The following is a 72,089-nucleotide window of genomic DNA, read 5'->3' as shown; positions in this document are numbered from 1 at the left end:
CTACCAATTCAGGGTCTGACGGACAATTGCCCTGCAAGAAGAACCTTACTGAAAAGACGAAAAGTGTTGAAACCTGAGACAACGAACGAGAAACGGTAAGTAAAGTGAAAATAACCATTTACAACCCGGAGATCGATTGATACTCCAAATCAAGAAATAAGAAAGCGGTTAAAATCGGGAACATATGAGAATGTCCAGCCAACCTAGTATCGGCAAGTAAAGTGGTGATTGGCATCCGCTCGACAATCTCTGCTACCTTAAACTTCCCTAATTCTCAAAATCATATCCCGTTACCCTTTCAAAACGTATTTTCTGAATTTCGATGATAATCTTCTAATTATTAAATTGATAGACAAGAGAATACGTAACAGTACACATTGTCGTAGCCCGATGAAACCGCGTGCAATAGCTTCGTCTCGTCGAACTGCACGAGTGCAATGCGCCAAGTTTGCGTTTGAACGATTTGTCTTCGAGAAAAAGTCGATTATACATATGCGTTTTTACGACATCGTAGGAATCACTTTTTTTTGGCTGCACCTAGACAAAATCTGGCATCATATTCGGTTTCAGTACGCCGAATAACCAAGGAAACTGATGCAACATCGTTTTCTTCGCGACCACAGCTCACGAAAAACTCAATCATAGAAGTTGATATTCGTGTTCGATATGATGGCATATAACTTGAGTACACATTGTCGTAGCCCGATGAAACCGCGTGCAATAGCTTCGTCTCGTCGAACTATACGAGGGCAATGCACCAATTTTGCGTTAGAACAATTTGTCTTCGAGAAAAAGTCGTTTATACATATGCGTTTTTACGACATCGTGGGAATCACTTTTTTTTGGCTGCACCTAGACAAAATCTGGCATCATATTCGGTTTCAGCACGCCGAATAACCAAGGAAACTGATGCAACATCGTTTTCTTCGCGACCACAGCTCACGAAAAACTCAATCATAGAAGTTGATATTCGTGTTCGATATGATGGCATATAACTTGAGTACACATTGTCGTAGGCCGATAAAACCGCGTGCAATAGCTTCGTCTCGTCGAACTACACAAGTGCAATGCGCCAAGTTTGCGTTTGAACGATTTGTCTTCGAGAAACAGTCGATTATACATATGTGTTTTTACGACATCGTGGGAATCACTTTTTTTTGGCTGCACCTAGACAAAATCTGGCATCATATTCGGTTTCAGCACGCCGAATAACCAAGGAAACTGATGCAACATCGTTTTCTTCGCGAACACAGCTCACGAAAAACTCAATCATAGAAGTTGATATTCGTGTTCGATATGATGGCATATAACTTGAGTACACATTGTCGTAGGCCGATGAAACCGCGTGCAATAGCTTTGTCTCGTCGAACTACACGAGTGCAATGCGCCAATTTTGCGTTTGAACTATTTGTCTTCGTGAAAAAGTCGATTATACATATGCGTTTTCAAGACATCGTGGGAATCACTTTTTTTTGGCTGCACCTAGACAAAATCTGGCATCATATTCGGTTTCAGCACGCCGAATAACCAAGGAAACTGATGCAACATCGTTTTCTTCGCGACCACAGCTCACGAAAAACTCAATCATAGAAGTTGATATTCGTGTTCGATATGATGGCATATAACTTGAGTACACATTGTCGTAGGCCGATGAAACCACGTGCAATAGCTTCGTCTCGTCGAACTACACGAGTGCAATGCGCCAAGTTTGCGTTTGAACGATTTGTCTTCGAGAAAAAGTCGATTATACATATGCGTTTTTACGACATCGTGGGAATCACTTTTTTTTGGCTGCACCTAGACAAAATCTGGCATCATATTCGGTTTCAGCACGCCGAATAACGAAGGAAACTGATGCAACATCGTTTTCTTCGCGACCACAGCTCACGAAAAACTCAATCATAGAAGTTGATATTCGTGTTCGATATGATGGCATATAACTTGAGTACACATCGTCGTAGGCCGATGAAACCGCGTGCAATAGCTTCGTCTCGTCGAACTACACGAGTGCAATGCGCCAAGTTTGCGTTTGAAGGATTTGTCTTCGAGAAAAAGTCGATTATACATATGCGTTTTTACGACATCGTGGGAATCACTTTTTTTTGGCTGCACCTAGACAAAATCTGGCATCATATTCGGTTCCAGTACGCCGAATAACCAAGGAAACTGATGCAACATCGTTTTCTTCGCGACCACAGCTCACGAAAAACTCAATCATAGAAGTTGATATTCGTGTTCGATATGATGGCATATAACTTGAGTACACATTGTCGTAGGCCGATGAAACCGCGTGCAATAGCTTCGTCTCGTCGAACTACACGAGTGCAATGCGCCAAGTTTGCGTTTGAACGATTTGTCTTCGAGAAAAAGTCGATTATACATATGCGTTTTTACGACATCGTAGGAATCACTTTTTTTTGGCTGCACCTAGACAAAATCTGGCATCATATTCGGTTTCAGTACGCCGAATAACCAAGGAAACTGATGCAACATCGTTTTCTTCGCGACCACAGCTCACGAAAAACTCAATCATAGAAGTTGATATTCGTGTTCGATATGATGGCATATAACTTGAGTACACATTGTCGTAGCCCGATGAAACCGCGTGCAATAGCTTCGTCTCGTCGAACTACACGAGTGCAATGCACCAATTTTGCGTTAGAACAATTTGTCTTCGAGAAAAAGTCGTTTATACATATGCGTTTTTACGACATCGTGGGAATCACTTTTTTTTGGCTGCACCTAGACAAAATCTGGCATCATATTCGGTTTCAGCACGCCGAATAACCAAGGAAACTGATGCAACATCGTTTTCTTCGCGACCACAGCTCACGAAAAACTCAATCATAGAAGTTGATATTCGTGTTCGATATGATGGCATATAACTTGAGTACACATTGTCGTAGGCCGATAAAACCGCGTGCAATAGCTTCGTCTCGTCGAACTACACGAGTGCAATGCGCCAATTTTGCGTTTGAACAATTTGTCTTCGTGAAAAAGTCGATTATACATATGCGTTTTCAAGACATCGTGGGAATCACTTTTTTTTGGCTGCACCTAGACAAAATCTGGCATCATATTCGGTTTCAGCACGCCGAATAACCAAGGAAACTGATGCAACATCGTTTTCTTCGCGACCACAGCTCACGAAAAACTTAATCATAGAAGTTGATATTCGTGTTCGATATGATGGCATATAACTTGAGTACACATTGTCGTAGGCCGATGAAACCGCGTGCAATAGCTTCGTCTCGTCGAACTACACGAGTGCAATGCGCCAAGTTTGCGTTTGAACGATTTGTCTTCGAGAAAAAGTCGATTATACATATGCGTTTTTACGACATCCTGGGAATCACTTTTTTTTGGCTGCACCTAGACAAAATCTGGCATCATATTCGGTTTCAGCACGCCGAATAACGAAGGAAACTGATGCAACATCGTTTTCTTCGCGACCACAGCTCACGAAAAACTCAATCATAGAAGTTGATATTCGTGTTCGATATGATGGCATATAACTTGAGTACACATCGTCGTAGGCCGATGAAACCGCGTGCAATAGCTTCGTCTCGTCGAACTACACGAGTGCAAAATGCGCCAAGTTTGCGTTTGAAGGATTTGTCTTCGAGAAAAAGTCGATTATACATATGCGTTTTTACGACATCGTGGGAATCACTTTTTTTTGGCTGCACCTAGACAAAATCTGGCATCATATTCGGTTCCAGTACGCCGAATAACCAAGGAAACTGATGCAACATCGTTTTCTTCGCGACCACAGCTCACGAAAAACTCAATCATAGAAGTTGATATTCGTGTTCGATATGATGGCATATAACTTGAGTACACATTGTCGTAGCCCGATGAAACCGCGTGCAATAGCTTCGTCTCGTCGAACTACACGAGTGAAATGCGCCAAGTTTGCGTTTGAACGATTTGTCTTCGAGAAAAAGTCGATTATACATATGCGTTTTTACGACATCGTGGGAATCACTTTTTTTTGGCTGCACCTAGACAAAATCTGGCATCATATTCGGTTTCAGCACGCCGAATAACCAAGGAAACTGATGCAACATCGTTTTCTTCGCGACCACAGCTCACGAAAAACTCAATCATAGAAGTTGATATTCGTGTTCGATATGATGGCATATAACTTGAGTACACATTGTCGTAGCCCGATGAAACCGCGTGCAATAGCTTCGTCTCGTCGAACTACACGAGTGCAATGCACCAATTTTGCGTTAGAACAATTTGTCTTCGAGAAAAAGTCGTTTATACATATGCGTTTTTACGACATCGTGGGAATCACTTTTTTTTGGCTGCACCTAGACAAAATCTGGCATCATATTCGGTTTCAGCACGCCGAATAACCAAGGAAACTGATGCAACATCGTTTTCTTCGCGACCACAGCTCACGAAAAACTCAATCATAGAAGTTGATATTCGTGTTCGATATGATGGCATATAACTTGAGTACACATTGTCGTAGGCCGATGAAACCACGTGCAATAGCTTCGTCTCGTCGAACTACACGAGTGCAATGCGCCAAGTTTGCGTTTGAACGATTTGTCTTCGAGAAAAAGTCGATTATACATATGCGTTTTTACGACATCGTGGGAATCACTTTTTTTTGGCTGCACCTAGACAAAATCTGGCATCCTATTCGGTTTCAGCACGCCGAATAACGAAGGAAACTGATGCAACATCGTTTTCTTCGCGACCACAGCTCACGAAAAACTCAATCATAGAAGTCGATATTCGTGTTCGATATGATGGCATATAACTTGAGTACACATCGTCGTAGGCCGATGAAACCGCGTGCAATAGCTTCGTCTCGTCGAACTACACGAGTGCAATGCGCCAAGTTTGCGTTTGAAGGATTTGTCTTCGAGAAAAAGTCGATTATACATATGCGTTTTTACGACATCGTGGGAATCACTTTTTTTTGGCTGCACCTAGACAAAATCTGGCATCATATTCGGTTTCAGCACGCCGAATAACCAAGGAAACTGATGCAACATCGTTTTCTTCGCCACCACAGCTCACGAAAAACTCAATCATAGAAGTTGATATTCGTGTTCGATATGATGGCATATAACTTGAGTACACATTGTCGTAGGCCGATGAAACCGCGTGCAATAGCTTCGTCTCGTCGAACTACACGAGTGCAATGCGCCAAGTTTGCGTTTGAACGATTTGTCTTCGAGAAAAAGTCGATTATACATATGCGTTTTTACGACATCGTGGGAATCACTTTTTTTTGGCTGCACCTAGACAAAATCTGGCATCATATTCGGTTTCAGCACGCCGAATAACGAAGGAAACTGATGCAACATCGTTTTCTTCGCGACCACAGCTCACGAAAAACTCAATCATAGAAGTTGATATTCGTGTTCGATATGATGGCATATAACTTGAGTACACATCGTCGTAGGCCGATGAAACCGCGTGCAATAGCTTCGTCTCGTCGAACTACACGAGTGCAATGCGCCAAGTTTGCGTTTGAAGGATTTGTCTTCGAGAAAAAGTCGATTATACATATGCGTTTTTACGACATCGTGGGAATCACTTTTTTTTGGCTGCACCTAGACAAAATCTGGCATCATATTCGGTTTCAGCACGCCGAATAACCAAGGAAACTGATGCAACATCGTTTTCTTCGCGAACACAGCTCACGAAAAACTCAATCATAGAAGTTGATATTCGTGTTCGATATGATGGCATATAACTTGAGTACACATTGTCGTAGGCCGATGAAACCGCGTGCAATAGCTTCGTCTCGTCGAACTACACGAGTGCAATGCGCCAATTTTGCGTTTGAACAATTTGTCTTCGTGAAAAAGTCGATTATACATATGCGTTTTCAAGACATCGTGGGAATCACTTTTTTTTGGCTGCACCTAGACAAAATCTGGCATCATATTCGGTTTCAGCACGCCGAATAACCAAGGAAACTGATGCAACATCGTTTTCTTCGCGACCACAGCTCACGAAAAACTCAATCATAGAAGTTGATATTCGTGTTCGATATGATGGCATATAACTTGAGTACACATTGTCGTAGGCCGATGAAACCGCGTGCAATAGCTTCGTCTCGTCGAACTACACGAGTGCAATGCGCCAAGTTTGCGTTTGAACGATTTGTCTTCGAGAAAAAGTCGATTATACATATGCGTTTTTACGACATCGTGGGAATCACTTTTTTTTGGCTGCACCTAGACAAAATCTGGCATCATATTCGGTTTCAGCACGCCGAATAACCAAGGAAACTGATGCAACATCCTTTTCTTCGCGACCACAGCTCACGAAAAACTCAATCATAGAAGTTGATATTCGTGTTCGATATGATGGCATATAACTTGAGTACACATTGTCGTAGGCCGATGAAACCACGTGCAATAGCTTCGTCTCGTCGAACTACACGAGTGCAATGCGCCAAGTTTGCGTTTGAACGATTTGTCTTCGAGAAAAAGTCGATTATACATATGCGTTTTTACGACATCGTGGGAATCACTTTTTTTTGGCTGCACCTAGACAAAATCTGGCATCATATTCGGTTTCAGCACGCCGAATAACGAAGGAAACTGATGCAACATCGTTTTCTTCGCGACCACAGCTCACGAAAAACTCAATCATAGAAGTTGATATTCGTGTTCGATATGATGGCATATAACTTGAGTACACATCGTCGTAGGCCGATGAAACCGCGTGCAATAGCTTCGTCTCGTCGAACTACACGAGTGCAATGCGCCAAGTTTGCGTTTGAAGGATTTGTCTTCGAGAAAAAGTCGATTATACATATGCGTTTTTACGACATCGTGGGAATCACTTTTTTTTGGCTGCACCTAGACAAAATGTGGCATCATATTCGGTTTCAGCACGCCGAATAACCAAGGAAACTGATGCAACATCGTTTTCTTCGCCACCACAGCTCACGAAAAACTCAATCATAGAAGTTGATATTCGTGTTCGATATGATGGCATATAACTTGAGTACACATTGTCGTAGGCCGATGAAACCGCGTGCAATAGCTTCGTCTCGTCGAACTACACGAGTGCAATGCGCCAAGTTTGCGTTTGAACGATTTGTCTTCGAGAAAAAGTCGATTATACATATGCGTTTTTACGACATCGTGGGAATCACTTTTTTTTGGCTGCACCTAGACAAAATCTGGCATCATATTCGGTTTCAGCACGCCGAATAACCAAGGAAACTGATGCAACATCGTTTTCTTCGCGACCACAGCTCACGAAAAACTCAATCATAGAAGTTGATATTCGTGTTCGATATGATGGCATATAACTTGAGTACACATTGTCGTAGGCCGATGAAACCACGTGCAATAGCTTCGTCTCGTCGAACTACACGAGTGCAATGCGCCAAGTTTGCGTTTGAACGATTTGTCTTCGAGAAAAAGTCGATTATACATATGCGTTTTTACGACATCGTGGGAATCACTTTTTTTTGGCTGCACCTAGACAAAATCTGGCATCATATTCGGTTTCAGCACGCCGAATAACGAAGGAAACTGATGCAACATCGTTTTCTTCGCGACCACAGCTCACGAAAAACTCAATCATAGAAGTTGATATTCGTGTTCGATATGATGGCATATAACTTGAGTACACATTGTCGTAGCCCGATGAAACCGCGTGCAATAGCTTCGTCTCGTCGAACTACACGAGTGCAATGCACCAATTTTGCGTTAGAACAATTTGTCTTCGAGAAAAAGTCGTTTATACATATGCGTTTTTACGACATCGTGGGAATCACTTTTTTTTGGCTGCACCTAGACAAAATCTGGCATCATATTCGGTTTCAGCACGCCGAATAACCAAGGAAACTGATGCAACATCGTTTTCTTCGCGACCACAGCTCACGAAAAACTCAATCATAGAAGTTGATATTCGTGTTCGATATGATGGCATATAACTTGAGTACACATTGTCGTAGGCCGATAAAACCGCGTGCAATAGCTTCGTCTCGTCGAACTACACAAGTGCAATGCGCCAAGTTTGCGTTTGAACGATTTGTCTTCGAGAAACAGTCGATTATACATATGTGTTTTTACGACATCGTGGGAATCACTTTTTTTTGGCTGCACCTAGACAAAATCTGGCATCATATTCGGTTTCAGCACGCCGAATAACCAAGGAAACTGATGCAACATCGTTTTCTTCGCGAACACAGCTCACGAAAAACTCAATCATAGAAGTTGATATTCGTGTTCGATATGATGGCATATAACTTGAGTACACATTGTCGTAGGCCGATGAAACCGCGTGCAATAGCTTCGTCTCGTCGAACTACACGAGTGCAATGCGCCAAGTTTGCGTTTGAACGATTTGTCTTCGAGAAAAAGTCGATTATACATATGCGTTTTTACGACATCGTGGGAATCACTTTTTTTTGGCTGCACCTAGACAAAATCTGGCATCATATTCGGTTCCAGTACGCCGAATAACCAAGGAAACTGATGCAACATCGTTTTCTTCGCGACCACAGCTCACGAAAAACTCAATCATAGAAGTTGATATTCGTGTTCGATATGATGGCATATAACTTGAGTACACATTGTCGTAGCCCGATGAAACCGCGTGCAATAGCTTCGTCTCGTCGAACTACACGAGTGCAATGCACCAATTTTGCGTTTGAACAATTTGTCTTCGTGAAAAAGTCGATTATACATATGCGTTTTCAAGACATCGTGGGAATCACTTTTTTTTGGCTGCACCTAGACAAAATCTGGCATCATATTCGGTTTCAGCACGCCGAATAACCAAGGAAACTGATGCAACATCGTTTTCTTCGCGACCACAGCTCACGAAAAACTCAATCATAGAAGTTGATATTCGTGTTCGATATGATGGCATATAACTTGAGTACACATTGTCGTAGGCCGATAAAACCGCGTGCAATAGCTTCGTCTCGTCGAACTACACAAGTGCAATGCGCCAAGTTTGCGTTTGAACGATTTGTCTTCGAGAAACAGTCGATTATACATATGTGTTTTTACGACATCGTGGGAATCACTTTTTTTTGGCTGCACCTAGACAAAATCTGGCATCATATTCGGTTTCAGCACGCCGAATAACCAAGGAAACTGATGCAACATCGTTTTCTTCGCGAACACAGCTCACGAAAAACTCAATCATAGAAGTTGATATTCGTGTTCGATATGATGGCATATAACTTGAGTACACATTGTCGTAGGCCGATGAAACCGCGTGCAATAGCTTCGTCTCGTCGAACTACACGAGTGCAATGCGCCAATTTTGCGTTTGAACAATTTGTCTTCGTGAAAAAGTCGATTATACATATGCGTTTTCAAGACATCGTGGGAATCACTTTTTTTTGGCTGCACCTAGACAAAATCTGGCATCATATTCGGTTTCAGCACGCCGAATAACCAAGGAAACTGATGCAACATCGTTTTCTTCGCGACCACAGCTCACGAAAAACTCAATCATAGAAGTTGATATTCGTGTTCGATATGATGGCATATAACTTGAGTACACATTGTCGTAGGCCGATGAAACCGCGTGCAATAGCTTCGTCTCGTCGAACTACACGAGTGCAATGCGCCAAGTTTGCGTTTGAACGATTTGTCTTCGAGAAAAAGTCGATTATACATATGCGTTTTTACGACATCGTGGGAATCACTTTTTTTTGGCTGCACCTAGACAAAATCTGGCATCATATTCGGTTTCAGCACGCCGAATAACCAAGGAAACTGATGCAACATCCTTTTCTTCGCGACCACAGCTCACGAAAAACTCAATCATAGAAGTTGATATTCGTGTTCGATATGATGGCATATAACTTGAGTACACATTGTCGTAGGCCGATGAAACCACGTGCAATAGCTTCGTCTCGTCGAACTACACGAGTGCAATGCGCCAAGTTTGCGTTTGAACGATTTGTCTTCGAGAAAAAGTCGATTATACATATGCGTTTTTACGACATCGTGGGAATCACTTTTTTTTGGCTGCACCTAGACAAAATCTGGCATCATATTCGGTTTCAGCACGCCGAATAACGAAGGAAACTGATGCAACATCGTTTTCTTCGCGACCACAGCTCACGAAAAACTCAATCATAGAAGTTGATATTCGTGTTCGATATGATGGCATATAACTTGAGTACACATCGTCGTAGGCCGATGAAACCGCGTGCAATAGCTTCGTCTCGTCGAACTACACGAGTGCAATGCGCCAAGTTTGCGTTTGAAGGATTTGTCTTCGAGAAAAAGTCGATTATACATATGCGTTTTTACGACATCGTGGGAATCACTTTTTTTTGGCTGCACCTAGACAAAATGTGGCATCATATTCGGTTTCAGCACGCCGAATAACCAAGGAAACTGATGCAACATCGTTTTCTTCGCCACCACAGCTCACGAAAAACTCAATCATAGAAGTTGATATTCGTGTTCGATATGATGGCATATAACTTGAGTACACATTGTCGTAGGCCGATGAAACCGCGTGCAATAGCTTCGTCTCGTCGAACTACACGAGTGCAATGCGCCAAGTTTGCGTTTGAACGATTTGTCTTCGAGAAAAAGTCGATTATACATATGCGTTTTTACGACATCGTGGGAATCACTTTTTTTTGGCTGCACCTAGACAAAATCTGGCATCATATTCGGTTTCAGCACGCCGAATAACCAAGGAAACTGATGCAACATCGTTTTCTTCGCGACCACAGCTCACGAAAAACTCAATCATAGAAGTTGATATTCGTGTTCGATATGATGGCATATAACTTGAGTACACATTGTCGTAGGCCGATGAAACCACGTGCAATAGCTTCGTCTCGTCGAACTACACGAGTGCAATGCGCCAAGTTTGCGTTTGAACGATTTGTCTTCGAGAAAAAGTCGATTATACATATGCGTTTTTACGACATCGTGGGAATCACTTTTTTTTGGCTGCACCTAGACAAAATCTGGCATCATATTCGGTTTCAGCACGCCGAATAACCAAGGAAACTGATGCAACATCGTTTTCTTCGCGACCACAGCTCACGAAAAACTCAATCATAGAAGTTGATATTCGTGTTCGATATGATGGCATATAACTTGAGTACACATTGTCGTAGCCCGATGAAACCGCGTGCAATAGCTTCGTCTCGTCGAACTACACGAGTGCAATGCACCAATTTTGCGTTAGAACAATTTGTCTTCGAGAAAAAGTCGTTTATACATATGCGTTTTTACGACATCGTGGGAATCACTTTTTTTTGGCTGCACCTAGACAAAATCTGGCATCATATTCGGTTTCAGCACGCCGAATAACCAAGGAAACTGATGCAACATCGTTTTCTTCGCGACCACAGCTCACGAAAAACTCAATCATAGAAGTTGATATTCGTGTTCGATATGATGGCATATAACTTGAGTACACATTGTCGTAGGCCGATGAAACCACGTGCAATAGCTTCGTCTCGTCGAACTACACGAGTGCAATGCGCCAAGTTTGCGTTTGAACGATTTGTCTTCGAGAAAAAGTCGATTATACATATGCGTTTTTACGACATCGTGGGAATCACTTTTTTTTGGCTGCACCTAGACAAAATCTGGCATCCTATTCGGTTTCAGCACGCCGAATAACGAAGGAAACTGATGCAACATCGTTTTCTTCGCGACCACAGCTCACGAAAAACTCAATCATAGAAGTCGATATTCGTGTTCGATATGATGGCATATAACTTGAGTACACATCGTCGTAGGCCGATGAAACCGCGTGCAATAGCTTCGTCTCGTCGAACTACACGAGTGCAATGCGCCAAGTTTGCGTTTGAAGGATTTGTCTTCGAGAAAAAGTCGATTATACATATGCGTTTTTACGACATCGTGGGAATCACTTTTTTTTGGCTGCACCTAGACAAAATCTGGCATCATATTCGGTTTCAGCACGCCGAATAACCAAGGAAACTGATGCAACATCGTTTTCTTCGCCACCACAGCTCACGAAAAACTCAATCATAGAAGTTGATATTCGTGTTCGATATGATGGCATATAACTTGAGTACACATTGTCGTAGGCCGATGAAACCGCGTGCAATAGCTTCGTCTCGTCGAACTACACGAGTGCAATGCGCCAAGTTTGCGTTTGAACGATTTGTCTTCGAGAAAAAGTCGATTATACATATGCGTTTTTACGACATCGTGGGAATCACTTTTTTTTGGCTGCACCTAGACAAAATCTGGCATCATATTCGGTTTCAGCACGCCGAATAACGAAGGAAACTGATGCAACATCGTTTTCTTCGCGACCACAGCTCACGAAAAACTCAATCATAGAAGTTGATATTCGTGTTCGATATGATGGCATATAACTTGAGTACACATCGTCGTAGGCCGATGAAACCGCGTGCAATAGCTTCGTCTCGTCGAACTACACGAGTGCAATGCGCCAAGTTTGCGTTTGAAGGATTTGTCTTCGAGAAAAAGTCGATTATACATATGCGTTTTTACGACATCGTGGGAATCACTTTTTTTTGGCTGCACCTAGACAAAATCTGGCATCATATTCGGTTTCAGCACGCCGAATAACCAAGGAAACTGATGCAACATCGTTTTCTTCGCGAACACAGCTCACGAAAAACTCAATCATAGAAGTTGATATTCGTGTTCGATATGATGGCATATAACTTGAGTACACATTGTCGTAGGCCGATGAAACCGCGTGCAATAGCTTCGTCTCGTCGAACTACACGAGTGCAATGCGCCAATTTTGCGTTTGAACAATTTGTCTTCGTGAAAAAGTCGATTATACATATGCGTTTTCAAGACATCGTGGGAATCACTTTTTTTTGGCTGCACCTAGACAAAATCTGGCATCATATTCGGTTTCAGCACGCCGAATAACCAAGGAAACTGATGCAACATCGTTTTCTTCGCGACCACAGCTCACGAAAAACTCAATCATAGAAGTTGATATTCGTGTTCGATATGATGGCATATAACTTGAGTACACATTGTCGTAGGCCGATGAAACCGCGTGCAATAGCTTCGTCTCGTCGAACTACACGAGTGCAATGCGCCAAGTTTGCGTTTGAACGATTTGTCTTCGAGAAAAAGTCGATTATACATATGCGTTTTTACGACATCGTGGGAATCACTTTTTTTTGGCTGCACCTAGACAAAATCTGGCATCATATTCGGTTTCAGCACGCCGAATAACCAAGGAAACTGATGCAACATCCTTTTCTTCGCGACCACAGCTCACGAAAAACTCAATCATAGAAGTTGATATTCGTGTTCGATATGATGGCATATAACTTGAGTACACATTGTCGTAGGCCGATGAAACCACGTGCAATAGCTTCGTCTCGTCGAACTACACGAGTGCAATGCGCCAAGTTTGCGTTTGAACGATTTGTCTTCGAGAAAAAGTCGATTATACATATGCGTTTTTACGACATCGTGGGAATCACTTTTTTTTGGCTGCACCTAGACAAAATCTGGCATCATATTCGGTTTCAGCACGCCGAATAACGAAGGAAACTGATGCAACATCGTTTTCTTCGCGACCACAGCTCACGAAAAACTCAATCATAGAAGTTGATATTCGTGTTCGATATGATGGCATATAACTTGAGTACACATCGTCGTAGGCCGATGAAACCGCGTGCAATAGCTTCGTCTCGTCGAACTACACGAGTGCAATGCGCCAAGTTTGCGTTTGAAGGATTTGTCTTCGAGAAAAAGTCGATTATACATATGCGTTTTTACGACATCGTGGGAATCACTTTTTTTTGGCTGCACCTAGACAAAATGTGGCATCATATTCGGTTTCAGCACGCCGAATAACCAAGGAAACTGATGCAACATCGTTTTCTTCGCCACCACAGCTCACGAAAAACTCAATCATAGAAGTTGATATTCGTGTTCGATATGATGGCATATAACTTGAGTACACATTGTCGTAGGCCGATGAAACCGCGTGCAATAGCTTCGTCTCGTCGAACTACACGAGTGCAATGCGCCAAGTTTGCGTTTGAACGATTTGTCTTCGAGAAAAAGTCGATTATACATATGCGTTTTTACGACATCGTGGGAATCACTTTTTTTTGGCTGCACCTAGACAAAATCTGGCATCATATTCGGTTTCAGCACGCCGAATAACCAAGGAAACTGATGCAACATCGTTTTCTTCCCGACCACAGCTCACGAAAAACTCAATCATAGAAGTTGATATTCGTGTTCGATATGATGGCATATAACTTGAGTACACATTGTCGTAGGCCGATGAAACCACGTGCAATAGCTTCGTCTCGTCGAACTACACGAGTGCAATGCGCCAAGTTTGCGTTTGAACGATTTGTCTTCGAGAAAAAGTCGATTATACATATGCGTTTTTACGACATCGTGGGAATCACTTTTTTTTGGCTGCACCTAGACAAAATCTGGCATCATATTCGGTTTCAGCACGCCGAATAACGAAGGAAACTGATGCAACATCGTTTTCTTCGCGACCACAGCTCACGAAAAACTCAATCATAGAAGTTGATATTCGTGTTCGATATGATGGCATATAACTTGAGTACACATTGTCGTAGCCCGATGAAACCGCGTGCAATAGCTTCGTCTCGTCGAACTACACGAGTGCAATGCACCAATTTTGCGTTAGAACAATTTGTCTTCGAGAAAAAGTCGTTTATACATATGCGTTTTTACGACATCGTGGGAATCACTTTTTTTTGGCTGCACCTAGACAAAATCTGGCATCATATTCGGTTTCAGCACGCCGAATAACCAAGGAAACTGATGCAACATCGTTTTCTTCGCGACCACAGCTCACGAAAAACTCAATCATAGAAGTTGATATTCGTGTTCGATATGATGGCATATAACTTGAGTACACATTGTCGTAGGCCGATAAAACCGCGTGCAATAGCTTCGTCTCGTCGAACTACACAAGTGCAATGCGCCAAGTTTGCGTTTGAACGATTTGTCTTCGAGAAACAGTCGATTATACATATGTGTTTTTACGACATCGTGGGAATCACTTTTTTTTGGCTGCACCTAGACAAAATCTGGCATCATATTCGGTTTCAGCACGCCGAATAACCAAGGAAACTGATGCAACATCGTTTTCTTCGCGAACACAGCTCACGAAAAACTCAATCATAGAAGTTGATATTCGTGTTCGATATGATGGCATATAACTTGAGTACACATTGTCGTAGGCCGATGAAACCGCGTGCAATAGCTTCGTCTCGTCGAACTACACGAGTGCAATGCGCCAAGTTTGCGTTTGAACGATTTGTCTTCGAGAAAAAGTCGATTATACATATGCGTTTTTACGACATCGTGGGAATCACTTTTTTTTGGCTGCACCTAGACAAAATCTGGCATCATATTCGGTTCCAGTACGCCGAATAACCAAGGAAACTGATGCAACATCGTTTTCTTCGCGACCACAGCTCACGAAAAACTCAATCATAGAAGTTGATATTCGTGTTCGATATGATGGCATATAACTTGAGTACACATTGTCGTAGCCCGATGAAACCGCGTGCAATAGCTTCGTCTCGTCGAACTACACGAGTGCAATGCACCAATTTTGCGTTTGAACAATTTGTCTTCGTGAAAAAGTCGATTATACATATGCGTTTTCAAGACATCGTGGGAATCACTTTTTTTTGGCTGCACCTAGACAAAATCTGGCATCATATTCGGTTTCAGCACGCCGAATAACCAAGGAAACTGATGCAACATCGTTTTCTTCGCGACCACAGCTCACGAAAAACTCAATCATAGAAGTTGATATTCGTGTTCGATATGATGGCATATAACTTGAGTACACATTGTCGTAGGCCGATAAAACCGCGTGCAATAGCTTCGTCTCGTCGAACTACACAAGTGCAATGCGCCAAGTTTGCGTTTGAACGATTTGTCTTCGAGAAACAGTCGATTATACATATGTGTTTTTACGACATCGTGGGAATCACTTTTTTTTGGCTGCACCTAGACAAAATCTGGCATCATATTCGGTTTCAGCACGCCGAATAACCAAGGAAACTGATGCAACATCGTTTTCTTCGCGAACACAGCTCACGAAAAACTCAATCATAGAAGTTGATATTCGTGTTCGATATGATGGCATATAACTTGAGTACACATTGTCGTAGGCCGATGAAACCGCGTGCAATAGCTTCGTCTCGTCGAACTACACGAGTGCAATGCGCCAATTTTGCGTTTGAACAATTTGTCTTCGTGAAAAAGTCGATTATACATATGCGTTTTCAAGACATCGTGGGAATCACTTTTTTTTGGCTGCACCTAGACAAAATCTGGCATCATATTCGGTTTCAGCACGCCGAATAACCAAGGAAACTGATGCAACATCGTTTTCTTCGCGACCACAGCTCACGAAAAACTCAATCATAGAAGTTGATATTCGTGTTCGATATGATGGCATATAACTTGAGTACACATTGTCGTAGGCCGATGAAACCGCGTGCAATAGCTTCGTCTCGTCGAACTACACGAGTGCAATGCGCCAAGTTTGCGTTTGAACGATTTGTCTTCGAGAAAAAGTCGATTATACATATGCGTTTTTACGACATCGTGGGAATCACTTTTTTTTGGCTGCACCTAGACAAAATCTGGCATCATATTCGGTTTCAGCACGCCGAATAACCAAGGAAACTGATGCAACATCCTTTTCTTCGCGACCACAGCTCACGAAAAACTCAATCATAGAAGTTGATATTCGTGTTCGATATGATGGCATATAACTTGAGTACACATTGTCGTAGGCCGATGAAACCACGTGCAATAGCTTCGTCTCGTCGAACTACACGAGTGCAATGCGCCAAGTTTGCGTTTGAACGATTTGTCTTCGAGAAAAAGTCGATTATACATATGCGTTTTTACGACATCGTGGGAATCACTTTTTTTTGGCTGCACCTAGACAAAATCTGGCATCATATTCGGTTTCAGCACGCCGAATAACGAAGGAAACTGATGCAACATCGTTTTCTTCGCGACCACAGCTCACGAAAAACTCAATCATAGAAGTTGATATTCGTGTTCGATATGATGGCATATAACTTGAGTACACATCGTCGTAGGCCGATGAAACCGCGTGCAATAGCTTCGTCTCGTCGAACTACACGAGTGCAATGCGCCAAGTTTGCGTTTGAAGGATTTGTCTTCGAGAAAAAGTCGATTATACATATGCGTTTTTACGACATCGTGGGAATCACTTTTTTTTGGCTGCACCTAGACAAAATGTGGCATCATATTCGGTTTCAGCACGCCGAATAACCAAGGAAACTGATGCAACATCGTTTTCTTCGCCACCACAGCTCACGAAAAACTCAATCATAGAAGTTGATATTCGTGTTCGATATGATGGCATATAACTTGAGTACACATTGTCGTAGGCCGATGAAACCGCGTGCAATAGCTTCGTCTCGTCGAACTACACGAGTGCAATGCGCCAAGTTTGCGTTTGAACGATTTGTCTTCGAGAAAAAGTCGATTATACATATGCGTTTTTACGACATCGTGGGAATCACTTTTTTTTGGCTGCACCTAGACAAAATCTGGCATCATATTCGGTTTCAGCACGCCGAATAACCAAGGAAACTGATGCAACATCGTTTTCTTCGCGACCACAGCTCACGAAAAACTCAATCATAGAAGTTGATATTCGTGTTCGATATGATGGCATATAACTTGAGTACACATTGTCGTAGGCCGATGAAACCACGTGCAATAGCTTCGTCTCGTCGAACTACACGAGTGCAATGCGCCAAGTTTGCGTTTGAACGATTTGTCTTCGAGAAAAAGTCGATTATACATATGCGTTTTTACGACATCGTGGGAATCACTTTTTTTTGGCTGCACCTAGACAAAATCTGGCATCATATTCGGTTTCAGCACGCCGAATAACGAAGGAAACTGATGCAACATCGTTTTCTTCGCGACCACAGCTCACGAAAAACTCAATCATAGAAGTTGATATTCGTGTTCGATATGATGGCATATAACTTGAGTACACATCGTCGTAGGCCGATGAAACCGCGTGCAATAGCTTCGTCTCGTCGAACTACACGAGTGCAATGCGCCAAGTTTGCGTTTGAAGGATTTGTCTTCGAGAAAAAGTCGATTATACATATGCGTTTTTACGACATCGTGGGAATCACTTTTTTTTGGCTGCACCTAGACAAAATGTGGCATCATATTCGGTTTCAGCACGCCGAATAACCAAGGAAACTGATGCAACATCGTTTTCTTCGCCACCACAGCTCACGAAAAACTCAATCATAGAAGTTGATATTCGTGTTCGATATGATGGCATATAACTTGAGTACACATTGTCGTAGGCCGATGAAACCGCGTGCAATAGCTTCGTCTCGTCGAACTACACGAGTGCAATGCGCCAAGTTTGCGTTTGAACGATTTGTCTTCGAGAAAAAGTCGATTATACATATGCGTTTTTACGACATCGTAGGAATCACTTTTTTTTGGCTGCACCTAGACAAAATCTGGCATCATATTCGGTTTCAGTACGCCGAATAACCAAGGAAACTGATGCAACATCGTTTTCTTCGCGACCACAGCTCACGAAAAACTCAATCATAGAAGTTGATATTCGTGTTCGATATGATGGCATATAACTTGAGTACACATTGTCGTAGCCCGATGAAACCGCGTGCAATAGCTTCGTCTCGTCGAACTACACGAGTGCAATGCACCAATTTTGCGTTAGAACAATTTGTCTTCGAGAAAAAGTCGTTTATACATATGCGTTTTTACGACATCGTGGGAATCACTTTTTTTTGGCTGCACCTAGACAAAATCTGGCATCATATTCGGTTTCAGCACGCCGAATAACCAAGGAAACTGATGCAACATCGTTTTCTTCGCGACCACAGCTCACGAAAAACTCAATCATAGAAGTTGATATTCGTGTTCGATATGATGGCATATAACTTGAGTACACATTGTCGTAGGCCGATAAAACCGCGTGCAATAGCTTCGTCTCGTCGAACTACACGAGTGCAATGCGCCAAGTTTGCGTTTGAACAATTTGTCTTCGTGAAAAAGTCGATTATACATATGCGTTTTCAAGACATCGTGGGAATCACTTTTTTTTGGCTGCACCTAGACAAAATCTGGCATCATATTCGGTTTCAGCACGCCGAATAACCAAGGAAACTGATGCAACATCGTTTTCTTCGCGACCACAGCTCACGAAAAACTTAATCATAGAAGTTGATATTCGTGTTCGATATGATGGCATATAACTTGAGTACACATTGTCGTAGGCCGATGAAACCGCGTGCAATAGCTTCGTCTCGTCGAACTACACGAGTGCAATGCGCCAAGTTTGCGTTTGAACGATTTGTCTTCGAGAAAAAGTCGATTATACATATGCGTTTTTACGACATCCTGGGAATCACTTTTTTTTGGCTGCACCTAGACAAAATCTGGCATCATATTCGGTTTCAGCACGCCGAATAACGAAGGAAACTGATGCAACATCGTTTTCTTCGCGACCACAGCTCACGAAAAACTCAATCATAGAAGTTGATATTCGTGTTCGATATGATGGCATATAACTTGAGTACACATCGTCGTAGGCCGATGAAACCGCGTGCAATAGCCTCGTCTCGTCGAACTACACGAGTGCAATGCGCCAAGTTTGCGTTTGAAGGATTTGTCTTCGAGAAAAAGTCGATTATACATATGCGTTTTTACGACATCGTGGGAATCACTTTTTTTTGGCTGCACCTAGACAAAATCTGGCATCATATTCGGTTCCAGTACGCCGAATAACCAAGGAAACTGATGCAACATCGTTTTCTTCGCGACCACAGCTCACGAAAAACTCAATCATAGAAGTTGATATTCGTGTTCGATATGATGGCATATAACTTGAGTACACATTGTCGTAGCCCGATGAAACCGCGTGCAATAGCTTCGTCTCGTCGAACTACACGAGTGAAATGCGCCAAGTTTGCGTTTGAACGATTTGTCTTCGAGAAAAAGTCGATTATACATATGCGTTTTTACGACATCGTGGGAATCACTTTTTTTTGGCTGCACCTAGACAAAATCTGGCATCATATTCGGTTTCAGCACGCCGAATAACCAAGGAAACTGATGCAACATCGTTTTCTTCGCGACCACAGCTCACGAAAAACTCAATCATAGAAGTTGATATTCGTGTTCGATATGATGGCATATAACTTGAGTACACATTGTCGTAGCCCGATGAAACCGCGTGCAATAGCTTCGTCTCGTCGAACTACACGAGTGCAATGCACCAATTTTGCGTTAGAACAATTTGTCTTCGAGAAAAAGTCGTTTATACATATGCGTTTTTACGACATCGTGGGAATCACTTTTTTTTGGCTGCACCTAGACAAAATCTGGCATCATATTCGGTTTCAGCACGCCGAATAACCAAGGAAACTGATGCAACATCGTTTTCTTCGCGACCACAGCTCACGAAAAACTCAATCATAGAAGTTGATATTCGTGTTCGATATGATGGCATATAACTTGAGTACACATTGTCGTAGGCCGATGAAACCACGTGCAATAGCTTCGTCTCGTCGAACTACACGAGTGCAATGCGCCAAGTTTGCGTTTGAACGATTTGTCTTCGAGAAAAAGTCGATTATACATATGCGTTTTTACGACATCGTGGGAATCACTTTTTTTTGGCTGCACCTAGACAAAATCTGGCATCCTATTCGGTTTCAGCACGCCGAATAACGAAGGAAACTGATGCAACATCGTTTTCTTCGCGACCACAGCTCACGAAAAACTCAATCATAGAAGTCGATATTCGTGTTCGATATGATGGCATATAACTTGAGTACACATCGTCGTAGGCCGATGAAACCGCGTGCAATAGCTTCGTCTCGTCGAACTACACGAGTGCAATGCGCCAAGTTTGCGTTTGAAGGATTTGTCTTCGAGAAAAAGTCGATTATACATATGCGTTTTTACGACATCGTGGGAATCACTTTTTTTTGGCTGCACCTAGACAAAATCTGGCATCATATTCGGTTTCAGCACGCCGAATAACCAAGGAAACTGATGCAACATCGTTTTCTTCGCCACCACAGCTCACGAAAAACTCAATCATAGAAGTTGATATTCGTGTTCGATATGATGGCATATAACTTGAGTACACATTGTCGTAGGCCGATGAAACCGCGTGCAATAGCTTCGTCTCGTCGAACTACACGAGTGCAATGCGCCAAGTTTGCGTTTGAACGATTTGTCTTCGAGAAAAAGTCGATTATACATATGCGTTTTTACGACATCGTGGGAATCACTTTTTTTTGGCTGCACCTAGACAAAATCTGGCATCATATTCGGTTTCAGCACGCCGAATAACGAAGGAAACTGATGCAACATCGTTTTCTTCGCGACCACAGCTCACGAAAAACTCAATCATAGAAGTTGATATTCGTGTTCGATATGATGGCATATAACTTGAGTACACATCGTCGTAGGCCGATGAAACCGCGTGCAATAGCTTCGTCTCGTCGAACTACACGAGTGCAATGCGCCAAGTTTGCGTTTGAAGGATTTGTCTTCGAGAAAAAGTCGATTATACATATGCGTTTTTACGACATCGTGGGAATCACTTTTTTTTGGCTGCACCTAGACAAAATCTGGCATCATATTCGGTTCCAGTACGCCGAATAACCAAGGAAACTGATGCAACATCGTTTTCTTCGCGACCACAGCTCACGAAAAACTCAATCATAGAAGTTGATATTCGTGTTCGATATGATGGCATATAACTTGAGTACACATTGTCGTAGCCCGATGAAACCGCGTGCAATAGCTTCGTCTCGTCGAACTACACGAGTGCAATGCACCAATTTTGCGTTTGAACAATTTGTCTTCGTGAAAAAGTCGATTATACATATGCGTTTTCAAGACATCGTGGGAATCACTTTTTTTTGGCTGCACCTAGACAAAATCTGGCATCATATTCGGTTTCAGCACGCCGAATAACCAAGGAAACTGATGCAACATCGTTTTCTTCGCGACCACAGCTCACGAAAAACTCAATCATAGAAGTTGATATTCGTGTTCGATATGATGGCATATAACTTGAGTACACATTGTCGTAGGCCGATAAAACCGCGTGCAATAGCTTCGTCTCGTCGAACTACACAAGTGCAATGCGCCAAGTTTGCGTTTGAACGATTTGTCTTCGAGAAACAGTCGATTATACATATGTGTTTTTACGACATCGTGGGAATCACTTTTTTTTGGCTGCACCTAGACAAAATCTGGCATCATATTCGGTTTCAGCACGCCGAATAACCAAGGAAACTGATGCAACATCGTTTTCTTCGCGAACACAGCTCACGAAAAACTCAATCATAGAAGTTGATATTCGTGTTCGATATGATGGCATATAACTTGAGTACACATTGTCGTAGGCCGATGAAACCGCGTGCAATTGCTTCGTCTCGTCGAACTACACGAGTGCAATGCGCCAATTTTGCGTTTGAACAATTTGTCTTCGTGAAAAAGTCGATTATACATATGCGTTTTCAAGACATCGTGGGAATCACTTTTTTTTGGCTGCACCTAGACAAAATCTGGCATCATATTCGGTTTCAGCACGCCGAATAACCAAGGAAACTGATGCAACATCGTTTTCTTCGCGACCACAGCTCACGAAAAACTCAATCATAGAAGTTGATATTCGTGTTCGATATGATGGCATATAACTTGAGTACACATTGTCGTAGGCCGATGAAACCGCGTGCAATAGCTTCGTCTCGTCGAACTACACGAGTGCAATGCGCCAAGTTTGCGTTTGAACGATTTGTCTTCGAGAAAAAGTCGATTATACATATGCGTTTTTACGACATCGTGGGAATCACTTTTTTTTGGCTGCACCTAGACAAAATCTGGCATCATATTCGGTTTCAGCACGCCGAATAACGAAGGAAACTGATGCAACATCGTTTTCTTCGCGACCACAGCTCACGAAAAACTCAATCATAGAAGTTGATATTCGTGTTCGATATGATGGCATATAACTTGAGTACACATCGTCGTAGGCCGATGAAACCGCGTGCAATAGCTTCGTCTCGTCGAACTACACGAGTGCAATGCGCCAAGTTTGCGTTTGAAGGATTTGTCTTCGAGAAAAAGTCGATTATACATATGCGTTTTTACGACATCGTGGGAATCACTTTTTTTTGGCTGCACCTAGACAAAATGTGGCATCATATTCGGTTTCAGCACGCCGAATAACCAAGGAAACTGATGCAACATCGTTTTCTTCGCCACCACAGCTCACGAAAAACTCAATCATAGAAGTTGATATTCGTGTTCGATATGATGGCATATAACTTGAGTACACATTGTCGTAGGCCGATGAAACCGCGTGCAATAGCTTCGTCTCGTCGAACTACACGAGTGCAATGCGCCAAGTTTGCGTTTGAACGATTTGTCTTCGAGAAAAAGTCGATTATACATATGCGTTTTTACGACATCGTGGGAATCACTTTTTTTTGGCTGCACCTAGACAAAATCTGGCATCATATTCGGTTTCAGCACGCCGAATAACCAAGGAAACTGATGCAACATCGTTTTCTTCGCGACCACAGCTCACGAAAAACTCAATCATAGAAGTTGATATTCGTGTTCGATATGATGGCATATAACTTGAGTACACATTGTCGTAGGCCGATGAAACCACGTGCAATAGCTTCGTCTCGTCGAACTACACGAGTGCAATGCGCCAAGTTTGCGTTTGAACGATTTGTCTTCGAGAAAAAGTCGATTATACATATGCGTTTTTACGACATCGTGGGAATCACTTTTTTTTGGCTGCACCTAGACAAAATCTGGCATCATATTCGGTTTCAGCACGCCGAATAACGAAGGAAACTGATGCAACATCGTTTTCTTCGCGACCACAGCTCACGAAAAACTCAATCATAGAAGTTGATATTCGTGTTCGATATGATGGCATATAACTTGAGTACACATCGTCGTAGGCCGATGAAACCGCGTGCAATAGCTTCGTCTCGTCGAACTACACGAGTGCAATGCGCCAAGTTTGCGTTTGAAGGATTTGTCTTCGAGAAAAAGTCGATTATACATATGCGTTTTTACGACATCGTGGGAATCACTTTTTTTTGGCTGCACCTAGACAAAATGTGGCATCATATTCGGTTTCAGCACGCCGAATAACCAAGGAAACTGATGCAACATCGTTTTCTTCGCCACCACAGCTCACGAAAAACTCAATCATAGAAGTTGATATTCGTGTTCGATATGATGGCATATAACTTGAGTACACATTGTCGTAGGCCGATGAAACCGCGTGCAATAGCTTCGTCTCGTCGAACTACACGAGTGCAATGCGCCAAGTTTGCGTTTGAACGATTTGTCTTCGAGAAAAAGTCGATTATACATATGCGTTTTTACGACATCGTAGGAATCACTTTTTTTTGGCTGCACCTAGACAAAATCTGGCATCATATTCGGTTTCAGTACGCCGAATAACCAAGGAAACTGATGCAACATCGTTTTCTTCGCGACCACAGCTCACGAAAAACTCAATCATAGAAGTTGATATTCGTGTTCGATATGATGGCATATAACTTGAGTACACATTGTCGTAGCCCGATGAAACCGCGTGCAATAGCTTCGTCTCGTCGAACTACACGAGTGCAATGCACCAATTTTGCGTTAGAACAATTTGTCTTCGAGAAAAAGTCGTTTATACATATGCGTTTTTACGACATCGTGGGAATCACTTTTTTTTGGCTGCACCTAGACAAAATCTGGCATCATATTCGGTTTCAGCACGCCGAATAACCAAGGAAATTGATGCAACATCGTTTTCTTCGCGACCACAGCTCACGAAAAACTCAATCATAGAAGTTGATATTCGTGTTCGATATGATGGCATATAACTTGAGTACACATTGTCGTAGGCCGATAAAACCGCGTGCAATAGCTTCGTCTCGTCGAACTACACAAGTGCAATGCGCCAAGTTTGCGTTTGAACGATTTGTCTTCGAGAAACAGTCGATTATACATATGTGTTTTTACGACATCGTGGGAATCACTTTTTTTTGGCTGCACCTAGACAAAATCTGGCATCATATTCGGTTTCAGCACGCCGAATAACCAAGGAAACTGATGCAACATCGTTTTCTTCGCGAACACAGCTCACGAAAAACTCAATCATAGAAGTTGATATTCGTGTTCGATATGATGGCATATAACTTGAGTACACATTGTCGTAGGCCGATGAAACCGCGTGCAATAGCTTCGTCTCGTCGAACTACACGAGTGCAATGCGCCAATTTTGCGTTTGAACAATTTGTCTTCGTGAAAAAGTCGATTATACATATGCGTTTTCAAGACATCGTGGGAATCACTTTTTTTTGGCTGCACCTAGACAAAATCTGGCATCATATTCGGTTTCAGCACGCCGAATAACCAAGGAAACTGATGCAACATCGTTTTCTTCGCGACCACAGCTCACGAAAAACTCAATCATAGAAGTTGATATTCGTGTTCGATATGATGGCATATAACTTGAGTACACATTGTCGTAGGCCGATGAAACCACGTGCAATAGCTTCGTCTCGTCGAACTACACGAGTGCAATGCGCCAAGTTTGCGTTTGAACGATTTGTCTTCGAGAAAAAGTCGATTATACATATGCGTTTTTACGACATCGTGGGAATCACTTTTTTTTGGCTGCACCTAGACAAAATCTGGCATCATATTCGGTTTCAGCACGCCGAATAACGAAGGAAACTGATGCAACATCGTTTTCTTCGCGACCACAGCTCACGAAAAACTCAATCATAGAAGTTGATATTCGTGTTCGATATGATGGCATATAACTTGAGTACACATCGTCGTAGGCCGATGAAACCGCGTGCAATAGCTTCGTCTCGTCGAACTACACGAGTGCAATGCGCCAAGTTTGCGTTTGAAGGATTTGTCTTCGAGAAAAAGTCGATTATACATATGCGTTTTTACGACATCGTGGGAATCACTTTTTTTTGGCTGCACCTAGACAAAATCTGGCATCATATTCGGTTCCAGTACGCCGAATAACCAAGGAAACTGATGCAACATCGTTTTCTTCGCGACCACAGCTCACGAAAAACTCAATCATAGAAGTTGATATTCGTGTTCGATATGATGGCATATAACTTGAGTACACATTGTCGTAGGCCGATGAAACCGCGTGCAATAGCTTCGTCTCGTCGAACTACACGAGTGCAATGCGCCAAGTTTGCGTTTGAACGATTTGTCTTCGAGAAAAAGTCGATTATACATATGCGTTTTTACGACATCGTAGGAATCACTTTTTTTTGGCTGCACCTAGACAAAATCTGGCATCATATTCGGTTTCAGTACGCCGAATAACCAAGGAAACTGATGCAACATCGTTTTCTTCGCGACCACAGCTCACGAAAAACTCAATCATAGAAGTTGATATTCGTGTTCGATATGATGGCATATAACTTGAGTACACATTGTCGTAGCCCGATGAAACCGCGTGCAATAGCTTCGTCTCGTCGAACTACACGAGTGCAATGCACCAATTTTGCGTTAGAACAATTTGTCTTCGAGAAAAAGTCGTTTATACATATGCGTTTTTACGACATCGTGGGAATCACTTTTTTTTGGCTGCACCTAGACAAAATCTGGCATCATATTCGGTTTCAGCACGCCGAATAACCAAGGAAACTGATGCAACATCGTTTTCTTCGCGACCACAGCTCACGAAAAACTCAATCATAGAAGTTGATATTCGTGTTCGATATGATGGCATATAACTTGAGTACACATTGTCGTAGGCCGATAAAACCGCGTGCAATAGCTTCGTCTCGTCGAACTACACAAGTGCAATGCGCCAAGTTTGCGTTTGAACGATTTGTCTTCGAGAAACAGTCGATTATACATATGTGTTTTTACGACATCGTGGGAATCACTTTTTTTTGGCTGCACCTAGACAAAATCTGGCATCATATTCGGTTTCAGCACGACGAATAACCAAGGAAACTGATGCAACATCGTTTTCTTCGCGAACACAGCTCACGAAAAACTCAATCATAGAAGTTGATATTCGTGTTCGATATGATGGCATATAACTTGAGTACACATTGTCGTAGGCCGATGAAATCGCGTGCAATAGCTTCGTCTCGTCGAACTACACGAGTGCAATGCGCCAATTTTGCGTTTGAACAATTTGTCTTCGTGAAAAAGTCGATTATACATATGCGTTTTCAAGACATCGTGGGAATCACTTTTTTTTGGCTGCACCTAGACAAAATCTGGCATCATATTCGGTTTCAGCACGCCGAATAACCAAGGAAACTGATGCAACATCGTTTTCTTCGCGACCACAGCTCACGAAAAACTCAATCATAGAAGTTGATATTCGTGTTCGATATGATGGCATATAACTTGAGTACACATTGTCGTAGACCGATAAAACCGCGTGCAATAGCTTCGTCTCGTCGAACTACACAAGTGCAATGCGCCAAGTTTGCGTTTGAACGATTTGTCTTCGAGAAACAGTCGATTATACATATGTGTTTTTACGACATCGTGGGAATCACTTTTTTTTGGCTGCACCTAGACAAAATCTGGCATCATATTCGGTTTCAGCACGCCGAATAACCAAGGAAACTGATGCAACATCGTTTTCTTCGCGAACACAGCTCACGAAAAACTCAATCATAGAAGTTGATATTCGTGTTCGATATGATGGCATATAACTTGAGTACACATTGTCGTAGGCCGATGAAACCGCGTGCAATAGCTTCGTCTCGTCGAACTACACGAGTGCAATGCGCCAATTTTGCGTTTGAACAATTTGTCTTCGTGAAAAAGTCGATTATACATATGCGTTTTCAAGACATCGTGGGAATCACTTTTTTTTGGCTGCACCTAGACAAAATCTGGCATCATATTCGGTTTCAGCACGCCGAATAACCAAGGAAACTGATGCAACATCGTTTTCTTCGCGACCACAGCTCACGAAAAACTCAATCATAGAAGTTGATATTCGTGTTCGATATGATGGCATATAACTTGAGTACACATTGTCGTAGGCCGATGAAACCGCGTGCAATAGCTTCGTCTCGTCGAACTACACGAGTGCAATGCGCCAAGTTTGCGTTTGAACGATTTGTCTTCGAGAAAAAGTCGATTATACATATGCGTTTTTACGACATCGTGGGAATCACTTTTTTTTGGCTGCACCTAGACAAAATCTGGCATCATATTCGGTTTCAGCACGCCGAATAACCAAGGAAACTGATGCAACATCGTTTTCTTCGCGACCACAGCTCACGAAAAACTCAATCATAGAAGTTGATATTCGTGTTCGATATGATGGCATATAACTTGAGTACACATTGTCGTAGGCCGATGAAACCACGTGCAATAGCTTCGTCTCGTCGAACTACACGAGCGCAATGCGCCAAGTTTGCGTTTGAACGATTTGTCTTCGAGAAAAAGTCGATTATACATATGCGTTTTTACGACATCGTGGGAATCACTTTTTTTTGGCTGCACCTAGACAAAATCTGGCATCATATTCGGTTTCAGCACGCCGAATAACGAAGGAAACTGATGCAACATCGTTTTCTTCGCGACCACAGCTCACGAAAAACTCAATCATAGAAGTTGATATTCGTGTTCGATATGATGGCATATAACTTGAGTACACATCGTCGTAGGCCGATGAAACCGCGTGCAATAGCTTCGTCTCGTCGAACTACACGAGTGCAATGCGCCAAGTTTGCGTTTGAAGGATTTGTCTTCGAGAAAAAGTCGATTATACATATGCGTTTTTACGACATCGTGGGAATCACTTTTTTTTGGCTGCACCTAGACAAAATCTGGCATCATATTCGGTTTCAGCACGCCGAATAACCAAGGAAACTGATGCAACATCGTTTTCTTCGCGACCACAGCTCACGAAAAACTCAATCATAGAAGTTGATATTCGTGTTCGATATGATGGAATATAACTTGAGTACACATTGTCGTAGGCCGATGAAACCGCGTGCAATAGCTTCGTCTCGTCGAACTACACGAGTGCAATGCGCCAAGTTTGCGTTTGAACGATTTGTCTTCGAGAAAAAGTCGATTATACATATGCTTTTTTACGACATCGTGGGAATCACTTCTTTTTGGCTGCACCTAGACAACATCTGGCATCATATTCGGTTTCAGCACGCCGAATAACCAAGGAGACTGATGCAACATCGTTTTCTTCGCGACCACAGCTCACGAAAAACTCAATCATAGAAGTTGATATTCGTGTTCGATATGAGGGCATATAACTTGAGTGCACATTGTCGTAGGCCGATGAAACCGCGTGCAATAGCTTCGTCTCGTCGAACTACACGAGTGCAATGCGCCAAGTTTGCGTTTGAACGATTTGTCTTCGAGAAAAAGTCGATTATACATATGCGTTTTTACGACATCGTGGGAATCACTTTTTTTTGGCTGCACCTAGACAAAATCTGGCATCATATTCGGTTTCAGCACGCCGAATAACGAAGGAAACTGATGCAACATCGTTTTCTTCGCGACCACAGCTCACGAAAAACTCAATCATAGAAGTTGATATTCGTGTTCGATATGATGGCATATAACTTGAGTACACATCGTCGTAGGCCGATGAAACCGCGTGCAATAGCTTCGTCTCGTCGAACTACACGAGTGCAATGCGCCAAGTTTGCGTTTGAAGGATTTGTCTTCGAGAAAAAGTCGATTATACATATGCGTTTTTACGACATCGTGGGAATCACTTTTTTTTGGCTGCACCTAGACAAAATCTGGCATCATATTCGGTTCCAGTACGCCGAATAACCAAGGAAACTGATGCAACATCGTTTTCTTCGCGACCACAGCTCACGAAAAACTCAATCATAGAAGTTGATATTCGTGTTCGATATGATGGCATATAACTTGAGTACACATTGTCGTAGCCCGATGAAACCGCGTGCAATAGCTTCGTCTCGTCGAACTACACGAGTGCAATGCACCAATTTTGCGTTAGAACAATTTGTCTTCGAGAAAAAGTCGTTTATACATATGCGTTTTTACGACATCGTGGGAATCACTTTTTTTTGGCTGCACCTAGACAAAATCTGGCATCATATTCGGTTTCAGCACGCCGAATAACCAAGGAAACTGATGCAACATCGTTTTCTTCGCGACCACAGCTCACGAAAAACTCAATCATAGAAGTTGATATTCGTGTTCGATATGATGGCATATAACTTGAGTACACATTGTCGTAGGCCGATAAAACCGCGTGCAATAGCTTCGTATCGTCGAACTACACAAGTGCAATGCGCCAAGTTTGCGTTTGAACGATTTGTCTTCGAGAAAAAGTCGATTATACATATGCGTTTTTACGACATCGTGGGAATCACTTTTTTTGGCTGCACCTAGACAAAATCTGGCATCATATTCGGTTTCAGCACGCCGAATAACCAAGGAAACTGATGCAACATCGTTTTCTTCGCGACCACAGCTCACGAAAAACTCAATCATAGAAGTTGATATTCGTGTTCGATATGATGGCATATAACTTGAGTACACATTGTCGTAGGCCGATAAAACCGCGTGCAATAGCTTCGTCTCGTCGAACTACACGAGTGCAATGCGCCAAGTTTGCGTTTGAACGATTTGTCTTCGAGAAAAAGTCGATTATACATATGCGTTTTTACGACATCGTGGGAATCACTTTTTTTTGGCTGCACCTAGACAAAATCTGGCATCATATTCGGTTTCAGCACGCCGAATAACCAAGGAAACTGATGCAACATCGTTTTCTTCGCGACCACAGCTCACGAAAAACTCAATCATAGAAGTTGATATTCGTGTTGGATATGATGGCATATAACTTGAGTAGACATTGTCGTAGGCCGATAAAACCGCGTGCAATAGCTTCGTCTCGTCGAACTACACGAGTGCAATGCGCCAAGTTTGCGTTTGAACGATTTATCTTCGAGAAAAATTCGATTATACATATGCGTTTTTACGACATCGTGGGAATCACTTTTTTTTGGCTGCACCTAGACAAAATCTGGCATCATATTCGGTTTCAGCACGCCGAATAACCAAGGAAACTGATGCAACATCGTTTTCTTCGCGACCACAGCTCACGAAAAACTCAATCATAGAAGTTGATATTCGTGTTCGATATGATGGAATATAACTTGAGTACACATTGTCGTAGGCCGATGAAACCGCGTGCAATAGCTTCGTCTCGTCGAACTACACGAGTGCAATGCGCCAAGTTTGCGTTTGAACGATTTGTCTTCGAGAAAAAGTCGATTATACATATGCTTTTTTACGACATCGTGGGAATCACTTCTTTTTGGCTGCACCTAGACAACATCTGGCATCATATTCGGTTTCAGCACGCCGAATAACCAAGGAGACTGATGCAACATCGTTTTCTTCGCGACCACAGCTCACGAAAAACTCAATCATAGAAGTTGATATTCGTGTTCGATATGAGGGCATATAACTTGAGTGCACATTGTCGTAGGCCGATGAAACCGCGTGCAATAGCTTCGTCTCGTCGAACTACACGAGTGCAATGCGCCAAGTTTGCGTTTGAAGGATTTGTCTTCGAGAAAAAGTCGATTATACATATGCGTTTTTACGACATCGTGGGAATCACTTTTTTTTGGCTGCACCTAGACAAAATCTGGCATCATATTCGGTTCCAGTACGCCGAATAACCAAGGAAACTGATGCAACATCGTTTTCTTCGCGACCACAGCTCACGAAAAACTCAATCATAGAAGTTGATATTCGTGTTCGATATGATGGCATATAACTTGAGTACACATTGTCGTAGCCCGATGAAACCGCGTGCAATAGCTTCGTCTCGTCGAACTACACGAGTGCAATGCACCAATTTTGCGTTAGAACAATTTGTCTTCGAGAAAAAGTCGTTTATACATATGCGTTTTTACGACATCGTGGGAATCACTTTTTTTTGGCTGCACCTAGACAAAATCTGGCATCATATTCGGTTTCAGCACGCCGAATAACCAAGGAAACTGATGCAACATCGTTTTCTTCGCGACCACAGCTCACGAAAAACTCAATCATAGAAGTTGATATTCGTGTTCGATATGATGGCATATAACTTGAGTACACATTGTCGTAGGCCGATAAAACCGCGTGCAATAGCTTCGTATCGTCGAACTACACAAGTGCAATGCGCCAAGTTTGCGTTTGAACGATTTGTCTTCGAGAAAAAGTCGATTATACATATGCGTTTTTACGACATCGTGGGAATCACTTTTTTTGGCTGCACCTAGACAAAATCTGGCATCATATTCGGTTTCAGCACGCCGAATAACCAAGGAAACTGATGCAACATCGTTTTCTTCGCGACCACAGCTCACGAAAAACTCAATCATAGAAGTTGATATTCGTGTTCGATATGATGGCATATAACTTGAGTACACATTGTCGTAGGCCGATAAAACCGCGTGCAATAGCTTCGTCTCGTCGAACTACACGAGTGCAATGCGCCAAGTTTGCGTTTGAACGATTTGTCTTCGAGAAAAAGTCGATTATACATATGCGTTTTTACGACATCGTGGGAATCACTTTTTTTTGGCTGCACCTAGACAAAATCTGGCATCATATTCGGTTTCAGCACGCCGAATAACCAAGGAAACTGATGCAACATCGTTTTCTTCGCGACCACAGCTCACGAAAAACTCAATCATAGAAGTTGATATTCGTGTTGGATATGATGGCATATAACTTGAGTAGACATTGTCGTAGGCCGATAAAACCGCGTGCAATAGCTTCGTCTCGTCGAACTACACGAGTGCAATGCGCCAAGTTTGCGTTTGAACGATTTATCTTCGAGAAAAATTCGATTATACATATGCGTTTTTACGACATCGTGGGAATCACTTTTTTTTGGCTGCACCTAGACAAAATCTGGCATCATATTCGGTTTCAGCACGCCGAATAACCAAGGAAACTGATGCAACATCGTTTTCTTCGCGACCACAGCTCACGAAAAACTCAATCATAGAAGTTGATATTCGTGTTCGATATGATGGAATATAACTTGAGTACACATTGTCGTAGGCCGATGAAACCGCGTGCAATAGCTTCGTCTCGTCGAACTACACGAGTGCAATGCGCCAAGTTTGCGTTTGAACGATTTGTCTTCGAGAAAAAGTCGATTATACATATGCTTTTTTACGACATCGTGGGAATCACTTCTTTTTGGCTGCACCTAGACAACATCTGGCATCATATTCGGTTTCAGCACGCCGAATAACCAAGGAGACTGATGCAACATCGTTTTCTTCGCGACCACAGCTCACGAAAAACTCAATCATAGAAGTTGATATTCGTGTTCGATATGAGGGCATATAACTTGAGTGCACATTGTCGTAGGCCGATGAAACCGCGTGCAATAGCTTCGTCTCGTCGAACTACACGAGTGCAATGCGCCAAGTTTGCGTTTGAAGGATTTGTCTTCGAGAAAAAGTCGATTATACATATGCGTTTTTACGACATCGTGGGAATCACTTTTTTTTGGCTGCACCTAGACAAAATCTGGCATCATATTCGGTTCCAGTACGCCGAATAACCAAGGAAACTGATGCAACATCGTTTTCTTCGCGACCACAGCTCACGAAAAACTCAATCATAGAAGTTGATATTCGTGTTCGATATGATGGCATATAACTTGAGTACACATTGTCGTAGCCCGATGAAACCGCGTGCAATAGCTTCGTCTCGTCGAACTACACGAGTGCAATGCACCAATTTTGCGTTAGAACAATTTGTCTTCGAGAAAAAGTCGTTTATACATATGCGTTTTTACGACATCGTGGGAATCACTTTTTTTTGGCTGCACCTAGACAAAATCTGGCATCATATTCGGTTTCAGCACGCCGAATAACCAAGGAAACTGATGCAACATCGTTTTCTTCGCGACCACAGCTCACGAAAAACTCAATCATAGAAGTTGATATTCGTGTTCGATATGATGGCATATAACTTGAGTACACATTGTCGTAGGCCGATAAAACCGCGTGCAATAGCTTCGTATCGTCGAACTACACAAGTGCAATGCGCCAAGTTTGCGTTTGAACGATTTGTCTTCGAGAAAAAGTCGATTATACATATGCGTTTTTACGACATCGTGGGAATCACTTTTTTTGGCTGCACCTAGACAAAATCTGGCATCATATTCGGTTTCAGCACGCCGAATAACCAAGGAAACTGATGCAACATCGTTTTCTTCGCGACCACAGCTCACGAAAAACTCAATCATAGAAGTTGATATTCGTGTTCGATATGATGGCATATAACTTGAGTACACATTGTCGTAGGCCGATAAAACCGCGTGCAATAGCTTCGTCTCGTCGAACTACACGAGTGCAATGCGCCAAGTTTGCGTTTGAACGATTTGTCTTCGAGAAAAAGTCGATTATACATATGCGTTTTTACGACATCGTGGGAATCACTTTTTTTTGGCTGCACCTAGACAAAATCTGGCATCATATTCGGTTTCAGCACGCCGAATAACCAAGGAAACTGATGCAACATCGTTTTCTTCGCGACCACAGCTCACGAAAAACTCAATCATAGAAGTTGATATTCGTGTTGGATATGATGGCATATAACTTGAGTAGACATTGTCGTAGGCCGATAAAACCGCGTGCAATAGCTTCGTCTCGTCGAACTACACGAGTGCAATGCGCCAAGTTTGCGTTTGAACGATTTATCTTCGAGAAAAATTCGATTATACATATGCGTTTTTACGACATCGTGGGAATCACTTTTTTTTGGCTGCACCTAGACAAAATCTGGCATCATATTCGGTTTCAGCACGCCGAATAACCAAGGAAACTGATGCAACATCGTTTTCTTCGCGACCACAGCTCACGAAAAACTCAATCATAGAAGTTGATATTCGTGTTCGATATGATGGCATATAACTTGAGTACACATCGTCGTAGGCCGATGAAACCGCGTGCAATAGCTTCGTCTCGTCGAACTACACGAGTGCAATGCGCCAAGTTTGCGTTTGAACGATTTGTCTTCGAGAAAAAGTCGATTATACATATGCGTTTTTACGACATCGTGGGAATCACTTTTTTTGGGCTGCACCTAGACAAAATCTGGCATCATATTCGGTTTCAGCACGCCGAATAACCAAGGAAACTGATGCAACATCGTTTTCTTCGCCACCACAGCTCACGAAAAACTCAATCATAGAAGTTGATATTCGTGTTCGATATGATGGCATATAACTTGAGTACACATTGTCGTAGGCCGATGAAACCGCGTGCAATAGCTTCGTCTCGTCGAACTACACGAGTGCAATGCGCCAAGTTTGCGTTTGAACGATTTGTCTTCGAGAAAAAGTCGATTATACATATGCGTTTTTACGACATCGTAGGAATCACTTTTTTTTGGCTCCACCTAGACAAAATCTGGCATCATATTCGGTTTCAGTACGCCGAATAACCAAGGAAACTGATGCAACATCGTTTTCTTCGCGACCACAGCTCACGAAAAACTCAATCATAGAAGTTGATATTCGTGTTCGATATGATGGCATATAACTTGAGTACACATTGTCGTAGCCCGATGAAACCGCGTGCAATAGCTTCGTCTCGTCGAACTACACGAGTGCAATGCGCCAAGTTTGCGTTTGAACGATTTGTCTTCGAGAAAAAGTCGATTATACATATGCGTTTTTACGACATCGTAGGAATCACTTTTTTTTGGCTGCACCTAGACAAAATCTGGCATCATATTCGGTTTCAGTACGCCGAATAACCAAGGAAACTGATGCAACATCGTTTTCTTCGCGACCACAGCTCACGAAAAACTCAATCATAGAAGTTGATATTCGTGTTCGATATGATGGCATATAACTTGAGTACACATTGTCGTAGCCCGATGAAACCGCGTGCAATAGCTTCGTCTCGTCGAACTACACGAGTGCAATGCACCAATTTTGCGTTAGAACAATTTGTCTTCGAGAAAAAGTCGTTTATACATATGCGTTTTTACGACATCGTGGGAATCACTTTTTTTTGGCTGCACCTAGACAAAATCTGGCATCATATTCGGTTTCAGTACGCCGAATAACCAAGGAAACTGATGCAACATCGTTTTCTTCGCGACCACAGCTCACGAAAAACTCAATCATAGAAGTTGATATTCGTGTTCGATATGATGGCATATAACTTGAGTACACATTGTCGTAGGCCGATAAAACCGCGTGCAATAGCTTCGTCTCGTCGAACTACACGAGTGCAATGCGCCAAGTTTGCGTTTGAACGATTTGTCTTCGAGAAAAAGTCGATTATACATATGCGTTTTTACGACATCGTGGGAATCACTTTTTTTTGGCTGCACCTAGACAAAATCTGGCATCATATTCGGTTTCAGCACGCCGAATAACCAAGGAAACTGATGCAACATCGTTTTCTTCGCGACCACAGCTCACGAAAAACTCAATCATAGAAGTTGATATTCGTGTTGGATATGATGGCATATAACTTGAGTAGACATTGTCGTAGGCCGATAAAACCGCGTGCAATAGCTTCGTCTCGTCGAACTACACGAGTGCAATGCGCCAAGTTTGCGTTTGAACGATTTATCTTCGAGAAAAATTCGATTATACATATGCGTTTTTACGACATCGTGGGAATCACTTTTTTTTGGCTGCACCTAGACAAAATCTGGCATCATATTCGGTTTCAGCACGCCGAATAACCAAGGAAACTGATGCAACATCGTTTTCTTCGCGACCACAGCTCACGAAAAACTCAATCATAGAAGTTGATATTCGTGTTCGATATGATGGCATATAACTTGAGTACACATCGTCGTAGGCCGATGAAACCGCGTGCAATAGCTTCGTCTCGTCGAACTACACGAGTGCAATGCGCCAAGTTTGCGTTTGAAGGATTTGTCTTCGAGAAAAAGTCGATTATACATATGCGTTTTTACGACATCGTGGGAATCACTTTTTTTGGGCTGCACCTAGACAAAATCTGGCATCATATTCGGTTTCAGCACGCCGAATAACCAAGGAAACTGATGCAACATCGTTTTCTTCGCCACCACAGCTCACGAAAAACTCAATCATAGAAGTTGATATTCGTGTTCGATATGATGGCATATAACTTGAGTACACATTGTCGTAGGCCGATGAAACCGCGTGCAATAGCTTCGTCTCGTCGAACTACACGAGTGCAATGCGCCAAGTTTGCGTTTGAACGATTTGTCTTCGAGAAAAAGTCGATTATACATATGCGTTTTTACGACATCGTAGGAATCACTTTTTTTTGGCTCCACCTAGACAAAATCTGGCATCATATTCGGTTTCAGTACGCCGAATAACCAAGGAAACTGATGCAACATCGTTTTCTTCGCGACCACAGCTCACGAAAAACTCAATCATAGAAGTTGATATTCGTGTTCGATATGATGGCATATAACTTGAGTACACATTGTCGTAGCCCGATGAAACCGCGTGCAATAGCTTCGTCTCGTCGAACTACACGAGTGCAATGCGCCAAGTTTGCGTTTGAACGATTTGTCTTCGAGAAAAAGTCGATTATACATATGCGTTTTTACGACATCGTAGGAATCACTTTTTTTTGGCTGCACCTAGACAAAATCTGGCATCATATTCGGTTTCAGTACGCCGAATAACCAAGGAAACTGATGCAACATCGTTTTCTTCGCGACCACAGCTCACGAAAAACTCAATCATAGAAGTTGATATTCGTGTTCGATATGATGGCATATAACTTGAGTACACATTGTCGTAGCCCGATGAAACCGCGTGCAATAGCTTCGTCTCGTCGAACTACACGAGTGCAATGCACCAATTTTGCGTTAGAACAATTTGTCTTCGAGAAAAAGTCGTTTATACATATGCGTTTTTACGACATCGTGGGAATCACTTTTTTTTGGCTGCACCTAGACAAAATCTGGCATCATATTCGGTTTCAGTACGCCGAATAACCAAGGAAACTGATGCAACATCGTTTTCTTCGCGACCACAGCTCACGAAAAACTCAATCATAGAAGTTGATATTCGTGTTCGATATGATGGCATATAACTTGAGTACACATTGTCGTAGCCCGATGAAACCGCGTGCAATAGCTTCGTCTCGTCGAACTACACGAGTGCAATGCACCAATTTTGCGTTAGAACAATTTGTCTTCGAGAAAAAGTCGATTATACATATGCGTTTTTACGACATCGTGGGAATCACTTTTTTTTGGCTGCACCTAGACAAAATCTGGCATCATATTCGGTTTCAGCACGCCGAATAACCAAGGAAACTGATGCAACATCGTTTTCTTCGCCACCACAGCTCACGAAAAACTCAATCATAGAAGTTGATATTCGTGTTCCATATGATGGCATATAACTTGAGTACACATTGTCGTAGGCCGATGAAACCGCGTGCAATAGCTTCGTCTCGTCGAACTACACGAGTGCAATGCGCCAATTTTGCGTTTGAACAATTTGTTTTCGAGAAAAAGTCGATTATACATATGCGTTTTTACGACATCGTGGGAATCACTTTTTTTTGGCTGCACCTAGACAAAATCTGGCATCATATTCGGTTTCAGCACGCCGAATAACCAAGGAAACTGATGCAACATCGTTTTCTTCGCGACCACAGCTCACGAAAAACTCAATCATAGAAGTTGATATTCGTGTTCGATATGATGGCATATAACTTGAGTACACATTGTCGTAGGCCGATAAAACCGCGTGCAATAGCTTCGTCTCGTCGAACTACACGAGTGCAATGCGCCAAGTTTGCGTTTGAACGATTTGTCTTCGAGAAAAAGTCGATTATACATATGCGTTTTTACGACATCGTGGGAATCACTTTTTTTTGGCTGCACCTAGACAAAATCTGGCATCATATTCGGTTTCAGCACGCCGAATAACCAAGGAAACTGATGCAACATCGTTTTCTTCGCGACCACAGCTCACGAAAAACTCAATCATAGAAGTTGATATTCGTGTTGGATATGATGGCATATAACTTGAGTAGACATTGTCGTAGGCCGATAAAACCGCGTGCAATAGCTTCGTCTCGTCGAACTACACGAGTGCAATGCGCCAAGTTTGCGTTTGAACGATTTATCTTCGAGAAAAATTCGATTATACATATGCGTTTTTACGACATCGTGGGAATCACTTTTTTTTGGCTGCACCTAGACAAAATCTGGCATCATATTCGGTTTCAGCACGCCGAATAACCAAGGAAACTGATGCAACATCGTTTTTTTCGCCACCACAGCTCACGAAAAACTCAATCATAGAAGTTGATATTCGTGTTCGATATGATGGCATATAACTTGAGTACACATTGTCGTAGCCCGATGAAACCGCGTGCAATAGCTTCGTCTCGTCGAACTACACGAGTGCAATGCGCCAAGTTTGCGTTTGAACGATTTGTCTTCGAGAAAAAGTCGATTATACATATGCGTTTTTACGACATCGTAGGAATCACTTTTTTTTGGCTGCACCTAGACAAAATCTGGCATCATATTCGGTTTCAGTACGCCGAATAACCAAGGAAACTGATGCAACATCGTTTTCTTCGCGACCACAGCTCACGAAAAACTCAATCATAGAAGTTGATATTCGTGTTCGATATGATGGCATATAACTTGAGTACACATTGTCGTAGCCCGATGAAACCGCGTGCAATAGCTTCGTCTCGTCGAACTACACGAGTGCAATGCACCAATTTTGCGTTAGAACAATTTGTCTTCGAGAAAAAGTCGTTTATACATATGCGTTTTTACGACATCGTGGGAATCACTTTTTTTTGGCTGCACCTAGACAAAATCTGGCATCATATTCGGTTTCAGTACGCCGAATAACCAAGGAAACTGATGCAACATCGTTTTCTTCGCGACCACAGCTCACGAAAAACTCAATCATAGAAGTTGATATTCGTGTTCGATATGATGGCATATAACTTGAGTACACATTGTCGTAGCCCGATGAAACCGCGTGCAATAGCTTCGTCTCGTCGAACTACACGAGTGCAATGCACCAATTTTGCGTTAGAACAATTTGTCTTCGAGAAAAAGTCGATTATACATATGCGTTTTTACGACATCGTGGGAATCACTTTTTTTTGGCTGCACCTAGACAAAATCTGGCATCATATTCGGTTTCAGCACGCCGAATAACCAAGGAAACTGATGCAACATCGTTTTCTTCGCCACCACAGCTCACGAAAAACTCAATCATAGAAGTTGATATTCGTGTTCGATATGATGGCATATAACTTGAGTACACATTGTCGTAGGCCGATGAAACCGCGTGCAATAGCTTCGTCTCGTCGAACTACACGAGTGCAATGCGCCAATTTTGCGTTTGAACAATTTGTTTTCGAGAAAAAGTCGATTATACATATGCGTTTTTACGACATCGTGGGAATCACTTTTTTTTGGCTGCACCTAGACAAAATCTGGCATCATATTCGGTTTCAGCACGCCGAATAACCAAGGAAACTGATGCAACATCGTTTTCTTCGCGACCACAGCTCACGAAAAACTCAATCATAGAAGTTGATATTCGTGTTCGATATGATGGCATATAACTTGAGTACACATTGTCGTAGGCCGATAAAACCGCGTGCAATAGCTTCGTCTCGTCGAACTACACGAGTGCAATGCGCCAAGTTTGCGTTTGAACGATTTGTCTTCGAGAAAAAGTCGATTATACATATGCGTTTTTACGACATCGTGGGAATCACTTTTTTTTGGCTGCACCTAGACAAAATCTGGCATCATATTCGGTTTCAGCACGCCGAATAACCAAGGAAACTGATGCAACATCGTTTTCTTCGCGACCACAGCTCACGAAAAACTCAATCATAGAAGTTGATATTCGTGTTGGATATGATGGCATATAACTTGAGTAGACATTGTCGTAGGCCGATAAAACCGCGTGCAATAGCTTCGTCTCGTCGAACTACACGAGTGCAATGCGCCAAGTTTGCGTTTGAACGATTTATCTTCGAGAAAAATTCGATTATACATATGCGTTTTTACGACATCGTGGGAATCACTTTTTTTTGGCTGCACCTAGACAAAATCTGGCATCATATTCGGTTTCAGCACGCCGAATAACCAAGGAAACTGATGCAACATCGTTTTTTTCGCCACCACAGCTCACGAAAAACTCAATCATAGAAGTTGATATTCGTGTTCGATATGATGGCATATAACTTGAGTACACATTGTCATAGGCCGATGAAACCGCGTGCAATAGCTTCGTCTCGTCGAACTACACGAGTGCAATGCGCCAAGTTTGCGTTTGAACGATTTGTCTTCGAGAAAAAGTCGATTATACATATGCGTTTTTACGACATCGTGGGAATCACTTTTTTTTGGCTGCACCTAGACAAAATCTGGCATCATATTCGGTTTCAGCACGCCGAATAACCAAGGAAACTGATGCAACATCGTTTTCTTCGCGACCACAGCTCACCAAAAACTCAATCATAGAAGTTGATATTCGTGTTCGATATGATGGCATATAACTTGAGTACACATTGTCGTAGGCCGATGAAACCGCGTGCAATAGCTTCGTCTCGTCGAACTACACGAGTGCAATGCGCCAAGTTTGCGTTTGAACGATTTGTCTTCGAGAAAAAGTCGATTATACATATGCGTTTTTACGACATCGTGGGAATCACTTTTTTTTGGCTGCACCTAGACAAAATCTGGCATCATATTCGGTTTCAGCACGCCGAATAACCAAGGAAACTGATGCAACATCGTTTTCTTCGCGACCACAGCTCACGAAAAACTCAATCATAGAAGTTGATATTCGTGTTCGATATGAGGGCATATAACTTGAGTGCACATTGTCGTAGGCCGATGAAACCGCGTGCAATAGCTTCGTCTCGTCGAACTACACGAGTGCAATGCGCCAAGTTTGCGTTTGAACGATTTGTCTTCGAGAAAAAGTCGATTATACATATGCGTTTTTACGACATCGTGGGAATCACTTTTTTTTGGCTGCACCTAGACAAAATCTGGCATCATATTCCGTTTCAGCACGCCGAATAACCAAGGAAACTGATGCAACATCGTTTTCTTCGCGACCACAGCTCACGAAAAACTCAATCATAGAAGTTGATATTCGTGTTCGATATGATGGCATATAACTTGAGTACACATTGTCGTAGGCCGATGAAACCGCGTGCAATAGCTTCGTCTCGTCGAACTACACGAGTGCAATGCGCCTAGTTTGCGTTGGAATGATTTGTCTTCGAGAAAAAGTCGATTATACATATGCGTTTTTACGACATCGTGGGAATCACTTTTTTTTGGCTGCACCTAGACAAAATCTGGCATCATATTCCGTTTCAGCACGCCGAATAACCAAGGAAACTGATGCAACATCGTTTTCTTCGCGACCACAGCTCACGAAAAACTCAATCATAGAAGTTGATATTCGTGTTCGATATGATGGCATATAACTTGAGTACACATTGTCGTAGGCCGATGAAACCGCGTGCAATAGCTTCGTCTCGTCGAACTACACGAGTGCAATGCGCCAAGTTTGCGTTTGAACGATTTGTCTTCGAGAAAAAGTCGATTATACATATGCGTTTTTACGACATCGTGGGAATCACTTTTTTTTGGCTGCACCTAGACAAAATCTGGCATCATATTCGGTTTCAGCACGCCGAATAACCAAGGAAACTGATGCAACATCGTTTTCTTCGCGACCACAGCTCGCGAAAAACTCAATCATAAAAGTTGATATTCGTGTTCGATATGATGGCATATAACTTGAGTACACATCGTCGTAGGCCGATGAAACCGCGTGCAATAGCTTCGTCTCGTCGAACTACACGAGTGCCATGCGCCAAGTTTGCGTTTGAAGGATTTGTCTTCGAGAAAAAGTCGATTATACATATGCGTTTTTACGACATCGTGGGAATCACTTTTTTTTGGCTGCACCTAGACAAAATCTGGCATCATATTCGGTTTCAGCACGCCGAATAACCAAGGAAACTGATGCAACATCGTTTTCTTCGCCACCACAGCTCACGAAAAACTCAATCATAGAAGTTGATATTCGTGTTCGATATGATGGCATATAACTTGAGTACACATTGTCGTAGGCCGATGAAACCGCGTGCAATAGCTTCGTCTCGTCGAACTACACGAGTGCAATGCGCCAAGTTTGCGTTTAAACGATTTGTCTTCGAGAAAAAATCGATTATACATATGCGTTTTTACGACATCGTAGGAATCACTTTTTTTTGGCTGCACCTAGACAAAATCTGGCATCATATTCGGTTTCAGTACGCCGAATAACCAAGGAAACTGATGCAACATCGTTTTCTTCGCGACCACAGCTCACGAAAAACTCAATCATAGAAGTTGATATTCGTGTTCGATATGATGGCATATAACTTGAGTACACATTGTCGTAGCCCGATGAAACCGCGTGCAATAGCTTCGTCTCGTCGAACTACACGAGTGCAATGCACCAATTTTGCGTTAGAACAATTTGTCTTCGAGAAAAAGTCGTTTATACATATGCGTTTTTACGACATCGTGGGAATCACTTTTTTTTGGCTGCACCTAGACAAAATCTGGCATCATATTCGGTTTCAGCAAGCCGAATAACCAAGGAAACTGATGCAACATCGTTTTCTTCGCGACCACAGCTCACGAAAAACTCAATCATAGAAGTTGATATTCGTGTTCAATATGATGGCATATAACTTGAGTACACATTGTCGTAGGCCGATGAAACCGCGTGCAATAGCTTCGTCTCGTCGAACTACACGAGTGCAATGCGCCAAGTTTGCGTTTGAACGATTTGTCTTCGAGAACAAGTCGATTATACATATGCGTTTTTACGACATTGTAGGAATCACTTTTTTTTGGCTGCACCTAGACAAAATCTGGCATCATATTCGGTTTCAGTACGCCGAATAACCAAGGAAACTGATGCAACATCGTTTTCATCGCGACCACAGCTCACGAAAAACTCAATCATAGAAGTTGATATTCGTGTTCGATATGATGGCATATAACTTGAGTACACATTGTCGTAGCCCGATGAAACCGCGTGCAATAGCTTCGTCTCGTCGAACTACACGAGTGCAATGCACCAATTTTGCGTTTGAACGATTTGTCTTCGAGAAAAAGTCGATTATACATATGCGTTTTTACGACATCGTGGGAATCACTTTTTTTTGGCTGCACCTAGACAAAATCTGGCATCATATTCGGTTTCAGCACGCCGAATAACCAAGGAAACTGATGCAACATCGTTTTCTTCGCGACCACAGCTCACCAAAAACTCAATCATAGAAGTTGATATTCGTGTTCGATATGATGGCATATAACTTGAGTACACATTGTCGTAGGCCGATGAAACCGCGTGCAATAGCTTCGTCTCGTCGAACTACACGAGTGCAATGCGCCAAGTTTGCGTTTGAACGATTTGTCTTCGAGAAAAAGTCGATTATACATATGCGTTTTTACGACATCGTGGGAATCACTTTTTTTTGGCTGCACCTAGACAAAATCTGGCATCATATTCGGTTTCAGCACGCCGAATAACCAAGGAAACTGATGCAACATCGTTTTCTTCGCTACCACAGCTCACGAAAAACTCAATCATAGAAGTTGATATTCGTGTTCGATATGATGGCATATAACTTGAGTACACATTGTCGTAGGCCGATGAAACCGCGTGCAATAGATTCGTCTCGTCGAACTACACGAGTGCAATGCGCCAAGTTTGCGTTTGAACGATTTGTCTTCGAGAAAAAGTCGATTATACATATGCTTTTTTACGACATCGTGGGAATCACTTCTTTTTGGCTGCACCTAGACAACATCTGGCATCATATTCGGTTTCAGCACGCCGAATAACCAAGGAGACTGATGCAACATCGTTTTCTTCGCGACCACAGCTCACGAAAAACTCAATCATAGAAGTTGATATTCGTGTTCGATATGAGGGCATATAACTTGAGTGCACATTGTCGTAGGCCGATGAAACCGCGTGCAATAGCTTCGTCTCGTCGAACTACACGAGTGCAATGCGCCAAGTTTGCGTTGGAACGATTTGTCTTCGAGAAAAAGTCGATTATACATATGCGTTTTTACGACATCGTGGGAATCACTTTTTTTTGGCTGCACCTAGACAAAATCTGGCATCATATTCCGTTTCAGCACGCCGAATAACCAAGGAAACTGATGCAACATCGTTTTCTTCGCGACCACAGCTCACGAAAAACTCAATCATAGAAGTTGATATTCGTGTTCGATATGATGGCATATAACTTGAGTACACATTGTCGTAGGCCGATGAAACCGCGTGCAATAGCTTCGTCTCGTCGAACTACACGAGTGCAATGCGCCAAGTTTGCGTTTGAACGATTTGTCTTCGAGAAAAAGTCGATTATACATATGCGTTTTTACGACATCGTGGGAATCACTTTTTTTTGGCTGCACCTAGACAAAATCTGGCATCATATTCGGTTTCAGCACGCCGAATAACCAAGGAAACTGATGCAACATCGTTTTCTTCGCGACCACAGCTCGCGAAAAACTCAATCATAAAAGTTGATATTCGTGTTCGATATGATGGCATATAACTTGAGTACACATCGTCGTAGGCCGATGAAACCGCGTGCAATAGCTTCGTCTCGTCGAACTACACGAGTGCAATGCGCCAAGTTTGCGTTTGAACGATTTGTCTTCGAGAAAAAGTCGATTATACATATGCGTTTTTACGACATCGTGGGAATCACTTTTTTTTGGCTGCACCTAGACAAAATCTGGCATCATATTCGGTTTCAGCACGCCGAATAACCAAGGAAACTGATGCAACATCGTTTTCTTCGCTACCACAGCTCACGAAAAACTCAATCATAGAAGTTGATATTCGTGTTCGATATGATGGCATATAACTTGAGTACACATTGTCGTAGGCCGATGAAACCGCGTGCAATAGCTTCGTCTCGTCGAACTACACGAGTGCAATGCGCCAAGTTTGCGTTTGAACGATTTGTCTTCGAGAAAAAGTCGATTATACATATGCTTTTTTACGACATCGTGGGAATCACTTCTTTTTGGCTGCACCTAGACAACATCTGGCATCATATTCGGTTTCAGCACGCCGAATAACCAAGGAGACTGATGCAACATCGTTTTCTTCGCGACCACAGCTCACGAAAAACTCAATCATAGAAGTTGATATTCGTGTTCGATATGAGGGCATATAACTTGAGTGCACATTGTCGTAGGCCGATGAAACCGCGTGCAATAGCTTCGTCTCGTCGAACTACACGAGTGCAATGCGCCAAGTTTGCGTTGGAACGATTTGTCTTCGAGAAAAAGTCGATTATACATATGCGTTTTTACGACATCGTGGGAATCACTTTTTTTTGGCTGCACCTAGACAAAATCTGGCATCATATTCCGTTTCAGCACGCCGAATAACCAAGGAAACTGATGCAACATCGTTTTCTTCGCGACCACAGCTCACGAAAAACTCAATCATAGAAGTTGATATTCGTGTTCGATATGATGGCATATAACTTGAGTACACATTGTCGTAGGCCGATGAAACCGCGTGCAATAGCTTCGTCTCGTCGAACTACACGAGTGCAATGCGCCAAGTTTGCGTTTGAACGATTTGTCTTCGAGAAAAAGTCGATTATACATATGCGTTTTTACGACATCGTGGGAATCACTTTTTTTTGGCTGCACCTAGACAAAATCTGGCATCATATTCGGTTTCAGCACGCCGAATAACCAAGGAAACTGATGCAACATCGTTTTCTTCGCGACCACAGCTCGCGAAAAACTCAATCATAAAAGTTGATATTCGTGTTCGATATGATGGCATATAACTTGAGTACACATCGTCGTAGGCCGATGAAACCGCGTGCAATAGCTTCGTCTCGTCGAACTACACGAGTGCAATGCGCCAAGTTTGCGTTTGAAGGATTTGTCTTCGAGAAAAAGTCGATTATACATATGCGTTTTTACGACTTCGTGGGAATCACTTTTTTTTGGCTGCACCTAGACAAAATCTGGCATCATATTCGGTTTCAGCACGCCGAATAACCAAGGAAACTGATGCAACAGCGTTTTCTTCGCGACCACAGCTCACCAAAAACTCAATCATAGAAGTTGATATTCGTGTTCGATATGATGGCATATAACTTGAGTACACATTGTCGTAGGCCGATGAAACCGCGTGCAATAGCTTCGTCTCGTCGAACTACACGAGTGCAATGCGCCAAGTTTGCGTTTGAACGATTTGTCTTCGAGAAAAAGTCGATTATACATATGCGTTTTTACGACATCGTGGGAATCACTTTTTTTTGGCTGCACCTAGACAAAATCTGGCATCATATTCGGTTTCAGCACGCCGAATAACCAAGGAAACTGATGCAACATCGTTTTCTTCGCGACCACAGCTCACGAAAAACTCAATCATAGAAGTTGATATTCGTGTTCGATATGAGGGCATATAACTTGAGTGCACATTGTCGTAGGCCGATGAAACCGCGTGCAATAGCTTCGTCTCGTCGAACTACACGAGTGCAATGCGCCAAGTTTGCGTTGGAACGATTTGTCTTCGAGAAAAAGTCGATTATACATATGCGTTTTTACGACATCGTGGGAATCACTTTTTTTTGGCTGCACCTAGACAAAATCTGGCATCATATTCCGTTTCAGCACGCCGAATAACCAAGGAAACTGATGCAACATCGTTTTCTTCGCGACCACAGCTCACGAAAAACTCAATCATAGAAGTTGATATTCGTGTTCGATATGATGGCATATAACTTGAGTACACATTGTCGTAGGCCGATGAAACCGCGTGCAATAGCTTCGTCTCGTCGAACTACACGAGTGCAATGCGCCAAGTTTGCGTTTGAACGATTTGTCTTCGAGAAAAAGTCGATTATACATATGCGTTTTTACGACATCGTGGGAATCACTTTTTTTTGGCTGCACCTAGACAAAATCTGGCATCATATTCGGTTTCAGCACGCCGAATAACCAAGGAAACTGATGCAACATCGTTTTCTTCGCGACCACAGCTCGCGAAAAACTCAATCATAAAAGTTGATATTCGTGTTCGATATGATGGCATATAACTTGAGTACACATCGTCGTAGGCCGATGAAACCGCGTGCAATAGCTTCGTCTCGTCGAACTACACGAGTGCAATGCGCCAAGTTTGCGTTTGAAGGATTTGTCTTCGAGAAAAAGTCGATTATACATATGCGTTTTTACGACATCGTGGGAATCACTTTTTTTTGGCTGCACCTAGACAAAATCTGGCATCATATTCGGTTTCAGCACGCCGAATAACCAAGGAAACTGATGCAACAGCGTTTTCTTCGCGACCACAGCTCACCAAAAACTCAATCATAGAAGTTGATATTCGTGTTCGATATGATGGCATATAACTTGAGTACACATTGTCGTAGGCCGATGAAACCGCGTGCAATAGCTTCGTCTCGTCGAACTACACGAGTGCAATGCGCCAAGTTTGCGTTTGAACGATTTGTCTTCGAGAAAAAGTCGATTATACATATGCGTTTTTACGACATCGTGGGAATCACTTTTTTTTGGCTGCACCTACACAAAATCTGGCATCATATTCGGTTTCAGCACGCCGAATAACCAAGGAAACTGATGCAACATCGTTTTCTTCGCGACCACAGCTCACGAAAAACTCAATCATAGAAGTTGATATTCGTGTTCGATATGATGGCATATAACTTGAGTACACATTGTCGTAGGCCGATGAAACCGCGTGCAATAGCTTCGTCTCGTCGAACTACACGAGTGCAATGCGCCAAGTTTGCGTTTGAACGATTTGTCTTCGAGAAAAAGTCGATTATACATATGCTTTTTTACGACATCGTGGGAATCACTTCTTTTTGGCTGCACCTAGACAACATCTGGCATCATATTCGGTTTCAGCACGCCGAATAACCAAGGAGACTGATGCAACATCGTTTTCTTCGCGACCACAGCTCACGAAAAACTCAATCATAGAAGTTGATATTCGTGTTCGATATGATGGCATATAACTTGAGTACACATTGTCGTAGGCCGATGAAACCGCGTGCAATAGCTTCGTCTCGTCGAACTACACGAGTGCAATGCGCCAAGTTTGCGTTGGAACGATTTGTCTTCGAGAAAAAGTCGATTATACATATGCGTTTTTACGACATCGTGGGAATCACTTTTTTTTGGCTGCACCTAGACAAAATCTGGCATCATATTCCGTTTCAGCACGCCGAATAACCAAGGAAACTGATGCAACATCGTTTTCTTCGCGACCACAGCTCACGAAAAACTCAATCATAGAAGTTGATATTCGTGTTCGATATGATGGCATATAACTTGAGTACACATTGTCGTAGGCCGATGAAACCGCGTGCAATAGCTTCGTCTCGTCGAACTACACGAGTGCAATGCGCCAAGTTTGCGTTTGAACGATTTGTCTTCGAGAAAAAGTCGATTATACATATGCGTTTTTACGACATCGTGGGAATCACTTTTTTTTGGCTGCACCTAGACAAAATCTGGCATCATATTCGGTTTCAGCACGCCGAATAACCAAGGAAACTGATGCAACATCGTTTTCTTCGCGACCACAGCTCGCGAAAAACTCAATCATAAAAGTTGATATTCGTGTTCGATATGATGGCATATAACTTGAGTACACATCGTCGTAGGCCGATGAAACCGCGTGCAATAGCTTCGTCTCGTCGAACTACACGAGTGCAATGCGCCAAGTTTGCGTTTGAAGGATTTGTCTTCGAGAAAAAGTCGATTATACATATGCGTTTTTACGACATCGTGGGAATCACTTTTTTTTGGCTGCACCTCGACAAAATCTGGCATCATATTCGGTTTCAGCACGCCGAATAACCAAGGAGACTGATGCAACATCGTTTTCTTCGCGACCACAGCTCACGAAAAACTCAATCATAGAAGTTGATATTCGTGTTCGATATGAGGGCATATAACTTGAGTGCACATTGTCGTAGGCCGATGAAACCGCGTGCAATAGCTTCGTCTCGTCGAACTACACGAGTGCAATGCACCAATTTTGCGTTTGAACGATTTGTCTTCGAGAAAAAGTCGATTATACATATGCGTTTTTACGACATCGTGGGAATCACTTTTTTTTGGCTGCACCTAGACAAAATCTGGCATCATATTCCGTTTCAGCACGCCGAATAACCAAGGAAACTGATGCAACATCGTTTTCTTCGCGACCACAGCTCACGAAAAACTCAATCATAGAAGTTGATATTCGTGTTCGATATGATGGCATATAACTTGAGTACACATTGTCGTAGGCCGATGAAACCGCGTGCAATAGCTTCGTCTCGTCGAACTACACGAGTGCAATGCGCCAAGTTTGCGTTTGAACGATTTGTCTTCGAGAAAAAGTCGATTATACATATGCGTTTTTACGACATCGTGGGAATCACTTTTTTTTGGCTGCACCTAGACAAAATCTGGCATCATATTCGGTTTCAGCACGCCGAATAACCAAGGAAACTGATGCAACATCGTTTTCTTCGCGACCACAGCTCGCGAAAAACTCAATCATAAAAGTTGATATTCGTGTTCGATATGATGGCATATAACTTGAGTACACATCGTCGTAGGCCGATGAAACCGCGTGCAATAGCTTCGTCTCGTCGAACTACACGAGTGCAATGCGCCAAGTTTGCGTTTGAAGGATTTGTCTTCGAGAAAAAGTCGATTATACATATGCGTTTTTACGACATCGTGGGAATCACTTTTTTTTGGCTGCACCTAGACAAAATCTGGCATCATATTCGGTTTCAGCACGCCGAATAACCAAGGAAACTGATGCAACAGCGTTTTCTTCGCGACCACAGCTCACCAAAAACTCAATCATAGATGTTGATATTCGTGTTCGATATGATGGCATATAACTTGAGTACACATTGTCGTAGGCCGATGAAACCGCGTGCAATAGCTTCGTCTCGTCGAACTACACGAGTGCAATGCGCCAAGTTTGCGTTTGAACGATTTGTCTTCGAGAAAAAGTCGATTATACATATGCGTTTTTACGACATCGTGGGAATCACTTGTTTTTGGCTGCACCTAGACAAAATCTGGCATCATATTCGGTTTCAGCACGCCGAATAACCAAGGAAACTGATGCAACATCGTTTTCTTCGCGACCACAGCTCACGAAAAACTCAATCATAGAAGTTGATATTCGTGTTCGATATGATGGCATATAACTTGAGTACACATTGTCGTAGGCCGATGAAACCGCGTGCAATAGCTTCGTCTCGTCGAACTACACGAGTGCAATGCGCCAAGTTTGCGTTTGAACGATTTGTCTTCGAGAAAAAGTCGATTATACATATGCTTTTTTACGACATCGTGGGAATCACTTCTTTTTGGCTGCACCTAGACAACATCTGGCATCATATTCGGTTTCAGCACGCCGAATAACCAAGGAGACTGATGCAACATCGTTTTCTTCGCGACCACAGCTCACGAAAAACTCAATCATAGAAGTTGATATTCGTGTTCGATATGAGGGCATATAACTTGAGTGCACATTGTCGTAGGCCGATGAAACCGCGTGCAATAGCTTCGTCTCGTCGAACTACACGAGTGCAATGCGCCAAGTTTGCGTTGGAACGATTTGTCTTCGAGAAAAAGTCGATTATACATATGCGTTTTTACGACATCGTGGGAATCACTTTTTTTTGGCTGCACCTAGACAAAATCTGGCATCATATTCCGTTTCAGCACGCCGAATAACCAAGGAAACTGATGCAACATCGTTTTCTTCGCGACCACAGCTCACGAAAAACTCAATCATAGAAGTTGATATTCGTGTTCGATATGATGGCATATAACTTGAGTACACATTGTCGTAGGCCGATGAAACCGCGTGCAATAGCTTCGTCTCGTCGAACTACACGAGTGCAATGCGCCAAGTTTGCGTTTGAACGATTTGTCTTCGAGAAAAAGTCGATTATACATATGCGTTTTTACGACATCGTGGGAATCACTTTTTTTTGGCTGCACCTAGACAAAATCTGGCATCATATTCGGTTTCAGCACGCCGAATAACCAAGGAAACTGATGCAACATCGTTTTCTTCGCGACCACAGCTCGCGAAAAACTCAATCATAAAAGTTGATATTCGTGTTCGATATGATGGCATATAACTTGAGTACACATCGTCGTAGGCCGATGAAACCGCGTGCAATAGCTTCGTCTCGTCGAACTACACGAGTGCAATGCGCCAAGTTTGCGTTTGAAGGATTTGTCTTCGAGAAAAAGTCGATTATACATATGCGTTTTTACGACATCGTGGGAATCACTTTTTTTTGGCTGCACCTAGACAAAATCTGGCATCATATTCCGTTTCAGCACGCCGAATAACCAAGGAAACTGATGCAACAGCGTTTTCTTCGCGACCACAGCTCACCAAAAACTCAATCATAGAAGTTGATATTCGTGTTCGATATGATGGCATATAACTTGAGTACACATTGTCGTAGGCCGATGAAACCGCGTGCAATAGCTTCGTCTCGTCGAACTACACGAGTGCAATGCGCCAAGTTTGCGTTTGAACGATTTGTCTTCGAGAAAAAGTCGATTATACATATGCTTTTTTACGACATCGTGGGAATCACTTCTTTTTGGCTGCACCTAGACAACATCTGGCATCATATTCGGTTTCAGCACGCCGAATAACCAAGGAGACTGATGCAACATCGTTTTCTTCGCGACCACAGCTCACGAAAAACTCAATCATAGAAGTTGATATTCGTGTTCGATATGATGGCATATAACTTGAGTACACATTGTCGTAGGCCGATGAAACCGCGTGCAATAGCTTCGTCTCGTCGAACTACACGAGTGCAATGCGCCAAGTTTGCGTTGGAACGATTTGTCTTCGAGAAAAAGTCGATTATACATATGCGTTTTTACGACATCGTGGGAATCACTTTTTTTTGGCTGCACCTAGACAAAATCTGGCATCATATTCCGTTTCAGCACGCCGAATAACCAAGGAAACTGATGCAACATCGTTTTCTTCGCGACCACAGCTCACGAAAAACTCAATCATAGAAGTTGATATTCGTGTTCGATATGATGGCATATAACTTGAGTACACATTGTCGTAGGCCGATGAAACCGCGTGCAATAGCTTCGTCTCGTCGAACTACACGAGTGCAATGCGCCAAGTTTGCGTTTGAACGATTTGTCTTCGAGAAAAAGTCGATTATACATATGCGTTTTTACGACATCGTGGGAATCACTTTTTTTTGGCTGCACCTAGACAAAATCTGGCATCATATTCGGTTTCAGCACGCCGAATAACCAAGGAAACTGATGCAACATCGTTTTCTTCGCGACCACAGCTCGCGAAAAACTCAATCATAAAAGTTTATATTCGTGTTCGATATGATGGCATATAACTTGAGTACACATCGTCGTAGGCCGATGAAACCGCGTGCAATAGCTTCGTCTCGTCGAACTACACGAGTGCAATGCGCCAAGTTTGCGTTTGAAGGATTTGTCTTCGAGAAAAAGTCGATTATACATATGCGTTTTTACGACATCGTGGGAATCACTTTTTTTTGGCTGCACCTAGACAAAATCTGGCATCATATTCGGTTTCAGCACGCCGAATAACCAAGGAGACTGATGCAACATCGTTTTCTTCGCGACCACAGCTCACGAAAAACTCAATCATAGAAGTTGATATTCGTGTTCGATATGAGGGCATATAACTTGAGTGCACATTGTCGTAGGCCGATGAAACCGCGTGCAATAGCTTCGTCTCGTCGAACTACACGAGTGCAATGCACCAATTTTGCGTTTGAACGATTTGTCTTCGAGAAAAAGTCGATTATACATATGCGTTTTTACGACATCGTGGGAATCACTTTTTTTTGGCTGCACCTAGACAAAATCTGGCATCATATTCGGTTTCAGCACGCCGAATAACCAAGGAAACTGATGCAACATCGTTTTCTTCGCGACCACAGCTCGCGAAAAACTCAATCATAAAAGTTGATATTCGTGTTCGATATGATGGCATATAACTTGAGTACACATCGTCGTAGGCCGATGAAACCGCGTGCAATAGCTTCGTCTCGTCGAACTACACGAGTGCAATGCGCCAAGTTTGCGTTTGAAGGATTTGTCTTCGAGAAAAAGTCGATTATACATATGCGTTTTTACGACTTCGTGGGAATCACTTTTTTTTGGCTGCACCTAGACAAAATCTGGCATCATATTCGGTTTCAGCACGCCGAATAACCAAGGAAACTGATGCAACAGCGTTTTCTTCGCGACCACAGCTCACCAAAAACTCAATCATAGAAGTTGATATTCGTGTTCGATATGATGGCATATAACTTGAGTACACATTGTCGTAGGCCGATGAAACCGCGTGCAATAGCTTCGTCTCGTCGAACTACACGAGTGCAATGCGCCAAGTTTGCGTTTGAACGATTTGTCTTCGAGAAAAAGTCGATTATACATATGCGTTTTTACGACATCGTGGGAATCACTTTTTTTTGGCTGCACCTAGACAAAATCTGGCATCATATTCGGTTTCAGCACGCCGAATAACCAAGGAAACTGATGCAACATCGTTTTCTTCGCGACCACAGCTCACGAAAAACTCAATCATAGAAGTTGATATTCGTGTTCAATATGATGGCATATAACTTGAGTACACATTGTCGTAGGCCGATGAAACCGCGTGCAATAGCTTCGTCTCGTCGAACTACACGAGTGCAATGCGCCAAGTTTGCGTTTGAACGATTTGTCTTCGAGAACAAGTCGATTATACATATGCGTTTTTACGACATTGTAGGAATCACTTTTTTTTGGCTGCACCTAGACAAAATCTGGCATCATATTCGGTTTCAGTACGCCGAATAACCAAGGAAACTGATGCAACATCGTTTTCATCGCGACCACAGCTCACGAAAAACTCAATCATAGAAGTTGATATTCGTGTTCGATATGATGGCATATAACTTGAGTACACATTGTCGTAGCCCGATGAAACCGCGTGCAATAGCTTCGTCTCGTCGAACTACACGAGTGCAATGCACCAATTTTGCGTTTGAACGATTTGTCTTCGAGAAAAAGTCGATTATACATATGCGTTTTTACGACATCGTGGGAATCACTTTTTTTTGGCTGCACCTAGACAAAATCTGGCATCATATTCGGTTTCAGCACGCCGAATAACCAAGGAAACTGATGCAACATCGTTTTCTTCGCGACCACAGCTCACCAAAAACTCAATCATAGAAGTTGATATTCGTGTTCGATATGATGGCATATAACTTGAGTACACATTGTCGTAGGCCGATGAAACCGCGTGCAATAGCTTCGTCTCGTCGAACTACACGAGTGCAATGCGCCAAGTTTGCGTTTGAACGATTTGTCTTCGAGAAAAAGTCGATTATACATATGCGTTTTTACGACATCGTGGGAATCACTTTTTTTTGGCTGCACCTAGACAAAATCTGGCATCATATTCGGTTTCAGCACGCCGAATAACCAAGGAAACTGATGCAACATCGTTTTCTTCGCTACCACAGCTCACGAAAAACTCAATCATAGAAGTTGATATTCGTGTTCGATATGATGGCATATAACTTGAGTACACATTGTCGTAGGCCGATGAAACCGCGTGCAATAGCTTCGTCTCGTCGAACTACACGAGTGCAATGCGCCAAGTTTGCGTTTGAACGATTTGTCTTCGAGAAAAAGTCGATTATACATATGCTTTTTTACGACATCGTGGGAATCACTTCTTTTTGGCTGCACCTAGACAACATCTGGCATCATATTCGGTTTCAGCACGCCGAATAACCAAGGAGACTGATGCAACATCGTTTTCTTCGCGACCACAGCTCACGAAAAACTCAATCATAGAAGTTGATATTCGTGTTCGATATGAGGGCATATAACTTGAGTGCACATTGTCGTAGGCCGATGAAACCGCGTGCAATAGCTTCGTCTCGTCGAACTACACGAGTGCAATGCGCCAAGTTTGCGTTGGAACGATTTGTCTTCGAGAAAAAGTCGATTATACATATGCGTTTTTACGACATCGTGGGAATCACTTTTTTTTGGCTGCACCTAGACAAAATCTGGCATCATATTCCGTTTCAGCACGCCGAATAACCAAGGAAACTGATGCAACATCGTTTTCTTCGCGACCACAGCTCACGAAAAACTCAATCATAGAAGTTGATATTCGTGTTCGATATGATGGCATATAACTTGAGTACACATTGTCGTAGGCCGATGAAACCGCGTGCAATAGCTTCGTCTCGTCGAACTACACGAGTGCAATGCGCCAAGTTTGCGTTTGAACGATTTGTCTTCGAGAAAAAGTCGATTATACATATGCGTTTTTACGACATCGTGGGAATCACTTTTTTTTGGCTGCACCTAGACAAAATCTGGCATCATATTCGGTTTCAGCACGCCGAATAACCAAGGAAACTGATGCAACATCGTTTTCTTCGCGACCACAGCTCGCGAAAAACTCAATCATAAAAGTTGATATTCGTGTTCGATATGATGGCATATAACTTGAGTACACATCGTCGTAGGCCGATGAAACCGCGTGCAATAGCTTCGTCTCGTCGAACTACACGAGTGCAATGCGCCAAGTTTGCGTTTGAAGGATTTGTCTTCGAGAAAAAGTCGATTATACATATGCGTTTTTACGACTTCGTGGGAATCACTTTTTTTTGGCTGCACCTAGACAAAATCTGGCATCATATTCGGTTTCAGCACGCCGAATAACCAAGGAAACTGATGCAACAGCGTTTTCTTCGCGACCACAGCTCACCAAAAACTCAATCATAGAAGTTGATATTCGTGTTCGATATGATGGCATATAACTTGAGTACACATTGTCGTAGGCCGATGAAACCGCGTGCAATAGCTTCGTCTCGTCGAACTACACGAGTGCAATGCGCCAAGTTTGCGTTTGAACGATTTGTCTTCGAGAAAAAGTCGATTATACATATGCGTTTTTACGACATCGTGGGAATCACTTTTTTTTGGCTGCACCTAGACAAAATCTGGCATCATATTCGGTTTCAGCACGCCGAATAACCAAGGAAACTGATGCAACATCGTTTTCTTCGCGACCACAGCTCACGAAAAACTCAATCATAGAAGTTGATATTCGTGTTCGATATGAGGGCATATAACTTGAGTGCACATTGTCGTAGGCCGATGAAACCGCGTGCAATAGCTTCGTCTCGTCGAACTACACGAGTGCAATGCGCCAAGTTTGCGTTGGAACGATTTGTCTTCGAGAAAAAGTCGATTATACATATGCGTTTTTACGACATCGTGGGAATCACTTTTTTTTGGCTGCACCTAGACAAAATCTGGCATCATATTCCGTTTCAGCACGCCGAATAACCAAGGAAACTGATGCAACATCGTTTTCTTCGCGACCACAGCTCACGAAAAACTCAATCATAGAAGTTGATATTCGTGTTCGATATGATGGCATATAACTTGAGTACACATTGTCGTAGGCCGATGAAACCGCGTGCAATAGCTTCGTCTCGTCGAACTACACGAGTGCAATGCGCCAAGTTTGCGTTTGAACGATTTGTCTTCGAGAAAAAGTCGATTATACATATGCGTTTTTACGACATCGTGGGAATCACTTTTTTTTGGCTGCACCTAGACAAAATCTGGCATCATATTCGGTTTCAGCACGCCGAATAACCAAGGAAACTGATGCAACATCGTTTTCTTCGCGACCACAGCTCGCGAAAAACTCAATCATAAAAGTTGATATTCGTGTTCGATATGATGGCATATAACTTGAGTACACATCGTCGTAGGCCGATGAAACCGCGTGCAATAGCTTCGTCTCGTCGAACTACACGAGTGCAATGCGCCAAGTTTGCGTTTGAAGGATTTGTCTTCGAGAAAAAGTCGATTATACATATGCGTTTTTACGACATCGTGGGAATCACTTTTTTTTGGCTGCACCTAGACAAAATCTGGCATCATATTCGGTTTCAGCACGCCGAATAACCAAGGAAACTGATGCAACAGCGTTTTCTTCGCGACCACAGCTCACCAAAAACTCAATCATAGAAGTTGATATTCGTGTTCGATATGATGGCATATAACTTGAGTACACATTGTCGTAGGCCGATGAAACCGCGTGCAATAGCTTCGTCTCGTCGAACTACACGAGTGCAATGCGCCAAGTTTGCGTTTGAACGATTTGTCTTCGAGAAAAAGTCGATTATACATATGCGTTTTTACGACATCGTGGGAATCACTTTTTTTTGGCTGCACCTACACAAAATCTGGCATCATATTCGGTTTCAGCACGCCGAATAACCAAGGAAACTGATGCAACATCGTTTTCTTCGCGACCACAGCTCACGAAAAACTCAATCATAGAAGTTGATATTCGTGTTCGATATGATGGCATATAACTTGAGTACACATTGTCGTAGGCCGATGAAACCGCGTGCAATAGCTTCGTCTCGTCGAACTACACGAGTGCAATGCGCCAAGTTTGCGTTTGAACGATTTGTCTTCGAGAAAAAGTCGATTATACATATGCTTTTTTACGACATCGTGGGAATCACTTCTTTTTGGCTGCACCTAGACAACATCTGGCATCATATTCGGTTTCAGCACGCCGAATAACCAAGGAGACTGATGCAACATCGTTTTCTTCGCGACCACAGCTCACGAAAAACTCAATCATAGAAGTTGATATTCGTGTTCGATATGATGGCATATAACTTGAGTACACATTGTCGTAGGCCGATGAAACCGCGTGCAATAGCTTCGTCTCGTCGAACTACACGAGTGCAATGCGCCAAGTTTGCGTTGGAACGATTTGTCTTCGAGAAAAAGTCGATTATACATATGCGTTTTTACGACATCGTGGGAATCACTTTTTTTTGGCTGCACCTAGACAAAATCTGGCATCATATTCCGTTTCAGCACGCCGAATAACCAAGGAAACTGATGCAACATCGTTTTCTTCGCGACCACAGCTCACGAAAAACTCAATCATAGAAGTTGATATTCGTGTTCGATATGATGGCATATAACTTGAGTACACATTGTCGTAGGCCGATGAAACCGCGTGCAATAGCTTCGTCTCGTCGAACTACACGAGTGCAATGCGCCAAGTTTGCGTTTGAACGATTTGTCTTCGAGAAAAAGTCGATTATACATATGCGTTTTTACGACATCGTGGGAATCACTTTTTTTTGGCTGCACCTAGACAAAATCTGGCATCATATTCGGTTTCAGCACGCCGAATAACCAAGGAAACTGATGCAACATCGTTTTCTTCGCGACCACAGCTCGCGAAAAACTCAATCATAAAAGTTGATATTCGTGTTCGATATGATGGCATATAACTTGAGTACACATCGTCGTAGGCCGATGAAACCGCGTGCAATAGCTTCGTCTCGTCGAACTACACGAGTGCAATGCGCCAAGTTTGCGTTTGAAGGATTTGTCTTCGAGAAAAAGTCGATTATACATATGCGTTTTTACGACATCGTGGGAATCACTTTTTTTTGGCTGCACCTCGACAAAATCTGGCATCATATTCGGTTTCAGCACGCCGAATAACCAAGGAGACTGATGCAACATCGTTTTCTTCGCGACCACAGCTCACGAAAAACTCAATCATAGAAGTTGATATTCGTGTTCGATATGAGGGCATATAACTTGAGTGCACATTGTCGTAGGCCGATGAAACCGCGTGCAATAGCTTCGTCTCGTCGAACTACACGAGTGCAATGCACCAATTTTGCGTTTGAACGATTTGTCTTCGAGAAAAAGTCGATTATACATATGCGTTTTTACGACATCGTGGGAATCACTTTTTTTTGGCTGCACCTAGACAAAATCTGGCATCATATTCCGTTTCAGCACGCCGAATAACCAAGGAAACTGATGCAACATCGTTTTCTTCGCGACCACAGCTCACGAAAAACTCAATCATAGAAGTTGATATTCGTGTTCGATATGATGGCATATAACTTGAGTACACATTGTCGTAGGCCGATGAAACCGCGTGCAATAGCTTCGTCTCGTCGAACTACACGAGTGCAATGCGCCAAGTTTGCGTTTGAACGATTTGTCTTCGAGAAAAAGTCGATTATACATATGCGTTTTTACGACATCGTGGGAATCACTTTTTTTTGGCTGCACCTAGACAAAATCTGGCATCATATTCGGTTTCAGCACGCCGAATAACCAAGGAAACTGATGCAACATCGTTTTCTTCGCGACCACAGCTCGCGAAAAACTCAATCATAAAAGTTGATATTCGTGTTCGATATGATGGCATATAACTTGAGTACACATCGTCGTAGGCCGATGAAACCGCGTGCAATAGCTTCGTCTCGTCGAACTACACGAGTGCAATGCGCCAAGTTTGCGTTTGAAGGATTTGTCTTCGAGAAAAAGTCGATTATACATATGCGTTTTTACGACATCGTGGGAATCACTTTTTTTTGGCTGCACCTAGACAAAATCTGGCATCATATTCGGTTTCAGCACGCCGAATAACCAAGGAAACTGATGCAACAGCGTTTTCTTCGCGACCACAGCTCACCAAAAACTCAATCATAGATGTTGATATTCGTGTTCGATATGATGGCATATAACTTGAGTACACATTGTCGTAGGCCGATGAAACCGCGTGCAATAGCTTCGTCTCGTCGAACTACACGAGTGCAATGCGCCAAGTTTGCGTTTGAACGATTTGTCTTCGAGAAAAAGTCGATTATACATATGCGTTTTTACGACATCGTGGGAATCACTTGTTTTTGGCTGCACCTAGACAAAATCTGGCATCATATTCGGTTTCAGCACGCCGAATAACCAAGGAAACTGATGCAACATCGTTTTCTTCGCGACCACAGCTCACGAAAAACTCAATCATAGAAGTTGATATTCGTGTTCGATATGATGGCATATAACTTGAGTACACATTGTCGTAGGCCGATGAAACCGCGTGCAATAGCTTCGTCTCGTCGAACTACACGAGTGCAATGCGCCAAGTTTGCGTTTGAACGATTTGTCTTCGAGAAAAAGTCGATTATACATATGCTTTTTTACGACATCGTGGGAATCACTTCTTTTTGGCTGCACCTAGACAACATCTGGCATCATATTCGGTTTCAGCACGCCGAATAACCAAGGAGACTGATGCAACATCGTTTTCTTCGCGACCACAGCTCACGAAAAACTCAATCATAGAAGTTGATATTCGTGTTCGATATGAGGGCATATAACTTGAGTGCACATTGTCGTAGGCCGATGAAACCGCGTGCAATAGCTTCGTCTCGTCGAACTACACGAGTGCAATGCGCCAAGTTTGCGTTGGAACGATTTGTCTTCGAGAAAAAGTCGATTATACATATGCGTTTTTACGACATCGTGGGAATCACTTTTTTTTGGCTGCACCTAGACAAAATCTGGCATCATATTCCGTTTCAGCACGCCGAATAACCAAGGAAACTGATGCAACATCGTTTTCTTCGCGACCACAGCTCACGAAAAACTCAATCATAGAAGTTGATATTCGTGTTCGATATGATGGCATATAACTTGAGTACACATTGTCGTAGGCCGATGAAACCGCGTGCAATAGCTTCGTCTCGTCGAACTACACGAGTGCAATGCGCCAAGTTTGCGTTTGAACGATTTGTCTTCGAGAAAAAGTCGATTATACATATGCGTTTTTACGACATCGTGGGAATCACTTTTTTTTGGCTGCACCTAGACAAAATCTGGCATCATATTCGGTTTCAGCACGCCGAATAACCAAGGAAACTGATGCAACATCGTTTTCTTCGCGACCACAGCTCGCGAAAAACTCAATCATAAAAGTTGATATTCGTGTTCGATATGATGGCATATAACTTGAGTACACATCGTCGTAGGCCGATGAAACCGCGTGCAATAGCTTCGTCTCGTCGAACTACACGAGTGCAATGCGCCAAGTTTGCGTTTGAAGGATTTGTCTTCGAGAAAAAGTCGATTATACATATGCGTTTTTACGACATCGTGGGAATCACTTTTTTTTGGCTGCACCTAGACAAAATCTGGCATCATATTCCGTTTCAGCACGCCGAATAACCAAGGAAACTGATGCAACAGCGTTTTCTTCGCGACCACAGCTCACCAAAAACTCAATCATAGAAGTTGATATTCGTGTTCGATATGATGGCATATAACTTGAGTACACATTGTCGTAGGCCGATGAAACCGCGTGCAATAGCTTCGTCTCGTCGAACTACACGAGTGCAATGCGCCAAGTTTGCGTTTGAACGATTTGTCTTCGAGAAAAAGTCGATTATACATATGCTTTTTTACGACATCGTGGGAATCACTTCTTTTTGGCTGCACCTAGACAACATCTGGCATCATATTCGGTTTCAGCACGCCGAATAACCAAGGAGACTGATGCAACATCGTTTTCTTCGCGACCACAGCTCACGAAAAACTCAATCATAGAAGTTGATATTCGTGTTCGATATGATGGCATATAACTTGAGTACACATTGTCGTAGGCCGATGAAACCGCGTGCAATAGCTTCGTCTCGTCGAACTACACGAGTGCAATGCGCCAAGTTTGCGTTGGAACGATTTGTCTTCGAGAAAAAGTCGATTATACATATGCGTTTTTACGACATCGTGGGAATCACTTTTTTTTGGCTGCACCTAGACAAAATCTGGCATCATATTCCGTTTCAGCACGCCGAATAACCAAGGAAACTGATGCAACATCGTTTTCTTCGCGACCACAGCTCACGAAAAACTCAATCATAGAAGTTGATATTCGTGTTCGATATGATGGCATATAACTTGAGTACACATTGTCGTAGGCCGATGAAACCGCGTGCAATAGCTTCGTCTCGTCGAACTACACGAGTGCAATGCGCCAAGTTTGCGTTTGAACGATTTGTCTTCGAGAAAAAGTCGATTATACATATGCGTTTTTACGACATCGTGGGAATCACTTTTTTTTGGCTGCACCTAGACAAAATCTGGCATCATATTCGGTTTCAGCACGCCGAATAACCAAGGAAACTGATGCAACATCGTTTTCTTCGCGACCACAGCTCGCGAAAAACTCAATCATAAAAGTTTATATTCGTGTTCGATATGATGGCATATAACTTGAGTACACATCGTCGTAGGCCGATGAAACCGCGTGCAATAGCTTCGTCTCGTCGAACTACACGAGTGCAATGCGCCAAGTTTGCGTTTGAAGGATTTGTCTTCGAGAAAAAGTCGATTATACATATGCGTTTTTACGACATCGTGGGAATCACTTTTTTTTGGCTGCACCTAGACAAAATCTGGCATCATATTCGGTTTCAGCACGCCGAATAACCAAGGAGACTGATGCAACATCGTTTTCTTCGCGACCACAGCTCACGAAAAACTCAATCATAGAAGTTGATATTCGTGTTCGATATGAGGGCATATAACTTGAGTGCACATTGTCGTAGGCCGATGAAACCGCGTGCAATAGCTTCGTCTCGTCGAACTACACGAGTGCAATGCACCAATTTTGCGTTTGAACGATTTGTCTTCGAGAAAAAGTCGATTATACATATGCGTTTTTACGACATCGTGGGAATCACTTTTTTTTGGCTGCACCTAGACAAAATCTGGCATCATATTCGGTTTCAGCACGCCGAATAACCAAGGAAACTGATGCAACAGCGTTTTCTTCGCGACCACAGCTCACCAAAAACTCAATCATAGATGTTGATATTCGTGTTCGATATGATGGCATATAACTTGAGTACACATTGTCGTAGGCCGATGAAACCGCGTGCAATAGCTTCGTCTCGTCGAACTACACGAGTGCAATGCGCCAAGTTTGCGTTTGAACGATTTGTCTTCGAGAAAAAGTCGATTATACATATGCGTTTTTACGACATCGTGGGAATCACTTGTTTTTGGCTGCACCTAGACAAAATCTGGCATCATATTCGGTTTCAGCACGCCGAATAACCAAGGAAACTGATGCAACATCGTTTTCTTCGCGACCACAGCTCACGAAAAACTCAATCATAGAAGTTGATATTCGTGTTCGATATGATGGCATATAACTTGAGTACACATTGTCGTAGGCCGATGAAACCGCGTGCAATAGCTTCGTCTCGTCGAACTACACGAGTGCAATGCGCCAAGTTTGCGTTTGAACGATTTGTCTTCGAGAAAAAGTCGATTATACATATGCTTTTTTACGACATCGTGGGAATCACTTCTTTTTGGCTGCACCTAGACAACATCTGGCATCATATTCGGTTTCAGCACGCCGAATAACCAAGGAGACTGATGCAACATCGTTTTCTTCGCGACCACAGCTCACGAAAAACTCAATCATAGAAGTTGATATTCGTGTTCGATATGAGGGCATATAACTTGAGTGCACATTGTCGTAGGCCGATGAAACCGCGTGCAATAGCTTCGTCTCGTCGAACTACACGAGTGCAATGCGCCAAGTTTGCGTTGGAACGATTTGTCTTCGAGAAAAAGTCGATTATACATATGCGTTTTTACGACATCGTGGGAATCACTTTTTTTTGGCTGCACCTAGACAAAATCTGGCATCATATTCCGTTTCAGCACGCCGAATAACCAAGGAAACTGATGCAACATCGTTTTCTTCGCGACCACAGCTCACGAAAAACTCAATCATAGAAGTTGATATTCGTGTTCGATATGATGGCATATAACTTGAGTACACATTGTCGTAGGCCGATGAAACCGCGTGCAATAGCTTCGTCTCGTCGAACTACACGAGTGCAATGCGCCAAGTTTGCGTTTGAACGATTTGTCTTCGAGAAAAAGTCGATTATACATATGCGTTTTTACGACATCGTGGGAATCACTTTTTTTTGGCTGCACCTAGACAAAATCTGGCATCATATTCGGTTTCAGCACGCCGAATAACCAAGGAAACTGATGCAACATCGTTTTCTTCGCGACCACAGCTCGCGAAAAACTCAATCATAAAAGTTGATATTCGTGTTCGATATGATGGCATATAACTTGAGTACACATCGTCGTAGGCCGATGAAACCGCGTGCAATAGCTTCGTCTCGTCGAACTACACGAGTGCAATGCGCCAAGTTTGCGTTTGAAGGATTTGTCTTCGAGAAAAAGTCGATTATACATATGCGTTTTTACGACATCGTGGGAATCACTTTTTTTTGGCTGCACCTAGACAAAATCTGGCATCATATTCCGTTTCAGCACGCCGAATAACCAAGGAAACTGATGCAACAGCGTTTTCTTCGCGACCACAGCTCACCAAAAACTCAATCATAGAAGTTGATATTCGTGTTCGATATGATGGCATATAACTTGAGTACACATTGTCGTAGGCCGATGAAACCGCGTGCAATAGCTTCGTCTCGTCGAACTACACGAGTGCAATGCGCCAAGTTTGCGTTTGAACGATTTGTCTTCGAGAAAAAGTCGATTATACATATGCTTTTTTACGACATCGTGGGAATCACTTCTTTTTGGCTGCACCTAGACAACATCTGGCATCATATTCGGTTTCAGCACGCCGAATAACCAAGGAGACTGATGCAACATCGTTTTCTTCGCGACCACAGCTCACGAAAAACTCAATCATAGAAGTTGATATTCGTGTTCGATATGATGGCATATAACTTGAGTACACATTGTCGTAGGCCGATGAAACCGCGTGCAATAGCTTCGTCTCGTCGAACTACACGAGTGCAATGCGCCAAGTTTGCGTTGGAACGATTTGTCTTCGAGAAAAAGTCGATTATACATATGCGTTTTTACGACATCGTGGGAATCACTTTTTTTTGGCTGCACCTAGACAAAATCTGGCATCATATTCCGTTTCAGCACGCCGAATAACCAAGGAAACTGATGCAACATCGTTTTCTTCGCGACCACAGCTCACGAAAAACTCAATCATAGAAGTTGATATTCGTGTTCGATATGATGGCATATAACTTGAGTACACATTGTCGTAGGCCGATGAAACCGCGTGCAATAGCTTCGTCTCGTCGAACTACACGAGTGCAATGCGCCAAGTTTGCGTTTGAACGATTTGTCTTCGAGAAAAAGTCGATTATACATATGCGTTTTTACGACATCGTGGGAATCACTTTTTTTTGGCTGCACCTAGACAAAATCTGGCATCATATTCGGTTTCAGCACGCCGAATAACCAAGGAAACTGATGCAACATCGTTTTCTTCGCGACCACAGCTCGCGAAAAACTCAATCATAAAAGTTTATATTCGTGTTCGATATGATGGCATATAACTTGAGTACACATCGTCGTAGGCCGATGAAACCGCGTGCAATAGCTTCGTCTCGTCGAACTACACGAGTGCAATGCGCCAAGTTTGCGTTTGAAGGATTTGTCTTCGAGAAAAAGTCGATTATACATATGCGTTTTTACGACATCGTGGGAATCACTTTTTTTTGGCTGCACCTAGACAAAATCTGGCATCATATTCGGTTTCAGCACGCCGAATAACCAAGGAGACTGATGCAACATCGTTTTCTTCGCGACCACAGCTCACGAAAAACTCAATCATAGAAGTTGATATTCGTGTTCGATATGAGGGCATATAACTTGAGTGCACATTGTCGTAGGCCGATGAAACCGCGTGCAATAGCTTCGTCTCGTCGAACTACACGAGTGCAATGCACCAATTTTGCGTTTGAACGATTTGTCTTCGAGAAAAAGTCGATTATACATATGCGTTTTTACGACATCGTGGGAATCACTTTTTTTTGGCTGCACCTAGACAAAATCTGGCATCATATTCCGTTTCAGCACGCCGAATAACCGAGGAAACTGATGCAACATCGTTTTCTTCGCGACCACAGCTCACGAAAAACTCAATCATAGAAGTTGATATTCGTGTTCGATATGATGGCATATAACTTGAGTACACATTGTCGTAGGCCGATGAAACCGCGTGCAATAGCTTCGTCTCGTCGAACTACACGAGTGCAATGCGCCAAGTTTGCGTTTGAACGATTTGTCTTCGAGAAAAAGTCGATTATACATATGCGTTTTTACGACATCGTGGGAATCACTTTTTTTTGGCTGCACCTAGACAAAATCTGGCATCATATTCGGTTTCAGCACGCCGAATAACCAAGGAAACTGATGCAACATCGTTTTCTTCGCGACCACAGCTCACCAAAAACTCAATCATAGAAGTTGATATTCGTGTTCGATATGATGGCATATAACTTGAGTACACATTGTCGTAGGCCGATGAAACCGCGTGCAATAGCTTCGTCTCGTCGAACTACACGAGTGCAATGCGCCAAGTTTGCGTTTGAACGATTTGTCTTCGAGAAAAAGTCGATTATACATATGCGTTTTTACGACATCGTGGGAATCACTTGTTTTTGGCTGCACCTAGACAAAATCTGGCATCATATTCGGTTTCAGCACGCCGAATAACCAAGGAAACTGATGCAACATCGTTTTCTTCGCGACCACAGCTCACGAAAAACTCAATCATAGAAGTTGATATTCGTGTTCGATATGATGGCATATAACTTGAGTACACATTGTCGTAGGCCGATGAAACCGCGTGCAATAGCTTCGTCTCGTCGAACTACACGAGTGCAATGCGCCAAGTTTGCGTTTGAACGATTTGTCTTCGAGAAAAAGTCGATTATACATATGCTTTTTTACGACATCGTGGGAATCACTTCTTTTTGGCTGCACCTAGACAACATCTGGCATCATATTCGGTTTCAGCACGCCGAATAACCAAGGAGACTGATGCAACATCGTTTTCTTCGCGACCACAGCTCACGAAAAACTCAATCATAGAAGTTGATATTCGTGTTCGATATGAGGGCATATAACTTGAGTGCACATTGTCGTAGGCCGATGAAACCGCGTGCAATAGCTTCGTCTCGTCGAACTACACGAGTGCAATGCGCCAAGTTTGCGTTGGAACGATTTGTCTTCGAGAAAAAGTCGATTATACATATGCGTTTTTACGACATCGTGGGAATCACTTTTTTTTGGCTGCACCTAGACAAAATCTGGCATCATATTCCGTTTCAGCACGCCGAATAACCAAGGAAACTGATGCAACATCGTTTTCTTCGCGACCACAGCTCACGAAAAACTCAATCATAGAAGTTGATATTCGTGTTCGATATGATGGCATATAACTTGAGTACACATTGTCGTAGGCCGATGAAACCGCGTGCAATAGCTTCGTCTCGTCGAACTACACGAGTGCAATGCGCCAAGTTTGCGTTTGAACGATTTGTCTTCGAGAAAAAGTCGATTATACATATGCGTTTTTACGACATCGTGGGAATCACTTTTTTTTGGCTGCACCTAGACAAAATCTGGCATCATATTCGGTTTCAGCACGCCGAATAACCAAGGAAACTGATGCAACATCGTTTTCTTCGCGACCACAGCTCGCGAAAAACTCAATCATAAAAGTTGATATTCGTGTTCGATATGATGGCATATAACTTGAGTACACATCGTCGTAGGCCGATGAAACCGCGTGCAATAGCTTCGTCTCGTCGAACTACACGAGTGCAATGCGCCAAGTTTGCGTTTGAAGGATTTGTCTTCGAGAAAAAGTCGATTATACATATGCGTTTTTACGACATCGTGGGAATCACTTTTTTTTGGCTGCACCTAGACAAAATCTGGCATCATATTCGGTTTCAGCACGCCGAATAACCAAGGAAACTGATGCAACAGCGTTTTCTTCGCGACCACAGCTCACCAAAAACTCAATCATAGAAGTTGATATTCGTGTTCGATATGATGGCATATAACTTGAGTACACATTGTCGTAGGCCGATGAAACCGCGTGCAATAGCTTCGTCTCGTCGAACTACACGAGTGCAATGCGCCAAGTTTGCGTTTGAACGATTTGTCTTCGAGAAAAAGTCGATTATACATATGCGTTTTTACGACATCGTGGGAATCACTTTTTTTTGGCTGCACCTAGACAAAATCTGGCATCATATTCGGTTTCAGCACGCCGAATAACCAAGGAAACTGATGCAACATCGTTTTCTTCGCGACCACAGCTCACGAAAAACTCAATCATAGAAGTTGATATTCGTGTTCGATATGATGGCATATAACTTGAGTACACATTGTCGTAGGCCGATGAAACCGCGTGCAATAGCTTCGTCTCGTCGAACTACACGAGTGCAATGCGCCAAGTTTGCGTTTGAACGATTTGTCTTCGAGAAAAAGTCGATTATACATATGCTTTTTTACGACATCGTGGGAATCACTTCTTTTTGGCTGCACCTAGACAACATCTGGCATCATATTCGGTTTCAGCACGCCGAATAACCAAGGAAACTGATGCAACATCGTTTTCTTCGCGAACACAGCTCACGAAAAACTCAATCATAGAAGTTGATATTCGTGTTCGATATGATGGCATATAACTTGAGTACACATTGTCGTAGGCCGATGAAACCGCGTGCAATAGCTTCGTCTCGTCGAACTACACGAGTGCAATGCGCCAATTTTGCGTTTGAACAATTTGTCTTCGTGAAAAAGTCGATTATACATATGCGTTTTCAAGACATCGTGGGAATCACTTTTTTTTGGCTGCACCTAGACAAAATCTGGCATCATATTCGGTTTCAGCACGCCGAATAACCAAGGAAACTGATGCAACATCGTTTTCTTCGCGACCACAGCTCACGAAAAACTCAATCATAGAAGTTGATATTCGTGTTCGATATGATGGCATATAACTTGAGTACACATTGTCGTAGGCCGATGAAACCACGTGCAATAGCTTCGTCTCGTCGAACTACACGAGTGCAATGCGCCAAGTTTGCGTTGGAACGATTTGTCTTCGAGAAAAAGTCGATTATACATATGCGTTTTTACGACATCGTGGGAATCACTTTTTTTTGGCTGCACCTAGACAAAATCTGGCATCATATTCGGTTTCAGCACGCCGAATAACCAAGGAAACTGATGCAACATCGTTTTCTTCGCGACCACAGCTCGCGAAAAACTCAATCATAAAAGTTGATATTCGTGTTCGATATGATGGCATATAACTTGAGTACACATCGTCGTAGGCCGATGAAACCGCGTGCAATAGCTTCGTCTCGTCGAACTACACGAGTGCAATGCGCCAAGTTTGCGTTTGAATGATTTGTCTTCGAGAAAAAGTCGATTATACATATGCGTTTTTACGACATCGTGGGAATCACTTTTTTTTGGCTGCACCTAGACAAAATCTGGCATCATATTCGGTTTCAGCACGCCGAATAACCAAGGAAACTGATGCAACATCGTTTTCTTCGCCACCACAGCTCACGAAAAACTCAATCATAGAAGTTGATATTCGTGTTCGATATGATGGCATATAACTTGAGTACACATTGTCGTAGGCCGATGAAACCGCGTGCAATAGCTTCGTCTCGTCGAACTACACGAGTGCAATGCGCCAAGTTTGCGTTTGAACGATTTGTCTTCGAGAAAAAGTCGATTATACATATGCGTTTTTACGACATCGTAGGAATCACTTTTTTTTGGCTGCACCTAGACAAAATCTGGCATCATATTCGGTTTCAGTACGCCGAATAACCAAGGAAACTGATGCAACATCGTTTTCTTCGCGACCACAGCTCACGAAAAACTCAATCATAGAAGTTGATATTCGTGTTCGATATGATGGCATATAACTTGAGTACACATTGTCGTAGCCCGATGAAACCGCGTGCAATAGCTTCGTCTCGTCGAACTACACGAGTGCAATGCACCAATTTTGCGTTAGAACAATTTGTCTTCGAGAAAAAGTCGTTTATACATATGCGTTTTTACGACATCGTGGGAATCACTTTTTTTTGGCTGCACCTAGACAAAATCTGGCATCATATTCGGTTTCAGCACGCCGAATAACCAAGGAAACTGATGCAACATCGTTTTCTTCGCGACCACAGCTCACGAAAAACTCAATCATAGAAGTTGATATTCGTGTTCAATATGATGGCATATAACTTGAGTACACATTGTCGTAGGCCGATGAAACCGCGTGCAATAGCTTCGTCTCGTCGAACTACACGAGTGCAATGCGCCAAGTTTGCGTTTGAACGATTTGTCTTCGAGAAAAAGTCGATTATACATATGCGTTTTTACGACATCGTAGGAATCACTTTTTTTTGGCTGCACCTAGACAAAATCTGGCATCATATTCGGTTTCAGTACGCCGAATAACCAAGGAAACTGATGCAACATCGTTTTCTTCGCGACCACAGCTCACGAAAAACTCAATCATAGAAGTTGATATTCGTGTTCGATATGATGGCATATAACTTGAGTACACATTGTCGTAGCCCGATGAAACCGCGTGCAATAGCTTCGTCTCGTCGAACTACACGAGTGCAATGCACCAATTTTGCGTTAGAACAATTTGTCTTCGAGAAAAAGTCGTTTATACATATGCGTTTTTACGACATCGTGGAAATCACTTTTTTTTGGCTGCACCTAGACAAAATCTGGCATCATATTCGGTTTCAGCACGCCGAATAACCAAGGAAACTGATGCAACATCGTTTTCTTCGCGACCACAGCTCACGAAGAACTCAATCATAGAAGTTGATATTCGTGTTCGATATGATGGCATATAACTTGAGTACACATTGTCGTAGGCCGATAAAACCGCGTGCAATAGCTTCGTCTCGTCGAACTACACAAGTGCAATGCGCCAAGTTTGCGTTTGAACGATTTGTCTTCGAGAAACAGTCGATTATACATATGTGTTTTTACGACATCGTGGGAATCACTTTTTTTTGGCTGCACCTAGACAAAATCTGGCATCATATTCGGTTTCAGCACGCCGAATAACCA

This window comes from Diachasmimorpha longicaudata, unplaced genomic scaffold (genome assembly GCF_034640455.1).
Source record: "Diachasmimorpha longicaudata isolate KC_UGA_2023 unplaced genomic scaffold, iyDiaLong2 ctg00000081.1, whole genome shotgun sequence".
NCBI classification, from domain to species: domain Eukaryota; kingdom Metazoa; phylum Arthropoda; class Insecta; order Hymenoptera; family Braconidae; genus Diachasmimorpha; species Diachasmimorpha longicaudata.
This window is presented reverse-complemented; position numbering follows the sequence as displayed.